Raw genomic sequence first — 72089 nt, 5'->3', positions numbered from 1 at the left:
GAGAATGGAATTCTTCTTTAGGATTTGGAAGTGGAAAGGAACTTCAGCCAAAGGGTCTCAGCAGGTATAGTGACTACAAGGCTTGTCCTTCCTAAAGAAATGACCATGGGACTGTCTTTCTTTCAGGAGCCAAAGGACCTCTCAGTCTTAGGGAGAGTGGTCAGGCATTTGTACAGTGCCTCGCCCAGGTAAGAGTAATACTCCCATCTTCTAAAATTAACCGATGAAGTCCAATCACATTCCTAGGTCTCAACTTTGCATTTGTACCTAAATTCAAATGGTTGCATCATAATCAAGTTGAATTAGGAAGCTTTATTTTCAAGGCCTATAAGCTTCAGCTAATTTAATTTAATCTAGCAATCAAAGAAAGAAGTATTTATTACAAACCATAAATTACTTGGGGAGGCTCATGTCCTCCAAGAGGATTGGGGCCAGGGACCTACAAAATAACCATGAATTATTGTCCTCATAGCTTTTCCAATTCTATACCTGACCAATGGGTAAAAGGGTGTCTCCATTTATACTGCCTAGTATTCAAATTAAAAGCAAATCCCAACTTTGACTACAGTTAAGGAAGGGATACTCATTACATACAGTTTGGCACTAGCATATAAAAATAACACACATATATAAAATTTTAGATGTAAGCAAAAATGGCAGAGTAAGGACCACTAAAATTTTACCCCTCTTTAAAAGCAATTAAAATTTCCCAAAATTACTGGATCATATGGTATTTGTATTTTTTATTTTTTGAGGAAACTCCATACTGTTTCCCACAGTGGCCATACCAGTTTGCATTCCCACCAACTGTGCACAACGGTTCCTTTTTCTCCACATTCTCATCAACACTTGTTATTTCTTGTGTTTTTTATTTTAGCCATTCTGACAGGTATGAGGTGATATCTCACTGATATTTTTATTTGCTTTTCTCTGATGATGGAAAAAGATGTTAAGCATCTTTTGATGTGTCTGTTGGCCATCTGTATGTCTTCTTCAGAAAAATGTACCAAAAAACAAAAAAAAGCAAAAGCTAACTCAGAAAGATATATGCACTCCTCTGTGTACTGCAGCATTATCTACAATAATCCAAGAAATGGAAGCAACCTGAGTATCCATCCATAGATGAATGGATGAATGTATAAAGAAGATATGAGAGATAAATGAATGGAATATTATTTGGCCTTAAAAAGAATGGAATCTTGCCATGTGCAACATGGATGGATCTAGACGGTTTAATGCTAAATGAAGTAAGTCAGTCACAGAAAGACAAACACCGTATGATGTCACTCATATGTGGGATTTTACAAAACAAAGAAAAAAACAAATAAAAAAAAAACAGACTCTTAACTATTGAGACTAAACTGAAGGTTACCAGAAGGATGATGGGAGGGGAATGGGTGAAACAGGTGAAGGGGATTAAGAGTACATTTATCTTGATGGGCACTGAGTAATGTGCAGAATTGTTGAATCATTAATTGTACACCTGAAATTCATATAACCCTGTGTGTCAATTATGCCTGAATAAAAGTATTTGAATAAAAACATACTACAAAAAAAAGAAAAAAACTCACAAAATTTGTCAGAATCAACTTTTATAGAAGTCTGGGAATTAACCCAAGGCTTTCAACAATATAGGGAGTATTTGGTTGGGTAATATATTTGAATCTCAGTAAAAACATGAGCTTCATGACTCCGCACTCCAGCTTAGCAGTACTCTTGAAGATAATAGTCATTCCACGTGGAAGGAACAGAACAAAGCTGAAGCTCTCTCAAAGCCTCACTCCCATTAATTTGTCATTATTTGGCTTGTACTTTGGGTCCCTGGAAGATTCCACCTGAAAAGCTTGTTTAAAAAAAATAAAAGAAAAAAGAAAAGTTTGTTTTTATTTGACCTAAGTTGGAGCTAAATGTGCATAAAGCCATTGTTATGGAGCATTTACTAAAAACAATAATAAGCTACAGTCATAAAGTTGTGACTGTCTGAGATGATAGATACAATTAGGGCAAAGAATAGACTAACAAAAAAGCTTCAGAAGAAAATATAAGGATGAAGAAGTCTATGGGGTTTTTAGAAAGCTCCATCATATTTCTATGAAAGTAGAAAGTCACAGGCACACATAAGGCTATGTGCCCACTCTGATTGATTTGGAGACTTTGCACAAGCAGGAAGCAAAAGTTAAGAAAGAGTTAATTGCCTGGATGGGTGTTGAAGGCATGCCACTAAGCAAAGACTAGGACACTTATTTGTTCCAGGCATTTAGGGAAATCTATGTCAAAACATTTATCTAACCACTAAGCTAGCTTAGATCTTTCAATGGTCATACACAACAAAAAAATACAACCTTTACAGAATTGGTTCAGAAAAGTCACTGAACCAACAAAGAATAACTACAACAATCATAAATGACAACACTGGGAAGGAGGCATAATTTCATATAATTTCCAAAGTTATTACATGTTATTTAAAAATCCAGTGTCCCCTTCAAAAATTATGAGATATGTAAAGAAAGAAGAAAGTATGGCTCATGCACAATAAAAATAAGCAATCAACACAAACTCTTTGAGGAAGTCCAGAATTTGGGCCTACTAGACAGTTATTTTAAACCAGTTTTTATAAATATGTTGAAAGAGTTGAAGGAAATCATTTCTAAAAAAAATATAGTCTGAGAAAGATAGCTCACTAACTAAAGAATATTAAGAAAGAGATAATAATTACAGAAACACCAAACAAAAAATATGTAATTGAAAACTCTAATTAAAATTCAAAAATTCATTCAAGGGAATCAGTGCACTTGAAGATAAGCTAAGGTGATGATTCAGCCTGAAAAACAGGAAGGGAAAATGGAGATAGAGAAATGAGCAGTGCCTCAAGACCTGTATAAATTGTTGAGTATATCAACACATGCATGCTGAAAGCCTCGGAAAGAAAGGAGAGAAAAAGGCAGAAAAAAATATTTGAAGCAATAATGGGCATCTAACAACAGAGTCCCAAAATACATTAGGTAAAAGCTGACAGAGTTGAAGGAATAATAGTTCAATAATAATAGTTGAATATTTCAATATGCCACTCAATAATGGATATCAAAACTATGCAGAAGATCAGCAAGGAAACAGAGATTGGGGCAATACCATAAACCAACTAGCCCTAACAAACATCTATAGAGTACTTCACTGAACGAAGCAGAACAAATATTCTTCTGAAACGTACATGAAACACTCTTCAGGCTAAACCATATGTTAGGCTATAGACCAAGTCTCAATAAATTTAAAAAGATTGATATTATCCATCCAGAGTGAAAATAAATTAAAATCAATGCAGAAGGAAATTTGGACAATTCACAATTATGCATAAATTACAGAACACACTCCTAAACAAACAATGTGCCAAAGGAGAAACCTCAAAGGAAATTAGAAAATATTTTGAGATGGATGAAAATGAAAACACCACATACCAAAACTTATGAGATGCCGCAAAACTGCTCTAAGGAACGTTTATACTTTTAAATGCTTACATTAAAAAGAATGATCTCCAATCAACAACCTAACCTTGTATCTTAAGAAGCTAGAAGAAAAAAAAAGAGTAACCAAATCTAAAACAAGGAGAGAGAAGGAAATAATATAGATTATGAGTAGAAATAAATGAAATAGAAATTACAAAGACAATAGAGAAAATGAGATACCAAAAGTTGGTCCTTTTAAAAGATCAACAAAATTAATAACAGTTAGCTAGACTGTGTAGGTCTAGTTAAATATTTAAAAGAACAAAAGAGGGGATCCCTGGGTGGCGCAGCGGTTTGGCGCCTGCCTTTGGCCCAGGGCGCGATCCTGGAGACCCGGGATCGAATCCCACATCAGGCTCCTGGTGCATGGAGCCTGCTTCTCCCTCTGCCTGTGTCTCTGCCTCTCTCTCTATCTCTCTGTGACTATCATAAATAAATAAAAATTAAAAAAAAAATAAAAGAAAAGAACAAAAGAGGAGAGATTCAAGTGACTAAAATCAGGAATGAAGGATGGAGCATTACTCCCACGCTTACGGAAATAAAAAGTATTATAAGAGAATACTAAGGGCAATTGTATGCCAACAAATTAGATAACCAATTAAAATGAACAAATTCTTAGAAAGACACAAATTTCCAAAACTGGCTCAAGAATAAATAAAAAATATGAATAGGTCCATAAGAAGTTAAGAAATTGCTTTACAATTAGAAATTGTAATAAACACAATCCACAAAGAAAAAGCTCAAAACCAGATTGCTTCAATGGTAAATTCTACCAAATTTTTGAATAAGAATTAACATCAATCCATCATGAACTTTTCTAAAAATAGAAGGGAGCACTTACCACCTCATTCCATGAAACCAATATTACCCTTATACCAAAATGGACAAAGACTTCTCACAAAAAGGCAACCATAGAACAATATTCCTCATAACAATAGACATAAAAATCCTCAACAAAATACTAACAAGCAAAATGCAGCAGCAAATGAAAAGAATTATATACTCTGACCAACTGGGATTTCTCTCAGGAATGTAAGACTGGTTCAACTTACAAAAACACAATCAACGCAATAAACCATATTAATAGAATAAAGAATAAAACCTACACAAAATAAAAAATATATAAAAAATAAAAAAACTACACAAAATAGACACAGGAAAAAGACTGACAAAGTCCAACACACTTTTATGATAAAAAACATTCAGTACACTAGGAATAGAGGGAAACGTTTTCAACCGGATAAAAGACATCTACAAAAAATCTATATCCAACATCATACTTAATGGTGACAGAATTGAAAGCTATCCCCTAAAATCTCACCACTTCTTTCATATTGTGCTAGAGGCACTAGCCTGGCCAATCAGAATAGAAAAAGAATCAAAAGGCATTGATATTGGAAGGGAAGAAATAAAATTATTTCTGTTTGTTGATGGCATGATTTTAGGTATAAAAAGAAAACCCTAAGTAATTAACAAATACATAATATAGCTAATAAATAAATTTAATAAGTTTGTAGGATGCAGGATCTATATCCATAATCAGTTGTATTTCTATACACTAGCAATGAACACTTCAAAAATAAAATTTAGAAAGCAATTCCATTTAAAATAGCATCAAAAGAATAAAACACTTAAGAATAAAGTTAAACAGTAAGGTATAAGATTTGTTCTCCAAATATATCCATGTTTAGAAGTTGGAAGACCTGATACTGTTAAGATTAAAATGCTCCCTGTATTGGTATTCAATACAGATTCAATCCATTCATATCTAAATTCCAACTGCCATTTTTACAGAAATTGGCAACCTGTTCCAAAGAGTCATATGGAAATGCAATGGATCCAGAACAGCTAAAACTGTATAGAAAAAAAAAAAGTTGGAGGATTCACTCTTTTCGATTTCAAAACCTAAAACAAAGCTACAGTAATCGAGATTATGTGATGTTGGCCTACAGATATGCAAGTCGGCCAACAGAATAGACTTGAGGATCCAAAAATAATTCCATACACTTGTGGTCAGTAACAGTTAAACAGGGTACTAAGGAAATCCAATAGGAAAAGAATAGCCTTTCCAACAAATGGTGCTAAGACAACTGGATAGCCATATGCAAAACATGAATTTGGACTTCTACTTTACACTATAAACAAAAGTCAGCTCAAAATGAATCATAAATCTAAATGTAAGCACTGAAACTCCTTAGAAGAAAACCTAAGTATAAATCTTCATAACCTTGGATGAGGCATGGTTATAGATATGAAACCCAAAGCACAGCCAACCAAGGAAAAAGCCGGTAAATTGGAATCCAACAACATTAAAAACTTTTGTGTATCAAAAGATAACCTTGCAGAATGGTAGCAAATATTTGCAAATCACATATCTGCTAAAGATTTGGTATCTAGAATATATAAAGAACTCCTACAACTCAAAAATTTAAAAAAGACAACGCCGATTTATAAAATGGGCAAAGAATGCCTTTATAAAAAAGATTTTATTTATTTATTCACAGGAGACACACAGAGAGAGGCAGAGACAGGCAGAGGGAGAAGCAGGCTCCCCATAGGGAGCCCGATGCGAGACTCGATCCCAGGACCATGCCCTAAGCTGAAGGCAGATGCTCAACCACTGAGCCATCCAGGTGCCCCAAGAATGCCTTTTTTATTATAAGAGTAAAAAAATACATAACATGAAATTTATCATTTTAATCATTTTAAGTGAACAATTCAGTGGCAATCAGTACATTCATAATGTTGTACAATCCCTACCACTGTCCATTTCCATGATTTTTCATCACCCCAAACAGAAACCCTGTTCTCATTAGACAATAACTTCTCATTCTCTCCTCTCCCCCATCTCTAATAACATCTTATATTTTCCATCTTTGTGAGTTAGCCGCTTCTAGGTACCTCATCTAAGGAGAATCATACAATATTCATCCTCATGTCTGGCTTGTTTCATTTAGCATAATGTTTTCAAGGTTCATCTATGTTGTAGCATGTATCAGAACTGCATTCCTTTCTAAGGCCAAATAATATCCTGTTGTATTTATATACTGAATTTTGTTTATCCATTCATCAGTGGATATTTGGGTTGTCTCCACCTTTTGGCTATTGTGAATGATGTTACTATGAACATTGATGTACAATTATCTGTTTGAGTCCTTGATTTCAATTTTCTGGAATATATACATAGGAATGAAATTGCTAGATCAGATTGCAATTCTGTGTTTGAATTTACGTGGGCAAAGTATCTGAATTGACATTTCTCCAAAGAAGATACACAAATGGCCAATAGGCACATAAATGTAAATTAAAACCACAGGGAGGTGCCACTTCATACTAATTCGAATGGTTTTAAGAAAAGAAGCCTGACAACATCAAGTTCTTTTTTTCTTTTTTTATAAATTTATTTTTTATTGGTGTTCAATTTGCCAACATATAGAATAACACCCAGTGCTCATCCCGTCAAGTGCCCATCTCAGTGCCCGTCACCCAGTCACCCCCACCCCCTGCCCACCTCCCCTTCCACCAACCCTAGTTTGTTTCCCAGAGTTAGGAGTCTTCCATGTTCTGTCTCCCTTTCTGATATTTCCCACTCATTTCTTCTCCATTCCCCTTTATTCCCTTTCACTAATTTTTATATTCCCCAAATGAATGAGACCATATAATGTTTGTCCTTCTTATGACTTATTTCACTCAGCATAATACCCTCCAGTTCCATCCACGTCGAAGCAAATGGTGAGTATTTGTCGTTTCTAATGGCTGAGTAATATTCTATTGTATATATAGACCACATCTTCTTTATCCATTCATCTTTCGATGGACAGTGAGGCTCCTTCCACAGTTTGGCTACTGTGGACATTGCGGCTAGAAACATTGGGGTGCAGGTGTCCCAGCATTTCACTGCATCTGTATCTTTGGGGTAAATGCCCAACAGTGCAATTGCTGGGTCGTAGGGCAGGTCTATTTTTAACTCTTTGAGGAACCTCCACACAGTTTTCCAGAGTGGCTGCACCAGTTCACATTCCCACCAACAGTGCAAGAGGGTTCCCCTTTCTCCACATCCTCTCCAACATTTGTGGTTTCCTGCTTTGTTAATTTTCCCCATTCTCACTGGTGTGAGGTGGTATCCCATTGTGGTTTTGATTTGTATTTCCCTGATGGCAAGTGATGTGGAGCATTTCCTCATGTGCTTGTTGGCCATGTCCATGTCTTCCTCTGTGAGCTTTCTCTTCATGTCTTTTGCCCATTTCATGATTGGATTGTTTGTTTCTTTGCTGTTGAGTTTAATAAGTTCTTTATAGATTTTGGAAACTAGCCCTTTATCTGATACGTCATTTGCAAATATCTTCTCCCATTCTGTTGGTTGTCTTTTAGTTTTGTGGACTGTTTCTTTGGCTGTGCAAAAGCTTCTTGATGAAGCCCCAATAGTTCATTTTTGCTTTTGTTTCTCTTGCCTTCATGGATGAATCTTGCAAGAAGTTACTGTGACCAAGTTCAAAAAGGGTGTTGCCTGTGTTCTCCTCTAGGATTTTGATGGAATCTTGTCTCACATTAAGATCTTTCATCCATTTTGAGTTTATCTTTGTGTATGGTGCAAGGGAGTGGTCTAGTTTCATTCTTCTGCATGTGGATGTCCAATTTTCCCAGCACCATTTATTGAAGAGACTGTCTTTTTTTCCAGTGGATAGTCTTTCCTCCCTTGTCTAATATCAGTTTACCATAAAGTTGAGGGTCCCCTTCTGGATTCTCTATTCTGTTCCATTGATCTATGTGTCCGTTTTTGTGCCAGTAGCAAACTGTCTTGATGACCACAGCTTTGTAGTACAACCTGAAATCTGGCATTGTGATGCCCCCAGCTCTGGTTTTCTTTTTTAATATTCCCCTGGCTATTCAGGGTCTTTTCTTATTCCACACAAATCTTAAAATAATTTGTTCCAACTCTCTAAAGAAAGTCCATGGTATTTTGTTAGGGATTGCATTAAACGTGTAAATTGCCCCAGGTAACATTGACATTTTCACAATATTAATTCTTCCAATCCAGACAACATCAAGTTCCAAACATAGGCCAAGGCAACTGGATTTCTCATCCATCACTGGTGAGAATGGAACATGGAACAGACACTTTGGAAATAGCTTGGCATTTCTCATAAAGTTAAACATATACTTGCCATATGAGCTAGCAATCATTCCCAAGTATTTACCCAAGAGTTAGGAAAACATGTCCACAAAAAGATATGTACAAGAATATTTAAAGTAGCTTTATTCATAATACAAAACTGAAATTAACCCAATGACCCTCACTTGAGAATGGAAGCAAAACAGTGATACTACTCAGTGGTAAGAAGGATTAAAACACTGATAAATCTCAAAAAATATCAAGCTCAGTAAATGAAGCCAAACTCATAGGGCTAAATACTCTATGATTCCATTTATATGACATTCTGGGATAGACAAAACTATATTGTAATAAAATAAGTTAGAGAAAAGTGTTACCGAAATTCAGAAAGAAATAAATCTACAGAACTGTACATATATTTAGTGAAAACAAATCTGCATATAAGTGGAACCACATAGTTCAAAACCATGTTCAAGATTCAACTTCTTTGTTGAAACTACAAGAACTCTATTCCTACAAAATGTGAATTTTACTACATGTAAATTATACCTCAATATACCTGCCAGAAGTAAAGCAATGTGCTCCAGGAACTTACCACATACTTATTCTTATGTTAGTCCATTAATTATTCTTATTTTCAGCTCCTTTTTTTCCTCTGATGGGGGGGAAAAAAACAAAGTTTGGGGTAGGAGAGAAGAGTGTCCTCAGATGCTTCAATCAAGCTCCTCTTTAAATCTCATTTCCACAAAAATGAGCCAAAATAAATGACATACTGGCGACTTAGCAGCACAATGAAGAGACAGAGCAGACAAAACAAAATAACATGATTTCATTTGTTGAAATTTATGAAGTAATTTATTTATAATGATTACAGCTGTGCAAATAGCTGTAATGGGGCTTATAGGGGCATTATGCAACCTCTGTTCTTTGTGCAACCAGTGTCCTCTCTGAGAATGTGAACCCAGTGGATTTGGATATTCTCAAGAAGCTTGAAAGAACACAGGCCTTCAAGATGAGACTCAGCTGTCACCAAAACACAACATTTGGTAGATTAACAAAGTCGAGCCTGATTACCACTTGGAACCATAACTCAAGACACATTTAACACACACCAAAACATGGATTGTTTATTGCTTTACTTATAATTCTCTCTAAAAATGTCAATATTCCTTATCAGTGGTTCAGATTACAGGGGAGAATGAAGCTAGGAAAATGTAAGCTATTGGTGCTTTCAGCATACAGTATTTTCCTTGGTTCTCATCAGGCTATAATAGAGATTTACAGGCTCTGTTTAGTATAATAATAAACAAATTATCTTTAAATCAAGGATCAGCTGTTTGAGTTTAGCAGATAACATCTGCTGTGAATCATAAGAGGGAGCAGGCCTAATCTGAGAGTTATACATACTCTGTCTCCCCTGCCTTACCCTGCCGGAGGCTGTCCTGTTACTCTCATTTCAATGCCAGGCAATATCCCATGGCTGAACTGGGATAGAGGAGAGGAAAGGAGAGTCATAGCAGGCAATTTGCTGACACTGAAGAACTAGACTCCACCATATTCATACTCTGAATTAATTACCATCTTCAACTTTAGATTATATTAACATCCTGTGATATGGAAAAAAAAAGAATTCAGGGGTATGCTATGTAACAGTTGAATTAAGTGTTTACTAAGTATTTCAGATTACCTCAAATTTCCCATAAGCCATCTCTTGCTTGAATCTTAGCCCTGGGCCTCATATCTGCAAGTCTGCAACACCCTTGCATTAAAGATAGTGGAGAACTGTATAGTTCACATCTTTTGCTCTCCTCATTATCAACAATATTGATTTTAAAGAAACTAAAATATTGCTAACATAACAAAATATATCAAGCTGATGTGGCTTGTGATCAGTAGAAGATAACCATGGATGTCCAGTCCACTCATTCATTTCACACATACTGACCAGGCATCTGCCATGCTGGTTTCAGTAGCTGGCAGTCAACAAGACAGGGAAATTCTACATACCTCATGAACCTAATAGTTTCCTCATGAGGAACTACAATCCCCAAAGAGGGAAACAGGAGCAAATAAATGACAAAGGAGATAATTAGAGAGTGTCAGAAGAAAAGGAAGGAAATAGGTGACAAGGTACAAAATATAACTGCAAAGGGCCTAAGAGTGATTGAGGTCAGGAGACCACCTCCATCTCCCACAGTGGCTAATGTCTGGAGCGCACTGGTGTTATGTGACGTGGCTTTACAGCCAAAAGGGAGTTAAGAAATCATTGATTCCACATAAAATTATCTTTCATTTTACCTATAAGATAGCAGATTCTGATAGAAAAGCCAGACTAGTCTAGGCCATGTGCACAGATTTCAGTAGGGACCCAGGCATAGAGCCACCTCAAATATAAAGTGGAGCCATTGCAAATACCAAGTATCAATTCATCAGGATCCCATGCCAAGGATCTTTGTGAGCCCTCATTTTCCTCCCACACTCTCCAATTGTCTTTGGAGTCATGTGCACCATTGCTTTGGAGAAGTCTTCAGGTCATAGGCTTTCAGCTTTGTATAACCACCTCAGAATTCTCAGGTAGACCCTATGCCTCAAAGAAACAATATCTTCAATGACTACATTTTCTGATATTGGCATGGGATCTCACAAGATACCAAGCATGTTAGTGGACACTACTGCATGTGATTCTTGCAAGGTTGCAAGGCAGATATTTTTAATTCCACCTTATAAAAGAGAATCCAAGCTTAGGAGGCCATATGACCTGGCCAAGATCACATAGCTTATTCTAAATGCAATGTTATAGTCCAAGTAAGGTAACCAACTGCACTGGTTTTCTTGGAACTGAGAGGGTTCCCAGGGCGTGAGATTTTCAGTGCTGAAACCACAACAGTCCCAATAAAACCAAGTGATGTGGTAAATGCTAATATCAGGTCCATTTAATATAATATCTAGCATGCTTGCCACCAAATGACAGCTAGAGCAGGACACCAGTTTGTTCTTTCTCAAGGCCCTCAGGCAAGTCATTCTCATTGACCTGCATCATAGAGTTCTAGAATGAGTCACCACTCCCATCACCCCCGTCAACCTCCAGCAGCTGTGTATATTATAGTGCCACATGGTTGGATGGCCATGTTTTGAAATACAAACTCTAGGGGAGGGCAGTAAACTCTTTTAAGATATCAGAGCCGCTTCCAACTTCTGCTCACTCCTCAGCAACCTCTAGGCTCTTCTTTGCCTAATGTAAGCATTGGTTGAAGAAGAGGAAGGGAGTTATTTTAAAAGTTTTGCATAGGGCAGCCCAGGTGGCTCAGCGGTTTAGCACCACCTTCAGTCCAGGGCCTGATCCTGGAGACCTGGGATTGAGTCCCATGTCGGGCTCCCTGCATGAAGTCTGCTTCTCCCCCTGCTTGTGTCTCTGCCTCTCTCTCTCTCTGTGTCTCTCATGAATAAATAAATAAAATATTTAAAAAATAAATAAAAGTTTTGCATATATCTCATCAAGGTATTTGGCAATGCGACACTCATGCCGGGTTGATCATTGCTTTGGGTGTCTTGGGAATGACAATGAGCAATTTTATGAAAACTGTATAGTCAATAACATTATTCCCACAGCATGGTAGGGAGAAGAAGAAGGGAAAGTCAAACAGCTCCTCACTGTTACTTGAGCATGAGGGAAATGTAACCCTACAAATATCAAATGGTAAGAGAGACCTAAAGTTCCTTTTGCAACAACTTTGCTAGAAGTATGCAAAGAAATTAGAATAATACCTGGAGAAGGTATTCCAAACAAAACCCATTTAATTAGGTTTTAAGGTTTTTAAGTTGTATATAATTTCTCAAACACTCAAGGAGAATGTCTGGTTCTCCTAATGAGAACAAGGAACATTTGTTGAGTATTTGCAATGTGATAGTTAACTCCTGTCAGTATTTAATGACACTGATTACTTACAATATATTAAATCATCACAATAGCCATACATTGGAGGTACTTTATATATTGGCCCCATTTTACAGTTGGGAAAACAAGACACAGAATGACCAGAACACTACAGTAGAAATATATTCAGGATGTGAAGAAGCCAGGATCTGAACCCACACTGACTCTGGAATCTACCTGCCCAAGCATCACACTGCACTGCCTTTCTGTGGTGCCAAGGAAATTATTTCTGTCCACCAAGACCGGTACCAAAATCCCCAGACATTCATGAGTATAAGTAAACTAGGAGCAGAATGACACCTGCCCATAAGAGAAGAGTGGAAGAATAGCTCTTTGACAGGGTGGTAAAGGTAGTGGTTTGACTTCCTCAGTGTTGAGTAATAGCTGAAATGTAATCAAGGAGGGGCCCAACCAAATGCTCCGATTCGCATTTAACTAAAATTTTGTCTCTATGAAGTTTGGCCTTAGGATATATATATATATCTCCACATGATTCTAGGTTCATGGTAGCAAAGTAACTGACTACCACACATGCTCTCTACCTTCAAAAGCATATCCAAGGATACAGACCGATTAAAGGGTAAGACAAAAAAAACTGACAGTAGCAGTGCAAACAAAAGTTAAGACAAGATGAGATGCCAGTGGGAGAGGAATTTCTACTAACTACAGTGGCAGGAGGTTGGGACTTTATTCTCAGACTACATAATTCTTCCTTAGTCCTCAGAACAAACCCAAAACAAGAAAAAGATAGAGTTTCTCTTATTCTTTGCACTACATCCTGGATAGAGCTGCACCACTGGGAAAGATGGGCAGCCATGTCCTATCAGCTAAGAGATAAGTTCTTGCGCCACCCCAAGGGTCCTCCCTCCACCTTTGGCCCTGCCAGCTTCTTGGTTATTTGCATCCTTAGGAGACTGCAGCTCCCAGCATGCACTGAGAATGCACGGGAAGCTGGAGGCTTTAAGATAGTTGAGTCCTGAAATGTTTCCTTACATAAGGATAAGCTTTGTCGGGCAGGGTGTCAATATGAGGACCTTCAGTAAGGCAAGTTGGCTTGAGGGGGGAGGCGGGGAAAAGTGAGTTGAAGAAGGAAAATAATTCTTTGGCTATATTCTATGGGAGGAGGATGGTAGGCCATAAACACAGTCTCATTTTAATTAATAAACACTTGAACTTTTCATTCAAGAGCAATTCATCTGAAAGTACCAAAGTAAGCTTTTTTTCCCCTTTAACATACAGGATACAAAATGTTCCAGAAAAGTATACACCTGAAACAAATTTTCTATAATTTACAGTAAAATTTAAAGTGTATATATCTTTACTTCTTTCCACAGAAAAAGGCAAGTATCAATAAACCAAGGCTAGGAAAATAAGTACAAAAAGGAAGATCAAAACATTTAAGAAATGCTGGCTGAAATAAAATTTAAAACAAATGAAACAGAAACAGAAAATTCACACAAGCAAAATGAAAAGCAATAAAGAAGAATAATATGGTCATGGCAAAAAAAATAGCACTTTTAATGTATCAAGGTAAAAAGAATGAAAAGGAAAAATAAATAAAAATAAAAATATGGGGGCAGGAATGAAGACATTTAGCAAAAACAGACTCAAGTAAAGAATCATAGATTCTCGCTCCTAGGACAGAAAACAGAGCATCAGAACAAATGCAATAATCCTTTTTTTTAAGTCAAAAAGGTACTTACTCAGTAATATTCTTTAACAATTTTCAAAGGCTATATGCTGGGTGGAGGGGAGAAAAATGAGACAGGTATCATATTCCTTTCTCCACATGGAGATAAAGAAGAGTCAGTCTTTTTGGTGAGAAGAAATATAAGCCTAAAGTCATCCACAAGTACACTTTAGAAATAACCACTTAAAGTAAGCATAAGTAAAATATAGTCCATACATAGAAAAAAGGACAATCAGGGCACCTGGGTGGCTCAGCTTGTTCAGCATCTGCCTTGGGCTCAGGTCATGATCTCAGGGTCCTGAAACTGAACCCCATGTTGGCCTCCCTGCTCAGTGTGGAGCCTGCTTCTCCCTCTCCCTCTGCTCCTCCACCCCTCACCCCTCACCCCTCACCCCTCACCCCTGGATCGGCTCATGCTCTCTATTTCTCTCCCTCAAATTAATAAATAAAATCAAGAAAGAAAGAAAAGAAAGAAGAAAGAAAGAAAGAAAGAAAGAAAGAAAGAAAGAAAGAAAGAAAGAAGGAAAGAAGGAAAGAAAGAAAGAAAAAGGAAAAAGGACAATCAAAAGAAAACAGGGAAAGTTCAACAAGAAGAATCTGGGCCAAGTATTTGGTTTTTATCAGTAATAAAAAGATGTTAAATTTCCCTATTAAAGCCACATTTTTTTTTTAAAGCCACATTTTTTAAGTGAAAAATTTGACCATACCCAAGACTATATTTAAGACTACAGCAAATATTTAAATAAAAAAATGAAAAAACAACAGAAATTCAGGCTCAACACATTCAAAAGAACAGAAAAAGTAGAAACCACATTCTCTTAAGATTATTCAATAAAACTAGAAATTGCTAAAAGGCAAAAAAATCCAATTATTTGAAAATTAATAATGCTGTATATGCTTCTAAATAATGATTGTATCACAAAGAAAATAAACATTTCAAGAAAACATTTAGGGTATAGTAAACATGAGGCTATTTCATATGCAAATATATGGCATATGGCAAAGTTGCACTCAGTTATACAGCCAAACTCTTTTTTGGTTTTGATGTTAAAAGCAGATGAGTAAAGTAAGTGAAATAATTAATAAAAAATGAAAGTAGTTAAAGAAGAAAGAAAAATAATAGAACTAAAAAAGGCAATTAACGGATTTGAAAAAGAAATAGAGATTTTATAGATACGTTCTAGAGCTAGGTTATTTGTGTGTGTGTGTGTGTGTGTGTGTGTGTGTGTGTGTGTTCATTTGCAAACTGTTCCTAGTACACGGAAGGCAAGGAGAGACCTAAGAAAGAAGCAGATCCCGAATGGGTAGGCCTTTGGCTCAGGTCATGATCCCAGGGTCCTAGGATGGGGTCCTCCATTGAACTCCCCACAAGGAGCTTGCTTCTCCCTCTGCCCATGTCTCTGCCTCTCTCTCTGTGTCTCTCATGAATAAATAAAGTTTTTTTTTTTAAAGTTGTGTTCTTGAAAATGGCTCCCACCATGGGATGGTGGGCAGGACATGCAGTACAAGAACAGAGGAGGGGACAGCGAGGAGCCTCCAATTGCCCAGATCCACCTAATGGGTCAATTGGCAGTCATGTCCTTTCCATGACCTCCTCCAGAAGTGGAAAGTATAGAGAAAGCTTACAAATTTGAGATTCAATAGAACCATCCGTAAGTTCACATATTTCTAGGTGTAAATGCTGGCTCCATCACTTAAAAAGCTGTGTGAGATCAGACAAATTTCTTAACTTTGCTGATCCTCAGATACTTTATCCCAAAAAATGGCAATAATGATACCTCTTTCATAGTAAGATAAATTGTGTGAAATCCACTTACCACCCTATGCCTAACAGATTGTAAGTAGTCAATACATAATGGTTATTCTATTTACTATAATCCTTAATAAACAAGAAAAAAATACCAGTAAGTAGAATTTGGCATAAGAAGAACATTGTAACAATAGATAGGGTGATACTAAAAATTACAAGATAGCATTATGTAATGAGTATGCTAATAAAAAAGAGATGTCTTCAGAAAACTAATAATTTTCTGGAAAGAAATATCAATTGCCAGAATTGAACAGAAACCCAGTCAAATATATTTATACTTTAAGGAAACAGACAATTATTTTTATATTAGCACAAAAAATCAAAAGCCACACAGATCCTTCCTCTTTAATAAATAAGTGGAAGCATCTTTTGTATCAAAACCTGACATAGACAACGCTATGAGGCAACAGATTTCAAAAATGTGTTTCCTGGTTGTACTAGAACCATGGATATTAATAAGTTTTAGCTTCAATGTTTTTGAGAATCCTATATTAACTCCCCGAAGACATACACACACACACACACACACACACACACACACACACACACACCATATGCATTTGGGAAATTCTGTGCTCCTACAGCATCCTGGTCTCCCTCCTTGTATCATTTTTATCATATCGCATTTATCAAAATGTGACTTAATTTGCCTATTTACTTGTCTGTATCCTCTAGACAATTGATTCTAAGTTACTTGGGGCAAGGACCTTGTCTATCTTTCTGTCACTGTAGCCCTAGCTCTATTAATACTTGCTGTTTGAATGAAACTACTACAGGAAAAAAGTATATATCTTCTAACAACAATATTTTAAACAGAACTCTTGCCTAAAGTATTATTTGTTTTGAATCTTTAACACAAAATATACATTTCTTATGCTTACCTGACCACAGAAACATTGTTGCCATATAATACAAGCTTAGGGAACACCCATTAACTCATTTCATCCATGAATATTGATACAAAATATCCAAATAAAATATTAGGCAATTAAATTCAATGTTATATTTTTAAAATCCCCCATCTTGTGAAGAAGACTTTATCTCAATGATACAAGGATGATTTGCCATTAGGAAATCTACTGATAAAATACATTAATAGTTCAGAAAAGTAAAATATATACTATGATCAGTTTAACATACACTGGGGGAAAAAATTCAACAAAATCTAGCCCTCCTTCAGGATGGAAACTTTTGTGAATTATTGCTAGAGCAATCTTTTCCTAATATGGGAAAATACCTATCTTATAACCAACAATCATAGACATTTTACAAGCTTTCTCTTTTCTTGCTCATCCTGATTTCTCCTTTTTTGAGTTAAAGCAAAACATTTAACTCAGACCATGTGTCATTGATGAACTCATCCTAAAGTTTCATGCAAGATGGATATTAAACACAAAGTGCTCAACTTTATACACCTGAAAGTATATTTAAAAATCAGGAACAAAATTAGAAGGCAGATGACCTAGGCAATATTCGCAAACATATGAGAGAGTGTGTGTCCCTAATATACTGAAAGTACTCATTCTTTACATAGAGAAAGAAACAAACCATCTGTAGGAAAATGAGCAGAACATATAAATAAATGATGAAGAAAATAAAAAGTATAATTTAACCTTTTTATTTTCTCCTTATGTTTACATTATTTATTACACATGTTATATATATTTTATGTACCTACTTTCTTATTCTACTCTCTCTTATTTTTATAATCCTATAGTCACAACAATACATAAGAATCCTATCATCTCTCATTGATTCTTCCAATTCCAGTCTTTCCTCACCTAAGTTGATTTTATATTCTACAAGATTGTCTAAAAGCAAAATTCTGATTGTCTTCTCAAACACTACCAATGTCTAAGGACTCCCAAAAGTAACCAAATTGACAGTGAATATAGTTTTAGCCCAGATAATTCTGACATTAAAGTAAAATACCTTGTGGGCATGTGGACCCCAATAGAAGCAACCAGTAGAAACAGTAATCCATTCAATCATTCATCAAAGTTTTATTAAGTCTCCCATGACTATAGGTACTGTACCAGGTTTGGGTGGCAAAAGATGACAAATGCGAAGTCCGTGTCCTGAGTATCTCACAGACCAAAGAAGACAAACAACAAATAATGCTAGAGGATGTTGACCCCTTCAAAAAAAAACAAACAAACAAACAAAAAAAAAACAAGATAAACTAAGACAAGCTCAAAATTGTCAGAAAGATGAGTTTATTTGGGAAGAGTACAGAATTGCAATTTGGGACATGCAAACTGCAACCAGCTATAGGAGAGTCTATTATAGGTTTGGGATAGGCCGTATTTCTGGGTAGAGAATGTAAAGAAGGGGAGTTCAGTTAAAAGTTCTTAAAATAAAAAATCAATGATCAGCTTTGAAAATTCCCCAAACAGATAAAATACATCCAGTCATACAAATGAAGCTCAATTCAGCTTATTTTATGAAACCAATCCAACCTGGATCATTTCTGGCTCATGTCTTGAAACCATATGCAAAAATTTCCCCAGGCTGATATGAAGTAATGCCTAAACAACTGCCTATCACTTAAGAAAATTCTAACATTGGGGTGCCTGGACGGCCCAGTTGGTTAAGCATCTGCCTTTGGCTCAGGTCATGATCCCAGGTCCTGGCATCGAGACCTGCATCAGTCTCCTTGATCAGTGATGAGTCTGCTTCTCTTGCCCTCTCCCTTGGCCCCTACCTGTGCTCTCTCTCAAACAAATAAAATCTTAAGAAAAAAGAGAAGAAAATTCCAACATTCTCAGTTTTTCTGTAAATCAGACATTTATGAAAAATCAGTCCCTCAGTCCTGAAGCTTTGTTTTTCTGAAGACACATACATCAGATTTTCCATCTTACATTCTCTAGTTCCATTTCAGATTGAAATTCTTTCATGCAGCACAATGAGCTAAGAATCACATCAGTCCCATTCATAGAATGATACAGAAACATAAAGAGATGTGCCTGACTTAATCTAGGTCTTCCTGGGGTTTGCTATACCCAAGCTGAATCTAAAGTCTGAGCAGGAGTCACTCAGAGAAAGAGGCCTGGTAGAAATGACAATATAAACAAAGGCAGGGAGGTAAGAATTAGTATTTTATACGTGATGATATTGTTAAGCCATATATGGTAAGCTTGGGAGTGGTGAGAGATAAGGCAGTAAAAGCAATCCATGAGAGTTTTTTTTAAGGTCCTTGGAACTTGACATGTAATAAACTATAAACTCATTGAGGGTGGGGATTACCATGTGTTCTTCAGGGTCTATCTAACATATCTCTCCATCTGAATTGCCAGCTAGAAAATTGCATACATAGTGCCTAGAATGCAATAATCAGCCCCATTCTATGAAGCCTTCCTTGCATTTCCAAATCATCTGGAAGAAGAAAAATGTTGCATCTGCCAAAAGACCTTGTATCAAGCTGAAAACTTACGTTTCTAGAGCAAAGACTCTCAATAGGTCAGAATGCACAAATTTTATTTCTCTGGGGCTTGTTTCTCTTTCCTCTGGTCACTTACATCGAACTTCACTGATGCATTTTGCTAGATACAAAGCAGATATAACCAGAGGGAGAACGTGTTTGAACTCAAAGTTTAATTCAATTTCAAACCAGAGCTCCATTGTGTGCATTATTTATCAATAGCATTTAAGTGCTCATGGTGAGCCAGCCCTGACTTGGCTCCATAAATAAACGATGTCACACTTCATTTTTGTCCTCCAAGTTCTCAGACTCAAAAGAGGAAAATAGGGAGCATCTATACCGCTTTCATTAAGCTAATTATGACTAAGTAAAGCCTAGTTAATTGGCCAACCACAGCAAAGAAGTCATTGAAACCTGGGAGGTAGGCAGTACTGTGAGGAACTCTAAGTCTCCTCACACAGGTTTGTTTTGTTTTGTTTTTTTACTTTCTCCTTTTCTTCTCTTTTTTAAACCATTTGCCTTCTCACAGTATAGAGATTCTTTTACTAAGGTTTGTTTCAACTCAGCTGTGAAAGGGAAGATCTCAGAGTCAGGAAGTCTTTGATGAGTGACAAAAAGGCCTCTTGCTGTGCTAACATCTGATGGAGAATCATAGAATCTCAAGAATTAAAAGAAATTTAGTGGGAAGTATGCTGACTTCCATTTCTATCCCTCCTGAGACACTTTTATTTTTGGTGGTAAGAGAGGACCAGGAAAGGAAACGTATGGGCCCTGTGAGTTACTCATGATCCAGAGATTCCCAGTCACATCTGCCAAGATGGAAGCAAGAGATGGAATCAAATGATTGCATTATAGGAGAGACTAAATTCAATAGTATGGAAAAGACCCAAAGCCGGGTGCAGTCCCAACAAAGAAAGAAAGTAAAGCAGTTCTGTGTACAGTATGGATGTAAGAATTTGGCAAGAGAGGGTGGTATAAAATGGAAAAGCAATACAACAGGGTAGATGTTGAAAAGAACCCCCTAGATTTGTGATGAGGAAGGACTGGGAATATACAGTCTGGGGATAGACTGGTGCCTGGGTACACTCCCCACTCAGAACAATGCGAGGATCCTGGCAGAAAGTGTGAATATGGGGTGGTTGCTGGAACCCAAACTAGATAGCTATTTGAGATAAACAGTCTAACATTGAGATGAGATTATAGAGACAGTAGAGGCCTTTCTGGAAAAGAAAGGGAGGGGAGCCTGAGTGGCTCAGTTGGTTGAGCATCTGACTCGGTTTTGGCTCAAGTCCTGTCCTCAGTGTCGTGAGATCACACACTGTGTTAGGCTCCGCACTCAGTGCAGAGTGTGCTTGATATTCTCTCTCCCCCTCTCTCCCTAACCCTCCTCCTGCTCACTCTAAATAAATAAATACATAAATACATACATAAATAAATAAATAAAATATTTTTAAAAATAAAGAAAAGAGAGGGAAAGAAGAAGGCGTGAAAATGAGTAAGAAAATGAATGCTAGATGCAAAACCAAGGCCACAGAAGATGCTGGGAAAGACCCCAAAGTAAAAAATATGCATTGCTTCTGAGAGATGGAATATACAAAGGGACAATGACTAGACCCTACATAAAAATAGAACTCTGACCTGTAACCCAGAGCAACCAGCTCCAAACCACAACCTCTGTTGCAGTCAGCCCTAAACAGCCAGGACACGATCAATAACTGACAGCTTTTCTAAATTTTTTAATGATTTTATTTATCTATTCATAAGGGACACACAGAGAGAGGCAGAGACACAGGCAGAGGGAGAAGCAGGCTCCCTGCAGGGAGCCCGATGTGGGACTCGTGATCCCAGGACCCAGGGATCACTCCCTGAGCCAAAAGCAGATAGATGCTCAACCATTGAGCAACCCAGGTACCACCAACTTTTCTAAGTTTTGCCCCTACTTCCAACTTAGGACCAAGTGGAGAAAGCCAAATATGGCCAGCTAACCAATCCAAGCAGGATGCCCTGATTCTCAATAGCCCACCTCCAGCTACCCATGCCAAAGAGGGCATTCCTGAAGCTTTCCTTTTCTTTTCCATTATAAAGCTTTTCCACTCTTCTGCTTGGCTTTGAGTATCTGCCAAATACGAGTGATGGAGCCTGACTCCCTTGCTATAACAAATTCTGAATAAATAGTCTTTCCTTATTTTTATGTGGCAGAGAAGAAATGTCTTTTCCCCCCATACTTCTATGTACCCAACACTGTTTAGGGTGCTGGAAATAATAGTGAGGAAATCAGGAAGAGATCTCTGTCCTTACGGGACTAACATTTCTTTGGAAGAGACAAACAATAAGCAAGGAGAGAAATTAAGCAAGCATTGTGATGATAAACTGTTACAGAGGAAATAAGGATGACGTTGTGGGGGGCTTGGCTAATGTTATACTGAATAGTGAAGAACAACCTTCCTGAGGAGGCCACATTTCAGCTGAAGGCCAAGAGATAAAGAGAAGCCAGACTTGTGAATTGCTGGGTAAGAGATGCCAGGTTAAAGGAACAGCGCGTATAGAATGCACTAGGGCACAGCACCCTTGTTTTTGTTTTTGTTTTTGTTTTAGAAGAAAAAAAAAAAAAAAGAAACAACCAGGGAAGCAGGGATGTGGTGAATGAGGGGCAAGTGAAGGTGAGATGGGGGAGGTAGGTAAAGCTGGATCACACAGCACTGAGGAAGGACATTATTTTAAGTGTGGAGGGAGAGCCTCAGAAAGTTTTAGGCAGGAACTCTTGAGGTCCTAAGACAAATACTAATGTACAAGCAGAGCCAGTTTTAAATATTCCTTTTCACTCAATTACCATTATCAAGTCAGAGCAGTTCATCCTAAAGATTTCAAGTGTTTATGGTGATAGCAGAAGTGCTGCCGGGATAATAGTGCTTTGGTGTAATTAAGCACCTCTGCTCTTCCATCATGAAGATACAACAAGCATCCAGCTCTTTTTCAAGATCCTATGCATAGTTGATAATGGACAATCCGTCAATATCCTCTTCCTGCCATACAAAGACTATTTTATGAGGATCCTGAAAGCTTTAATAAACCCTCATATAATTTCTTTATGAGGTAGAGAATTAGTAGAGCTGAGCATTAAATAGGTTAGGGTCTGTAAACAAAGAGGGCACCATTGTTTTTATGACTTCTACCAGTGGTCCCTGGGTGGAAAACTCTAATTAGCTGGAATATTGATAACATACATGGTTGCAGCAAGCTGCTGTCTAAATAGCAGCTATCTCTTTGCTCAGACAAGGACTTGCTCAGTTCTGACATCATCAAGCCTGCTCCATCACTGGAAGTAGGCTCTTTTGAAGGCTAAGCTTACTCATTTCCCTTTGTTGTTAGGGTTATAGGCTAATGCACTAAATCCTGAGTCCCTAAAGAAAAGAAGTGTCATAGAGGGGTGATGCTCATAATTTCTGCCACAGTCTATTTTATAATACAAAGCAGTTCAGATATCAGTGCACTCTTGCTCCTCAATTTTAGCTGCCAATTCCAGATACAGATAAGGGCTGTGCATAATGATGCAGCAAAAAAGGTATTGTCTGGTCAGCATTGTCATGATCATGGCCGGTGGTATTAGGAAGGACTCCCTGTTTCAAATCAGCCAGTCACTGGAGATAGCATTCTAGAGCCTGCCCTGTATGTCTCTCTATATCAGCTGCAAACCTCAAATGGGAAAATGAAAAGAGATGAGAAGGGAAGCATGGCTGGCTGATGTGGTTGAACTCAGCAAGCATTTCATCAAACCTGCCTCCTCTTTGTCCTGGCACACAGCTAGACTGCTTTTCCAAACTTCTTGCCTTTAGGCATGGCTGTACGATGGTCTTAGCCATTGGAAAGTGAGTGAAAGTAAAGCTTATCCCATCCAGATCTAGCCTATAAGCCCCACCACCACCACCACCACCACTCCCACTACCACCACTGCATGTGTTCCTCCAAGCCCTCTTTATCTTCCCTTCGCTTGATGCCAATGAACAGCACCATCTTAGAATCCACATTGGAAATAGAAAAAACACAAGATGGGAAGGATGGGGACCCAAAAAAATACCTGAAGGAGAGCTGCATGCCAATTGGGAACATCCTTTATGGACTTAGAGCAACAAGAAATAAGTTTCTTTTTTCAACTTGCTGAGATGTTGGAATTTATTTGTTAATAAATAAATATACTCACCTAATATAGTGAGTCTCCAACTAATAAAACCAGACTTTCAAAGAATTTGTATACAAATGTGTGTTGGGAAGTATTTATCACCTTACAGTTAACTGCCATGGCCCATCAAATGAGAAAGTAGCAATGTTTCAAACAGTTTTATTGAGATTTAACTCACAAATCAGATAGTTCATTCATTTTTAAGTGTATAGTTCTATGGGTTTTAGTAAAAATACAGTTATGTAGAATACTTCTATCAATCCCCAAATTCTCTCATTCCTATATGTAGTCAATCCATGGTCCCAGCCTAAGCACCAGGCAAGTATAAATCTGCTCTTTAGTATTCCTGGCATTTACCACTTTACTAAGTGATGTTTTTGATGTTCAACCATTTACATTATCAGTAGTTCCTTTCTTTTTGATTGCTACATAATATTCCACTATATGTATATATTAAATTGTGTGTGTCTATTCACCAGTTGATGGACTTTGAATTATTTTCAGTTTAGTATTATTATTTTTGGTGCTCGTATATATAAGGTTTTGTAGATGTTTTAATTTCTCTCTAATGGGAGCTGAATTACTGGGTTGTATTAACTACTATTTCATACCCAAGAAAAGTTTTCTTTGATTCCCTTAGAAAGAATCTCTTCCTTGGTATTTTACAATAACTTTGTTCATATCTGAATACTGCATTTATCACATTGAATTCAATGAATTTTTATTTTCATTCACATCTCTCTCTGTTAACTAGAATATAAGCTCCCTTAAAGGTTAAAAAAGGAGCCATTTTTCTGTAGTATGTTAATGTTTAGAATAGTAATGAGTGCTCAGCAAGTGTTTATTGAAATAAAAAAAAATGCCAGATAGCTTGAGGAAAAGGATCTATTGTAGTCAGAGTGCTGGACTACATTTGTCAATTTGGCTAACTCCAGGAACTATGTGTCCAAGAATCCCTCCTCAGTTTGATCCCAGTTAGAAATGACCAAAGGAAGAACTTGCATGGGACATGGAAGAAGGAAGTGAAACAGAAGTCATTACTCTCCAAAGATCACGTGACAAGGTGTGGCAGTGGGTGAAGCAGATACATCTGGCAGGCTCGCTTTTTTTCATCTCCTCAGCTCCTTGTCCTGCTCCTCTTCCTCACAGCCCAGCCCTTTCAACAGGTGCTTGGCTGTAGACCCATGTTGGAAAGTAAGCCCTACACAGAAGCAAGAGCTTCCGGTAGACCCCCTCTTTGGCTTCCCTCTTGGTTACAGAATATTCCTGCAAGTTCTGACATCACCTACACCAGAGTTCCAGTCAAACTAGTTAGCAGATGATTCTTTCTCAGATTCTTCTTCTGGATCTGCACTTCCCCAGGTCTTAACACAGTTGTGTATGGTCTAATTCCCATAATAAAGCCATCATTTCATATTACTCACACTAGATCTGTTTTCCTGGCTGAACTCTGACTGATACAGTTCTCCAGGTGTGGACTGTATGCAAATCTCCACCCTCTGGGAGACCAGTACTGTGGCCCAGAACCTCTGAAAAGCTGCCTGGCCTACTCTAAACAGGTGGGCCTTCCCTGTCCTCTGTGACATTTATTTTAAAGGTCTCTCTATGCACAAAGCATTACCCGTGAGATCTGGGAAGAGTTTTGTTTCCAGCATTAAAATGTCACTGAAGATTTTTAATGATATTGTTTTTCTTTTTCTTCAGCTAGTATTTAAATTTTTCCTGATAACATTTTAATTGCTATTAGAATTCCTAGGTAACTGACATCCTTTAAATTTTTGTTATAGGTGTTAATTGCTATCTTGAATCCTAAGGAAGATAAAGACAATTTAAAGAGGCAGATCTAGAGTGGTTTGAGAGAGAGAGAAAGAGAGAGAGAATCTGGGAAACAATAATTAGGGGCACTGCCATCTTATTTTCTTCTTTTTATTTTCTTCTCACGCTTGTACTTCAATTGTTTAAAGTAAAAAAAACATCTTATTGGGTAAAATTAACATTTCCTGTCCTCCACCCTTGTCAAACAGCAGAGCTGGAGCACTCAATATTCCTCCCTGTAGTAGATTATCTTCTGATATCTTGTCAATGGTAATTGGAGCATATTACAGATCAGAGGCAGAAGGAGTGACACCACTAATGGTCTTTATGGCCAGTTATTACAGAGGGCTGTCCCCCTGCCAAGGAGGCCATTGTCTGGTCATGATCTGTGACAAAAGCAAGGCTCTGAGAGTCATGAGATAATTGGTAGTGGTGTCAGTACTTAGGGGCTCTAATGAATCCAATTTCCGTGAGTGTAACTATGAAGTAGGTACAGCTTTTTGTTGAATTTTATTTTAACTGATAGAGACAGACTTACTTCATCTTGCAGAGAGTCACTTAAGCTCTTCCCTGCATTATACATTTCTAAAATCAGTACAATACCCATTTTCCTGGAAGCAGGATGAAAGGGAATTTACTAGTATTTAGAAGCATGGCAAAAGATGCAATGCTTTTTTGCCAATATGGTAACTGCAGAGGGAAAAGTTTGGCTTAAATAAGAGTAAAGGCCAAGATCCAATCTGTTCTTTGAGGTACAAGTAGAAGAAACAGTTCTGCATAGATAAATTAGTTGGAATATGAAGACAGGAAGTCTCCACCAATGAATTTTTTTTTTAGAAAAGGGAATTCATTCATGTTTGAGAGCTAAGCACAAAAAAAATAGAGCATGATGTTACATGATGGAGAGGGGAAGAGGGGCTGACTAGAGCACAAAGCTGCTAGTAATGCATCCTCCTAATTCTGCCACTCCTGAGTTCATCCTGATTACGACTATATGGGACATCGATGCCATCCCAAGCAGGGATTCAGAACAGCAAAGCTCAGGTGATGTGGTGGCTAAGCCTGAAGTCCCGTTGCCTGGATTTGGATCCTAGTTACTGGACTTAGAAGTTGAGTGACTATGGGAAAGTTATCTGTTTCTTCTTTTTCCATAAAATGGTTATAATAATAGCATCTATATCACAGAGCCAAAAAATAAATTGAGTTAATACATGTAAAGCACTTTAATAGGTGGTTGGACCAAGAGCTATGATGCTACCTCCAGAACCCCAAACATGCATGGATGTCATCACAGAGCTTATGTCACAGCCTAGTCCACCTTCCATAGTCACAATTTCACCAATACGTGCTCACACGCACACACACACACACTCTCTTTGTTCCAGTTGTGGCCACTTAGTATATAAAAGTATTTTCCTTGTCTACAAACTACCTAGCTGCTGGTCACCAGTCATTATCCTCTGTCCTATTTCCTATCTCTAAGGAACACTCTCCAAAAATCCTTTGGATCCCTTTATGGATTCACCATTTGCCACCAGTAGACTAACAGGCAAGTAGAACACCAGCCCTAGGAGCTTAACTCCGCTGCTATAGTTGCTGCGGATAACAGCCTGTTTTCCTGCCTCACCTCAGTTTACATGAGATGAGCCACAGATTCCACTACCCAAAAGACAACCTCTGTCTTCTGTCCCAATGAATTCTCTAAGCAAGCTAGTAATGCTACACCAGGCCCCCAGCTGTTAGGGGTCAACCGAGACATGCAAGGAGTTAATTAATATTGATAACTACTCTCCATTTCTCCCAACAGTGAAGTATTGGCTTCCATCTTCAATGGTGATCCTCAAGTAAATTTCCCACTTATATCCCAACCTGGTTTTCTTTTCTAAATCACTTGGCCTCTTCTTTTCTTTCTAGGGCTTGACTGTACCTCCTTGAGAAACTAATGTATTTCTGGCTCAGAACAGCCCAGAGATTGACCACCAGTCAGTCAATCTAATTAGATTGTATTTCAACAACCTCCCAGATAGCTATAGGTTTATGTATCTGTATAGGTTTATGTATCATCTGGCTTATGAAATCTTTGGGCTTCTTGTAAGTCTTTGTCTCATCACTGTAACTATAAATATTGGTAGTTAGCCATAATAATGTCAATGAATTAATGCATTTATTCATTCCCTGCGTGGTTCCATAAGAATCCTTAAAATAATTAGCAAAAGACAGTATATGAGGTTAAATAAAGCAAAGCAAAGGCTGAGCAGTACTCCAAAATGTTTTCTATTCTGCAACAATGTTTAAACCGTCACAGATTTAATTTTGAGCTTCCAGCAAAGAAGTCAAGAGGGAAACACATTTTTTTTTAGATTTTTTTTTTTTTTTTTTTTTTTTACTTATTTACTTGAGAGAGAGAGAGCACACGCTCGTATGAAGGCGGGAGGGGCTGAGGGAGAGAGACAAGCAGACTCTCCACCTAGCAGGGAGCCTGGTGTAGGGCTCCAACCCAGGACCACAGGATCATGACCTGAGCCAAAGGCAGATGCTTAACCCACTGAGCCACCCAGGCACCCCAAGAAGGAAACATATATAATGACAAAACAAGTGAGACCATTTGTGAATGCTGGTCACAAGACTTTTTGGAGATATTCAAAGGTTTTCCTGTCACTAACGTGTGACAAACATCATGAGACCCTGACAAATACTGATACGACAGGTTCCCTTCCCTTTTGGTAATTCTACAGCCTCAAAACTCTATCATAAATGTGTCCATCTCACTCAGCCAACAGGGGCTGCAGAAACAGCATCTGTATCCCAGAGCAGAACTACCGAAGTTGGGTTTTAGAACAAAATTCTGGACCCTGCTAAGTCCCTGATTAACCCCAAGAGACTCCATTTCCTCTGTCTGTTTTAATTTTCATCAAGTAATATGCCATTAATCTTCATTGATCCTCACATTCTGCATGTCCCTGCTATTTTCTAGGGAGCAGAATTCAATTTTCTATGTAGGCAAGCTAGTAGGCCTTCAGCTAGTTTAGAGTTCTGTGTGTAGACATCACAGTCACATTATTGAAAGTTCCAGATGAATGGCTACCTATGGAACTCATTCAAACACTGAATGGATTCATCACTAAAATGAGAAAAATTATGGCCATGGTATCAGGGATGAGGATTCTCTTATTTTTCTTCTTTTATCTTTTTAAAAAATCTAATTAATGGCCAATGTGATTGTATAGCCAACTAATAAGAGTGAGCACATAGAAATAAGGTTTAGATTTGAAATTAAGCCAAACTTCAATTAAGTCAATCTTCCAAATTTAATAATTTTTATAGTCATTCTTTTACAGAGTGGTAATAAGATGTACATGGTAGGCAATACACACGTGATTATAATGTGTTATTATAACATAACCACAGTGAGCATGTTTTTTGATAAAGGAAAGTGAAAATTGGAGAGAAGTTGTATTGAGGCCCCTTTAAATGCTCTTAAACCTGAAGTAGAGGGGCCCCATTGATTGATATTTTCCAGAAAAGCCCTGATAACTAAGTATTCCAGAAGATAGAGGCCATAATCTTTCTTCTTTCCAAAGGAATACACCATACAAGTTAAAAAAAAAAAAAAAGTTGTATGGATCCCAGAGAAAATTCTACCTAGAGAGATTTGATTAAATATCTTTTTTAAGCCTAAAACTAAGATGTCAGTTGTTTTACAAATCATTTTCCACACCGAGGATACAGATTTACATATAAAAATGTAAAATTTAAAATTGGCAATATTATAAGTAACATATATGGCAGATGATGTATATATGGAGAGAATATGGAAGATTTGTGAGATAGAAGATTATTGTCTTTCACTAGTATATTATAGTACTCACTGTTCTCTAAAGTAGAGGTAGGATTGCCATTCCCCGTGCTGTTGCAGTTAGCTGAGGCCCTCAAGATATGAGAAAAAGTTCTGTGCATTATTTTCAGGCAGAAGCTTGATGAGTCAACAGCACATGGTTTGCCATGCCCTCTTTCCCCTCTGCCATGACAACCAAGAGGTTTGCAGATGGCAGGTACTCTGTCAGCCTGGGTCCCTGAATAAGGGTGACATAGAGAATAGCATGCAATCAACCCATGATGTTCATGTGTCTTTATGAGGCTGGGTGTTACTGCAGCATGACTTAACCAGTCCTGACTGACCAAGTTAAGTGCTGCTAGATCAGGATAGGCTAGATAATGCTGTAAAAACAAATATTTCAAAATCTCATGTGCTTAACCCAATTAAGATTTACTTGTCACTCATGTTGTATGCCCATCATGGTTTATTTGAGGAGGCTGCTTAGGGACTCAGGTGACTGCCCTTCATTGTGATTGCCAATGCAAGGAACAGGGGACATAATAACTTGTTTACTGACTCTTAAAACATCTTACCCAAAGTTACACTATACACTTCCACTCACAATTCACTGGTGAAATGATGTCACGTGGCCAGCTACCTTCAGAAGGGGTGGGGAAGTGCAATCCCATTGTATGCCCAAAAGGAAAGACTTTTTAAGGAATATCTGTGATATGCCCTGATGATCAAAATACAAGTGTAATATCCATTTTCTATATGGTATGATCAGTTGAGAAAGCTTTAGTAACTGCCTTAAGCTCACAGGATATGGTAGAAAAAAATATCTGAACCCTGGCAGCCTGAATTCCAGGTCCTAGACCCTTAAAAACTGTGCAATTATACTAAGACTCTATATTAATGATAATAGTGAGATGGTATGCCAATAGCATGAACTCATGATAATGGCTGACAAAGAGGCAGAAAAGCCTAGTAGCTAGTGATAGGTTTCTGGCTAGTAGTTATGTGACCTTGGGCAAGTAACTTACCCTTTTCATTCTCAGTTGCCTCATCTATAATATGATGATAATAGTAGCACCTCTATTAGGGAGTTGCTCTGAAAAGCAAATGAGTTGCATAAAAAGCCTGCTCCTTAGGCCCCTTAATAAATGTTTCCTAAGTGCTTGCTGTGCATTGGGCATTGTGCTAAGGGCTTTGCATGGATTATATCCTGCAATGTCCCAAATACTGCCATGACAGTGAGGGTGCCTCACCTCACCTAGAACTTGTGTATAACATTTGTCATCCTTTCTGTGGCTCCTTCTTGTCTCCCCCATATTTTCTCACATACTAATCTTTACCCTAGCCCTAAGTGTCTGCTTCTGTTGTGACCAGCATCTAAAATACCCTCAGTCATACACCCGCCAAGATTTTGTACCAATCATCTGAGTTCTGAAATATCCTTACCACCTTCCTCTAAGGCACATATATCAGAAGCCCTGGCCTCTAACTGCAAACATACCAATTTTATCCTTTAATATTCTTATGAAAAATTTTTGTATGCCCCTGATACAGATAAACATATGTGCTCCTAATATAGATTTGGGGCCAGAATGTAGAATAAAATATAGCCAAGCCCTCAACAGGTATAAAATCTAATTTAGAAATAAGAACCTTATAAAAAATTAAGAACTATAAAATGTTTTTATTCTGGCCTTCCTGAAAAGAAAAAGCCTTACCTGTACTCATTCTTGGCGGTACACGAGGTCAGAGTAAGAACCTGAAGCATGGACACATTGTTATCTAGAAAAATCTTGGCTATGTATCCAGAAAACACAGTTATGTCAAGTGAGTTTAAAATAGGTTCTGGGGGCACCTGGGTGGCTTAGTTGGTTAAGTGCCTGCCTTCAGCTCTGGTCATGATCCTGGGGCCCTGGGATCAAGTCCTGCATTGGGCTCCCTGCTCAGCAGGGAGTCTGCTTCTCCCTCTCTCTCTGCCCCTCCTCCCCACTTGTGTGCTCGCTCACTCTCACTTGCTCTCTCTCAAGTAAATAAATAAAATCTTTTTTTTAAAGAATAAATAGGTTCTAGTGTTGACCCTTTATTAATTGTTCTTTACAACTTCGTGGGAAGCTAGGGAAGCCCCCTGACTCCCCTCTGCTCTAGTCCCTGACACTAAAAAAGGAAACCAAGACCTGCTACACATGGGGACACTCACAGAGCAAAGCCTTCATGAATTAGGACAGCACTGAGTTCTGAAATATGTGGAGGTCCTTGATGAAGGCTCTTCTGCATCTGTACAGAACATCATTGTTTTATATTGGTTTCTTTTAAATAGCCCTTTGACTAAGAATATCAAAGTAGATTTACACTTCAGATGTCCACTACCCTCTGGAAGAAAATCAAGAGGATGGACTTCATTACTTTTTGTCCTGTTTAGCCTCAGAAAATTTCAGCACTTTCCCACTGCATTGGTCCCTCTTTACCAGATGCTGTTTTTTCAGAAATAAATTCTAATAAGAATCATGCCTGCCAAATTAATTTCACCCTCAACTCCTAGACAATCCTTAATACAAAAAGGATTTGCTCAGGAAAGGTCATTTGGAAACAAAGAAGCAACACATTGCTGTGAAACATGGGGAGCAAGGAGGATTCCCAGATGGAGGAAACCAACCATGTGAGGGTGAGTCTGCCATGTTTAACTCAGCAAATGCCTCATCCTCTGTCAAAGGCAAGGGGTTGATGCAGAAACAAATTATGAATGAGGTAAGTAGTGCAGAGTCGGGGTCAACACCCACAGCCTTGAAGCAACACATCTATGAGGCAGGATTTTCATTAGTTATCTTTGCTATCCCATTATGGAGCCATTATTTATCCTCAGATATTTATGCTAAACAACATTAAGTAAAATACAACTTAAGTAACTATGATTCAAACATATGTATGTACATATATATTTCATTTAAAGTATTTAATGATTACATACCAATATATAGTTATATTTTAAGCATCCTCATTTAGCAAGAGATATGCTGATTTAATTATCAACGATATGTCAAAAATAAAAATAAAACAAAAACAGTAACATATTATGTCATGATTAGTTTTTTTCGTAATGAATATGTATAAAACTATAGTTTGAAACATAATTTCATATCACAGCATTCAATGTAAATACCACCACAAAATACTAATTTTTACGAATAGCTACTGGAGATTCTTGCATTTTTCATAAAAAATAGAATAGTTTATTTTTATAACTTTCCTGTTGTGTTTCAAAGTAAATAAATGTGGGAGAAGGCTTCTGATTCATATTTAGAAGTAATTCTTTGCAAATCACTGTGTAAGTAAGGTTAATTCTTATTTCAATAAATAATATGCCAACTTAGAAATAATAATCATTGCTATATTTTCCCTTTTTATTGTTGGTTTCTTAAGTGCCATGGAAAGCTTCCAAGCTATTTGAGAAATAGATAATATGATTGTAGCCTGCAGATCTGGTGAAGACAATCTTAATGGGATTTTTATGTGACTCTTAATTTGTTTTCCACATCAGCATGTCTTCATCCTCCCACCTAACCATCAGTCCCACCTGGACAGATACTAAACAATATACGACTCAGAATGAAAACACCTAAACCTGATGAAGGCCCAAACCACCAAAAGGTCCGGAGGTATTCACCTGAGTAAGAAACTAAGGGAGCCATGCAGCCCACACATGCTCATCTGCTGTCCACTAATCTTAGTACTTGCTCACTTGATATGCATCCCAAATCTCTCAGCCTTATTTTAAAATAGTAGTTAAATAAGCATCCTATTTATTGAATTTTTTCATATGCACACTGCTGAAGCAAGAACATCTTTATTGAATTTTTGGAAAAAATAAAAGAGACATCAGTTTCTTTAAGCCCCCAGAATACCATAGAGTTGGGAAATACTGGAACGCCCTATGACAAATGTAACTAGCTGCCTAATTATCAGCCTTTTTTACCTTCTCCCTTACCAAGAAAGCCCTAATTTTACTTAGGGCAACTGTATCAGTTAGCTTTTGATGCATTATAATCCATCTCAAAACTTAGTGGCTAGAAACAACCACCATTTATGGTTTGATGAGTCAACAATATGGGCTTGGTTCAGCTGCAGAAGGTTTTTGTTTGTTTGTTTGTTTTGTTTTGTTTTTTTTTTTTAGTCTCAGTGAGTTTCATTCATATGTCTGAGATCTAAGGATTGGCTAGCTATTGGCTTTGGTAACAGAGGTGATTGAGCTATATGAATCTCACCATCCAGCAGGATAGACAGGATTTGTTCACCTAGTGGATCCATACAGTTCTGAGAGAGTAAGACAAAGAGTAAACATACCTGTGACACCTGGATTAGGAGCTTGCACGATACCATTTACCCTTTGTTCTATTGGCCAAAACAATTTCTAAGGCAAGCCCAGACATAAAAAAATGGCCAAAGAGACTCCACCTCTTTGTGAGAGGCAGTTCAACTTCACATTGAACGAGTGGAAAAAAGGAGACACCTAATCACCATCACTTTTGCAAACAATTTGCTGGAGCAGCAATGTGTCCAGATTAAAAACAAACAAACAGCAACAACTGGAGAAAAGTTGTCCGGCTTTCCTTACATTGAGGGGTGATCATATCTGAGCATATCAGAACATAGTTCTGGTCAAGACAGATAAGTGAGCTTCTGAAAAAAGCTCCTTAATGGTAAAGAGACTTAGCTGCCTTACAAAGGCTGCCTTGAATCTTCCTCCTTCTTCCTGCAGGAATGCAGAAGCAATGCCAGAGGTGGAGCAGCCATTCTGAAACCTTGAGGCAATAACGATCAACTTGGAAATTGTTTTTTTTTTTTAAAGATTTTATTTATTTATTCATGAGAGACACACACAGAGAGAGGCAGAGACATAGGGAGAAGCAGGCTCCTTGCAAAAAGCCTGATGTGGGACTTGATCCAGGGACTCCGGGATCACACCCTGGGCCAAAGGCAGACGCTCAAATGCTGAGCCATCCAGGTGTCCCTGGAAATTGCATCTTAAAGTGGCTGAATAGAAAGGAAAAAGAAGACAAAGAAAGCCTATTCCCTGAATACTTTTTACATGAAAATAAAACAAAACAAAACGAAACGAAACATCCTGGGGCACTGGGGTGGCTCGCTCAGTTAAGCAACTGCCTTCAACTCAGGTCATGATCTCAAGGTCTTGGGATCAAGCCCCACATCAGGCTTTTTGCAAGGAGCCTGCTTCTCCCTCTGCCCCTCCCCTGCCTATGTTCTCTCTCACACATAAATAAATAAAATCTTTTTTTAAAAAAAGAAAAAAGATGGGACACCTGGGTGGCTCAGTGGTTGAGCTTCTGCCTTTGGCTCATGTCATGATCCTGGGGTCCTGGGATCAAGTCCCACATCAGGCTTCTTACAGGGAGCTTGCTTCTTCCTCTACCTGTGTCTCTGCCTCTCTCTCTCTCTCTCTCTCTCTCTCTCTCTCTCTGTGTCTCTCATGAATAAATAAATAAAATCTTAAAAAAGAAAATTCCTTACTTGTTTAACCCACTGTAGGTCCTTGCTGTCACTTTGGGCTGAATGCACATTCTCACACACACATACAACATATGTGTGTGTGTGCATGTGTGTGTATACATGAGAGACAGGAGAGGATTCAATAGAGCAATTACCCCAGGCTAGGAAAGATAAGTCCACCTGGATCCACCTTAGAACAGGAGTGACGGTTGCCTACTCTAGAGCACAGCCTGAAGTTGGATGGACACATTTTCAAAATTATATATCTAAAGCAGTATTTGGGGCTATGGAGTCAAAAAATTGTACACAAAATAGAAATAAAAACAAGTAAGCCCACAGATGAGATTTTTCCCTGGGAATATAAGAATTACTTTCACCTACTATCATTGTGGGAAACTCAATATTTTGGAGAACTAACAGCATTTATGTGTTAGGTCTTTGGAAAACAATTAATTCATTCAACAAATATTAATCAAGCTCCTTGAAAACTGGTTTATAATGTCTCTTTTTAAATTTAATTAATTATCTTAAACTTCACAGGATATTAAAGGGCTGTCAAATATGGTGACTTTGAAGGAAAAACAGAACTACCTTTTTTCCTTTTCCCATTCCTTTTCCTCTTCTCTTACTATTTGCTTCCTTCCATTCCCTTCCCTTCCTTTCAGGAAAATAAGAAGAGTCTCATTAACACTTTCCTTTCTTTCTTTAGGTCTATGATTCTCAAAGCCTGGAATAATACTAGTTTTCTATAAAGAAGGTTTAAATGATAAATAACAAATACATGGTGAGGTTTTTCTATTTTCCATTTTCCCTATTTCTTTGTCTTTAATTTAAAAATGTTTTAATAGGGGATCCCTGGGTGACTCAGCGGTTTAGCGCCTGCCTTCAGCCCAGGGCGTGATCCTGGAGTCCCGGGATCCGGTCCCACATCGGGCTCCCTGCGTGGAGCCTGCTTCTCCCTCTGCCTGTGTCTCTGCCTCTCTCTCTCTCTCTCTCATGAATAAATACATAAAATCTTTAAAATAAAAAAATAAAAATGTTTTAATAAAATAGTTATGAAAAGGCTGTAAGATCAATACAAAAAATAGTCCCTCACCTCCCTCCTCCTCCCACCTCACTTCTCCTCCCCAAAGACAATCACTTTTGCCTCTTTTAGCTGTTTTTTAATAGTTCTTAATTTTTTTTCGAGAGAAAGCATTTTGCATGAGCAGAGGCAGAGGGAGAGAGAGAGAGAGAGAGAGAATCTTAAGCAGGCTCCACCCCCAGCACAGAGCCCTATATAGGGCTCAATCTCACAACCCTGAGATCGTGACCTGAGCCAAAATTACAAGTTGAACACTTAGTCTACTGAGCCACCCAGGTGTCCCTTTACTTTGAAATTTTAAAATAAAATGCTTATACAACTCTTTTTATCAGTCAGATTTAATTTATCTTTTGACACTCTTTATAATTGATCAAAATTCTTAGGTAGATTTAAAAATATGTCCATAGATTCCCTAATACTCTGCTTGGCTTAATCCTCCTCTTCTTGAGTGTGGGCTGAAATTTGTAACTTGGTTCTGACAAAAGGAACAAAACTGAAATGATGCTGTTTGACTTGGAGATCAGGTCCAAAAAGGACTGTGGCTTCTGTCGTGGTTTTCTCCTCTTTCTCTCTTTCAGGCCACTTGCAGGGGGGGAAGCTAGCTGCCATGTTGTGAGGAGCCAAGGCACCTGTCCAACATCCATTGAGGAACTTAGGCTTCCTGCCAGCTGCTGTGTGAGTGAGTCTGGAAGCATATCTTCCTGCCCTAGCCAAGTCTTCAGAAGACTGCAGACCCAGCCAACATCTGGACTATAACTTCATGACAGACCCTGAGCCAGAGCCCTCCAGCTAAGCTGCTTCCAAGCTCTTGATCTACCAGAAGTGTGAGGTGGATCAATAAACAATAAAATGTTTGCTGTTTAAAGCCACAAAGTTTGGGAGTAATTTCTTATGTAGCAATAGATAACAAGAAAGTACTTTAAAATTGTTTTCCCCATGGTCCTAATAGAGTTACCTACATTTTCAATTAATCAATGACATCTGTCTATTTCATTATATGTAAGTGAATGTTATTCACTAAGCCAATTATTGCATTATAATTACATATCCTTTCTTTACATTTTGTTTTTACTAGAATTAATAATTGGCATTATTCTGCTAGTCATACATAGATACCTATATATCTGTCCTCATTACTTTTCCAAATATTTCATCAGATCTCTCATATACCTCTTACAAGTTCTCCTTACTTGAAATGGCATATCATAAGAGGTCATTTTTAATAATGATCATAATAGACTTAGAAATGATTATAATAGATGATTTTTAATAATAATATTCAAAAATAATTGTCATTTATTTTCCCCCCATGGAGACCTTTGTCTCAGAGCTATGGTGTTCTTGCTCTAGCCCAGATAGCTTTTCTCTAGGTCTGTCATCCTAGGATTTACCTTTCTTTCACTCTGGGGCTTCCATTCACTACTCTTCTGTGTCATGACCCCTCCTTCTTAGATCTTACATCTTTCATCCCTGTGTCACTTCCTCTTTATAGGAGAACATCCTATAAAGCATAACACTAAGCGTAGTTGCACGGGTGAAAAAATTGAATTCAGATGTAGAAAAATGTCTGATTTCTCTAAGATTATGAATTAGTAGAGGATATTCAATGTGAAGATGGTTTTTATTTTTCATATTTGTTTCTTCCAGATTCTTCTCCTATTTTTCACACTGGTTTTTCTTAGAAGTCATTTCTACTGTACAAAGAAATGAATGAACCATATCCATTTAGCCCATTATAATAAACTTTTTAATTTCAGAAGAAATGTGATAGGAGCAGATTTTCTAGTCTTATTACTTTTGCTATTCTCACCTCTATATGCTCACAGTGCTCCTTCATATATTTATTTCAACATTTGGTTACCTGCCAGTCTTCGTTAAAATGTGAACTCATTGTGAATCTTCAGTTAATGCTATTTCATCATGTCTAATTTACAAGTGAAAATTGATAGTTTAGCAATAGTTACCACTACCTTTCTATCCATTCAGGATTGTCTGGGCTCTGTGTTGGGGAAGATGGAACCAGATTCCATACACACAAAACTTAAAATAAGCCAAGCCAACCTTTTGTACCTCAGTATCTTTATCTTCTAAATGCCAGATTTTGTAGATGATCTGGAAAATGAGAGGCTTCTCAAATCTAATGTTCTAGATGGGAATGGTTTATACAATTTTAAGTTCCAAGCTACCTATCTCTGATCTTAAAAATCTAAATTATGCCTAAGTACATTAGTTTCCTTGGGCTGCTATAACAAAGTAAAGCAAATTTAGTGCCCTAAAACAAAAATTTATTATCTCATGCTTCCGGAGACTAGAAGTTCAAAATCAAGGGAATGACAATATTGATTCCTTTTTTTTGGAGGCTCTGAGGAAGAGTACTTGTGGGTCAAACCTTGGTTCCGCACTCTGAGATCCAAACTGAAAGAGAGCTTCTGATCTGGAATGTCCAGCCCCATGACAGAGGCTCTTAGATCTTCCACCTAACACTGGTGAACATCACCTAGTTGGTATTACAACACTGTGGGATGGAACAACACTCTCTACAGTCTCTGTAAAGAACACCAAATACTTGGTAACAATAATGTAATCTTCAATGAAGGGGAAGAGAGAATTCAGGGATACTTAAAACTCCAAAGTACAACTAATTTGCAAGTACTACAAGAACATCTATGAATGTTGCACCAGTTTTTAAAAATGGATAAACATTGGGATCCCTGGGTGGCGCAGCGGTTTGGCGCCTGCCTTTGGCCCAGGGCACGATCCTGGAGACCTGGGATCGAATCCCACGTTGGGCTCCCGGTGCATGGAACCTGCTTCTCCCTCTGCCTGTGTCTCTGCCTCTCTTTCTCTCTCACTGTGTGCCTATCATAAATAAATAAAATTTAAAAAAAAATGGATAAACATTCATTCACACTCTTCACATTGAGGTAGTCTGTCCATTCAATTTGGATGGCCTTGTGACTGCTTTAAATAACAAAGTAAGCAGGTGTGATGCTGTGTAATTGCTGATAGTAGGTCATTAAAGGCCATGCAACTTCCACTTGTGTCAATGGGAATGCTCACTCTCTAAATGCTTCCACTTGGATACTACATCTCAGAATCCAGCTGCCATGCTGCGAAGCAGCCCAAACCATTGGGAGAGTTTAAGTGTAAGCACTCAAGCTAACAATCCAAGTTGAGCCCAGTCTTCAGATCACCCCACCCTAGATTCAAGGCATTCCTAACTAAACTCCAGAAGTCTCCAGGTCATTCAAGTTGTCCCAGCCCTAGTCTTCCTAGCTGAGGCCCCAGACATCATGAAGCATAGACAAGCCATTCTTGCTATGCTCTGTCTGAATTTCTGACTGAGGAAATCCAGGAAAAAAATAAAATGGTAGTTGGTGAATGACCCCCTCATTTGGGGCAGTATTTCATTTAGCAATAGTTCCTAGAAAACAATTCGTCAGCATACCAGGCCAAAAGAAAATTACTGTATAATCCAATAAAAAATTCAGATTACCTATAAATAGAACTAAAAACTAAAGTGCTGATACAATACAAAATCTAAACACACTTTAACAATAGTGCCCTGAAAAGTGATTCAGTGAAGAACATGAGACTAGACTCTGTAGGTTCCTTAAATATGAATAAGCTGCAGTTTTAGAGAGTATCAATGAGTGGAATAATGCAATACAAACAAAAGGAAATTTTGAAAAAGACTCTGGCTCAGAACTACACTTTTTATTTGATTATTCCCATGACTAACCAGTTGTGAAATTCTGCAACTTTTACCAGTATTTCCATTATTTTTTTTTAAAGTGTTACAGACCAAATTCATCTTTTCTCAGCTCCTCTACTTGATTATCTGAGCAACTTCTCTCTTGACTTCAAGCTTGTTGTTCTTAAAAATAGCTCTCCCTTGGCCTCCAGAGACTTTGATTTAAGCAGAAGCTGTATCATGTCACCCCCTTTTCAAAAACTTTAATGGGATCCTTTGTGTATAAAAGAATGCCTATAATCTTTAGCATCTCAAGCAAGGTCTTCAAAGGCTACCTCCTCCAAAATACTTATATCCATTCTCATTCCTTTTAAAAATCCCTACCTTCTAATCACTTAATATTATTATCTAATAATGTAGATATTATTTTTTAAGATTTTCTTAACATTTTATTCATTTGTTGGGGGGAGGGCACACACATGGGGAGGGGCAGAGGGAGAGGGAGAAATAGGCTCCAGCCCCCCCCCCAGCAGGAAGCCAGCCCCACTTGAGCTTGATCTCAGGCCCTGGGATCATGAGCTGAGCCGAAGGCAGATGCTTAACCAACTAAGCCACCTAGGCACCCCTAATAATGTGGGTATTAGATGGATGCCTTATGCATTCACATTGTCCTAGCCAAGGGTGTTTATAATAGGGACAAATATAGTTAAGAATTAACTAGAAAATTAGGGCTTTTGCAAAGGATCATTTTGATTTTTTTTTTTTATTTTTTATTTATTTATGATAGTCACAGAGAGAGAGAGAGAGGCAGAGATACAGGCAGAGGGAGAAGCAGGCTCCATGCACCGGGAGCCCGACGTGGGACTCGATCCCGGGTCTCCAGGATCGCGCCCTGGGCCAAAGGCAGGCGCCAAACCGCTGCGCCACCCAGGGATCCCCCAAAGGATCATTTTGAAGGCAGTTCACAGAATACAAATAAAATTATTTTACTCTAAGAAAAAGGATTTGGTTGGTTCATGTATATGAAAAGTGGAAGTATATCTGGCTTAGGTAGGTCATGGTCTAGGGATTCCTGTTGTTGGACCCTGGGGTCTGGGGATTCTATTTTTAGTTTAATTCTGAATATAAAACCATCATCTGTTCTTTCTTTGTATAACCTGAGTCCCCACGTATATCCATTGGCCCAGTAAGTAGCCCTTTTCCCGGGCTCCGTGAAGGATATCCGTAGGGGATGACACCACCCTTGGCAGGGCCCATAATTAAGGGTTTTCCATTTGCTAAATGCCGGGTGAGTATAGTTAGCCTTGACAGTGATATAATCCCAGGAGGAGGAGGGCCTCCATTCTGTATCCCCCGTAGTCTCGCACCCCCAATTTTTACAATAGAAGTGTTCCCCTCCTCCACAGGTGGGATTTAGCCTGCGATCTCTGTGGTACCCGGGACAGACATAAAAGGGAAGAGTGCTTAGCATGACCCTTCTGTCAGGCGTGCCACATCCTCCCCATGGGTCTAATCCCAGTCGCCCTGGAGGGCTTTCTTGGTTAGGGGCTCTAGAGGTGTCGAAGTATCCCTCTAGGTCCCATGGGCTAGGGGCCCCTATGGTTAGCTTGCATAGGTCAGGATATAGGTTAGGCCACCAGGTTCCCACGGGGGCGGTCTTAGTTATAGACCAGACCTCGTCACCCCCAGACGTTAGTACCTGCCAGGTTAACCTTTTGAGGGCATGAGGGTCACCTTTGGCGGAGGTGAAGAGCGCTAGGAGAGGTAGGAATATAACAACTGTCATTGAACAATTTTTGAAAGTCTTATCTTGAGCGGGTTTTGGGTGCGGTGGAGCTTCCATTGGGGTGGCTCGTCCGGTCCGTCCTGGCTGGCGTCAGCGGTGCTCGTTGATGGGGCGCACTTCACGTGTGAGGCGTGGACCCAAGCAGCAATGCCGTCTACCTTTAAGGCGGTTGGGGTGGTCAGTAGTACAGTGTATGGGCCCTTCCAGCGGGGTTCAAGCGTCCTGGACTGATGTCTCCTGATGTAGACGGAGTCACCGATCTGGAACGGGTGTGGGTCGGTTGTGTCTCCGGGGCGGTAAGCAGCCGCAAGGGGTTTCCAGATCTGGCGCTGGATAATCTGGAGCGCCTTTAGCCTGTCCTGTAAACCGGGAGTGTTAGCAAGAGGGTCAATAGCAGAATCTAGTAAGTCCGTCACTGGTGGGGGACCTCCATAGAGAATCTCCTAAGGAGTTAGCCCATAGCGCGCAGGAGTGTTCCGGACTCGGAACAGGACCATGGGGAGGAGTTGGACCCAGTCTCTAGTGCCAGTCTCCAATGTCAATTTAGTTAGGGTCTCTTTAATTGTTCTATTCATTCTTTCTACCTGCCCTGAGCTCTGGGGTCTGTATGCACAATGTAATTTCCAATTTATCCCCAGTAATCTGGCCACCAACTGACTTACCTGGGAGACGAAGGCGGGGCCGTTGTCCGACCCTATTACCTTGGGCAGTCCAAACCGGGGGAAAATTTCTTCCAGGATTTTCTTGACAACCACCTGGGCGGTTTCTCGCTTGGTGGGGAAGGCTTCTGTCCAGCCTGAAAAGGTATCTATAAACACTAGGAGGTACTTGTTACCATATTTACCTGGCTTGATTTCGGTGAAGTCTACTTCCCAATTAGTTCCGGGTCTTTCTCCCCTCATCCTGGTTCCCTCAGGCATCTTGAGGTGTTTGGTATTTACCTTAGCACAGGGTACACAAGCGTCGGTTACCTGTTGGATCAGGGAGGGGAGTTTGGGAATGTAATAGGTCTGACCTTCTCTCCGGAGGAGTGCTTTTAATTTTTTGTGTCCGAGGTGAGTCCATCGGTGGAGGTGAGTCACCAGTTCTTTGGCCCTTTTCTGGGGCAGGACTGTCTTCCCTTGGTGTTTCCAGACCTTCATTTGCTCGTCATATTTTGCCCCTATTTGCTGGACGATATCTAGGTCGCTGTCTGAGTACTCGAGAGAGAGTTGCCCCGGTGTCGGGACAGCCTCTGGTACTTGTAGGGAGAGGGCCTGTGGGCCTAGTGCAGCGGCCCGTGCTGTTTCATCGGCCATCCTGTTCCCCTCTGCTACTGGGTCATTGCCTTGCTGATGCCCAGGGCAGTGAATTATACTCAGTTTTCTCGGCAGAAAGAGGGAATGGAGAAGATCTTGTATTTCTTCTCTGTTTTTGATGTTTTTACCTGCTGAGGTTAGAAGACCCCTTCTACGGTATATTTCTCCATGAACATGGGCAGTTGCAAAAGCATATCTGCTGTCAGTATAAATGTTGACCTTTTTGTCCTTAGCCTTTTTTAGGGCCTGAGTTAGGGCTATAAGTTCTGCCCTTTGAGCTGAAGTCCCAGGCTCTAAGGCACTGGCCCAAATGACAGCTTTCCCATCTACCACGGCTGCCCCGGCTTTACGCTCACCATTTCGTAGAAAGCTACTCCCATCGGTGTACCAGGTTGCTTCAGCATCTGGCAAAGTCTGGTCTGTCAAGTCCCCTCTGGTGCCATGGACCTCAGCTAGGATCTGGTGGCAATCATGCATTACTAGGGAGGGGGACTCGGTTTCTGGAAGCAAGGTGGCCGGGTTTAGAGTTGTAGCCGTTCCAAACCGTATCCGCTCGGAATTCAGTAACATGGCCTGGTAATGGGTGACCCGGGCGTTTGAGAGCCATCGATCAGGGGGCTGGCGGATGACTGTCTCTACGGCGTGGGGGGCCACCACAGTGAGGGGTTGGCCGAAAGTCAACTTGTCTGAGTCTTTTACCAGGACTGCCACAGCCGCTATTATTCGGAGACATGGGGGCCATCCTGCAGCCACGCTGTCTAATTTTTTTGAAAAGTATGCCACGGGCCTTTTCCAGGGTCCCAGTTTTTGAGTTAGGACCCCTTTGGCTATTCCATTATGTTCATCAACATATAGCGTAAAAGGCTTGGTTACATCTGGGAGGCTCAGGGCAGGGGCGGTCAATAAGGCCCTTTTTATTTTGTCAAAAGCCAATTGTTGCTCCTTTCCCCAGTGGTAGGGGGTGTTGGATTTCGTGAGAGGATATAGGGGAGCCGCCAGCTCTGCAAACCCGGGTATCCAGAGGCGGCAGAACCCAGCACTGCCGAGGAACTCTCGTAGTCCTTTGGCATTACTGGGTGCTGGGATCAGGGCTACAGCCTTTTTGCGGCCCTCCGTCAGCCACCTCTGGCCTCCTTCCAGGAGATATCCCAGATAGGTCACTTGTTTCTGGCCTATTTGGGCCTTTTTGGCGGAGGCCCTATACCCCAGTTCTCCCAGTCTCTCAAGCAGGGCCCCCGTACCTTTTACACAATCCTGTTCTGTCCTAGCCGCCAGGAGCAAATCATCCACGTACTGCAGGAGGACAAGGTCCGGATGGCCAACTCGGAAATCTGCCAAATCCCGATGCAAAGCTTCATCGAACAAAGTGGGGGAGTTTTTGAATCCCTGTGGCAGCCTTGTCCAAGTGAGTTGTCCTGAGAATCCCGTCTCAGGATCTTTCCATTCAAAGGCAAAAATAGGCTGGCTTTGAGAGCTTAACCTTAGGCAAAAGAATGCATCTTTTAGATCTAACACCGTATACCAGACATGGCTTGGGGGTAAGGTGCTGAGTAAGTTGTAGGGATTCGGCACCGTGGGATGTATGTCCTCTGTCCTCCAGTTAACCTCCTGTAAATCTTGTACCGGCCGGTAATCTCCTGTGCCGGGTTTTTTTACGGGTAATAGAGGAGTATTCCAGGGCGACTGGCAAGGTATTAAAATGCCCAATTGTAATAGTCTCTGTATATGTGGCCGAATGCCTTCTTTGGCCTCTTTGCTCATTGAATATTGCCGGATCGATATGGGGGTAGCCGAGGGTTTTAAGTTTATAATTATGGGTGGCTGGTTTACAGCTAGTCCCATTCCGGCCGTTTCCACCCAGGCCTGAGGGTAGGTAGTGAGCCATTCAGAATCTAGGGGCTGCACGGACGGTGGAGAGTCCTCGTGCAGCCGGTGTTCATCCTCTAGGCGCAAGGTCAGTACCTGGAGGGGCTGCCCTTCTGCGCCAGTAACAGTGGCCCCTTTTTGCTGAAAATGTATCTGGGCCCCTACTTTTGAAAGAAGGTCTCTGCCTAGGAGAGGGTAGGGGCAGTCTGGGACCAGTAAGAAGGAATGCGTTACTTGCCCAGTGCTCCGGTGGACCTTCCGTTCGGTTGTCCATCCATATAACTTGCCTCCAGTTGCCCCCTGAACCCAAGACGTTTTAGAGCTCAAGGGTCCTTTTGCCTCAGTTAAAACTGAATGTTGAGCTCCCGTATCGACCAGGAAGGTCACCGGCTGTCCCCCCACTTTAAGGGTTATCCGAGGCTCAGGGGGGGGGTCCTGGCCCTGACACCCCTAATCTTCATCCTCTAGGGACAAAACAGGAATGGGCTTCTTTTTAGGTCCCTGCGTTTGGCCCTTCCTTGGGCAATCTTTAACCCAATGTCCTTTTTCCTTGCAGTAGGCACACTGGTCTCGTTCAACCCGTGGTCCTCTTTTGTCTCCCAGGTCCCTACTCTGCCCTGACTTACTCTGCCCTGAGCCCTGTACTACGGTGGCCAGTATCCTAGTCAGCTCTTTATTACGTCTTTTATCTCTCTTATCCTCCCGTTTCTCTTGCTCTTTACGGATCCTTTCCTCCCTTTCCTCTAGGGTTTCTCGCTTGTTAAAAACCCTCTCTGCCTCTTTCACTAAGTCCTGTAAGGTGTACCCCTGAAGCCCCTCCAACCGTTGTAACTTATTACGCATATCCGAGGCTGACTGTCCAATGAAGGACATAATTACATCTGGTTGGCGGTCTTCAGCCAAGGGGTCAAAGGGAGTTTACATGCGGTAGCCTTCTATTAACCTCTCCAGAAAACCTGCCGGCGTCTCATCTTTTCCCTGCACTATAGCACGTACCTTTGCCAAATTGGTGGGGCGACGCCCTGCCCCTTTGAGACCCGCTAGGAGTACCTGGCGATAGAGACGGAGCCGCTCCCTACCAGCAGCAGTGTCGTAGTCCCAGGTCAGGCGAACCAAGGGGAAAACATCCTCAATTTCATTAGGCAGCTGGGTCGGCCTCCCATCCGCCCCCGGGACGCTTTTCCGTGCTTAGAGGTAGACGCGCTGTCTCTCCTCCGTGGTGAGGAGAGTCTGCAGGAGCTGTTGGCAGTCATCCCAGGTCGGCTGGTGGCTCAACAGAATTGACTCAATTAATCCGGTTAGCGCCTGGGGGTCTCGGGAGAAAGTGGGGTTATGAGTTTTCCAGTTGTAAAGGTCAGAGGCAGAGAACGGCCAGTATTGCATCTGGCCACCTACTGATCGGAGGGGAAGTGCCTGGGAGGTCCAGACGTCTTCCGACTCTCCCCCGCGCTCTTGTCGAAAGCGGAGGCAACTGGCGAGCGGGGGTGAAGCGAGGGGTTGCCCCTCTGCCCCCGTAGAGTCAGGGGACGGAGCTGAGGGAGCGGAGGGAGAGGTAGGGGCCTCCGAGCCGGGCGTTGGGGGTTGAGCATAAGGGGGAGGGGAGGAGTCCAAGAGAAGGAGACTGTCCTGGTCCCCTGGGAGCACAGGCGGCTCCTTAGGTTTTGGTTCAGGAGATTTTAGGGGGCAAAGGGTGGAGGGAGAGGAGGGACGGGGAATTGGGGGAGTGGAGCAGGGAGGGGGTGAGGGTCTCGGCCCGGTCCCCCCTGAGAAGGGATGAAGCATTTTATCCAGGGGGGTGGGTTTTCAGCGAGATCCTCCCATACTATGATGTACGGCACCTGATCGAGGTGTCCATTGGGTCCTGGCTGAAAGACCAGGGCCTTCACCTGCAAGATAATGTCAATATTAAAAGTTCCATTCCTGGGCCACCCGACGTTGAGAGTCGGCCACTCTGAGGAGCAGAAGGTGACCCATCCTCGTCTTCTGACTTCGACCGAAAGGTTGTGTGCCCGGCCGGCGACTTCTTTCCAGTGATCTAGAGTGAGGCTTAAAGGGGTGGTTACAGTTTGCCCCATGGGTGTAGAGAAGAGGTGAGCGGGGAGGAGGAAGACAGGAAAGGAAGAAAAACACGGAACGAACAGACGCACACGAATGACAGGACTGGCGCGGCGGATTCAGATGGGAGCGGTCGCCAACAACGACCCTCCCCGAAGAGGAGGGAGTGCCGGGCTCCGTTCCTCTTCCAGACCACTCGGGAGTCCGACTCCGGAGGGGGACCAGGGGTCTCGGGCACGTCTGCCTCCCCCGCTGGTCCAAATACAGAATACAGAGTACAGCGTCCTGCAGGCACAATACAGACCCGGCACAAAACAGACCCGGCCAGTCAGACAAACAGACGAGACAGATATGACATTTAGCGAGCTCGGTCTTACCTCCTACCGGTCTTAGGATTGAGTCTGGGGCGTCTCAAATCCCGGACGAGCCCCCAAATGTTGGACCCTGGCTCACGGGTGCCAACGTGTCCCGGTGGACGCCCCAGAGACTCAGACCCCAGACAGGCAGATGCAATTAGCAAGAGGGTTTATTGAACGTTTGCGCAAACGGGCTCTCCGCCTCCGAGGAGGAAAAGAGCCCCGATTAGCAATTACAGGTATTTTTTAAAAGGCAAAAGGAAAGAAACCGCCTAAAGACAAAAGAACCGCGGGAGTCGCATAGCTTCCAGGTTGATTTCACAGAGGGTCAACATGAACCTATTCAGGGACATTCCAATCAGGGTGTGGGGGGAAATGGTTTTCTTATTGTAAACAGAATGCTTTTAGTTGCTAAAATTTCAGGAAGGCACCTGGATGTGCTGCCTCTGGATTAGGGCTGGCCCTACTTACAAGGGGGGGGGGGGGGAGGTTTCTTCACTGTGATGTCCTGGGTCACTCTCTGCCTCTCCATCTCTCAGTATAGCTTTCCTCTGTGTGGGCTTTATTCTCAGGCACTCTCTGCAGGTACTAATTCCTAGCAGCTCTGAAATTATATCTCACCATCTTTGCTGGTCAATACCATTAGTAAGTAGGCTTCTTTTTTCCTAGAAGTTGCAATGTAAGTGTTGTGCCCAAGATTGTGAATCCGAGAAACCACCAAGGAGCCGACACCGATGCAAACACATGAGGGTTTATTTACAAGCTCGAGCTTGGGTCCAAGTATACCCGACACAGCAGAACTCGGACTTGGACCCCAAGGTGGGTTTCAGCCTAGTTTTAGGGCTGGTCTAGGGGACCTCCAGAAGGGGTGGAGGAATTTCTCAAGTTCTGTTTACATTCTGATATGGGGCTTTCAAGCACAGTGAGCTCTGTTCTCATTCTGATAGGAGACTTTCTGCCACAGGCATTGAGCTCTGTTCTTATTCTAATATGGGACTTTCTGCCCCTGGCTTGGGCTCTGTTCTCATTCTAATATGGGGCTTTCTAGGACGTTAAGCTGTAAACTGTTTTCTTCCTGTAACTGAAGTAAGGTGAAGTTCAGCTCTTATTCACAGGCGCCCGGGATGGCTGTACTTGTGCTAACGCTGAACTTAAAGTGGAATGGCCTTGATTTTCTCAGCCTCCCCAGTAAGTCCTAGGATTGATTTGCATTGGCCTGACTTCAGTTGCATGTCCACCCCTATGCCAGGGGAAAGGAATTCACTGCTTCAGCCAGGCTGAGAGTAGAGTCAATACAACTCAAATACTAGAATGAAAATCAAACAAGAATAGTTACCCCACTGTGGTCTCACATCAGGGGTGGTCTCACATATTCAGTTGCCCCATGAAACATACTTTTATCTGTTCATACACCAACTTCCAGGGTTTTGAGTGAGCTGGAAGCAGGTCTGTGGAAACATCAGTCAATCACTGTATATCTAGTATAGGCCTACTATACAATTGTCAAATAAGTGATTCAGCAAATGTCTTAGATTTGAGTCCTCACGACACATTTAATTTACATAAATAATTTATTGAATAATTTGATCTGTAGGAGGCTCCATTTCTTCATTCATCTGTAATGAGAAATAATAATACTTCCCTATCTGGGACAATGCTTTGAAGACCAAATAAGAGTGCTTCATCTAATGCAGTATTTAAATGCCCTTAGGATGCTGATTAACCACTCTGTCTTTTGCTCATAATTGGGGTAAGAAACTAGATATTTTTTTACTTGACTTTGAGAAGTTTACAAGGGAGGAGGTGAAGAGAATTAACAAATGTAAAATAGGAATTAACCTAAATACTTAATAGTCATTTCAGCCCAATCTGGTAACTATGTTTTACAGTCAATCTTATTTTACTCCAAAAATAATGAGTAACTTGACTTCAATTCTCTCTTCTTACCACCCACTCCCTACCCCCTTTCCATAAACTATTTTTATTAAGTATTTATCAATTCATCTGATGAGTTTCTCATGCAAAACAAGATAAAAGTTTCTCATTTCTTCTCATAGCGTCTGCTTGAGAAATGACTCTGCGTGGAATTCAGAGCAAAAAAATATGTTGCTAGAATATTAAAGCAACACAGATGATTAAAATATCACACCTTGCCTGTTTCTTTGGCAAGCTGAATGAAGAAAACAAAGATGAAATATTAGCATGTGTTCTCACATGAATATGTTAGGGGGGGAAACTTCACAAAATTTTTTTAATTTTGTTTTCACTTATATCAGATATTTTTAAATCTCAAAATTTATCTTGATGCTTCTCCTAAATAATAGCTTAGACAAGCCAGATACAAAATATTTCATAAGTCAGACTTACAACAGCATAACAGTATTTTTGACCAAGGAAAGAATACCAAATACTTTCTTCTCTTAGTATTCTGGCAGTTTGTCCTGAGTTCACAAATCTGAGTTTCATATACTCAGCTTTTCTTAAAACAAGATTCAAAATTAAGACTCCCTTTAGGGTCCCTTAAAGAATAAAATCCCTCAAGGGGCACCTGGCTGGCTCAGCCCATAGAGCATGTGACTCTTGACCTCGGGATTGTAAATTCGAGCCCCGTGTTGGGTGTGAAGATTACTTAGAAAAATAAAATCTTTAAAAAACAAAATCAAAATCTCTTGAATCTGGCTTTATTTGGTAAAGGACCTTACAGTTTAGGCCATTTATCCTCATTAGGTCAAATGAGTTCTCCAACATAATTTTTTAAAAATAATAATTTTGTTGAGATATAATTTGCCTACCATGCAATTCATACATTTAAAGAGCAAATTCAGTGGGCATAAATATATTCACAGAGTTGTGCAACCATTGCCACAATCTGATGTTAGAACGTTTTCATCACCTCACGCCCATTAGCAGTCACTCCTCATTCCCTCCTTTGGCCCGCCCTGGCAATATACAAACTCTTCTGTCACTATATATTTGCCTCTCTGGACACTGCATATAAATGAGATCATGCAGGCCTTCTGTGACCAGCTTCTTTCACTTGGTATGTTTTCAAGTTTCAGTCAAATATGGTATACCAGTACTCCATGCCTTTTTATGGCCAAATGATGCTACATTGTAGGAATATGCCACATTTTATTTATTCATTCATCTGTTGAACCCCATTTATCTGTTGAACCCCAACCTTTGGGATTGCTTCTACTTTCTGGCTTCTATGAATAATGCTATTTTGAATATCTGTATACACATCTTTGTATGGACATACATTTCCATTTCTTTTGAGTAGACACCTAGGAGTGGAATTGCTGGGTCATATAGTATTTGCTTAACCATTTGAAAACTGCCACTTTGTTTTCCAAAGCAGCTGTGCCATTTTACATTCCTTGCACCAATATATGAGGATTCCAATGTTTCCACATCCTTATCAACACTTGCCATTATCTTTTTGATAATTGTCATCCTAGTGAATGTGAAGTGTCATTGTGGTTTTGACTTGTATTTCCCTAATGGCTGATGATGTTGAGTATCTTTTCATGTGCTTATTGACCATTTGTATCTTAATTGAAGAAACATCTATTTATGTCCTTGGCCCATTTTCTCAAGGGGTTGTCTTTTTGTTGTTGTGTTGTAAGAATTATTTATATATTCTGGATATTACAACCTTGCCAGACATATGACCTGCAAATATTTTCTTCCCTTCTGCAGGTTTTTTCACTTTCTTGATGGTATCCTCTGAAACAAACAAACAAACAAAAATTTCAATTTTGATTAAGTCTAATTTCTTTATTTTGTTTTGGTATCATATCTGAAAAAACTTTGCCTACTCCACAGTCACAAAGATTTTTTCCTATTTTTTCTTCTAAGTGTTCAGTAGTTTCAATCCTTACATTTAGATCTATAAACCATTTTGAGTTAACTTTTGTGTATAGTATAAAGAAGTTCAAACTTACCATTTTGCACATAAATGTTCAGCTAAGTTCCATTGATCAGGAATACTATTCTTTTCCCCCATTGAGTAGTCTTGGAACCTTGATATAATTTTTGATCCTTGAATTAGTTGCGAAAACACTAAATGGCCTAAACTGGACATTTTGAACTATAGTGACTAGATTATTACATTTTTCCATTAGATTTTTCTTTAATTTGATTGTCCTTTAAAAGACACAGAGAATACCTCAATCCTAAACTTTAAAGGGGCTTTTGGATTATTTCCAAAACCTAATTTTCACTGTCTCTGAAAAATGAGAAAATTCTTGAAATTTTTCATTGACTTTCTTAAGTCTTTGTCTCTGTTAGCTAGATAAGTGAGTATCCTAACTAATGCTTCCTTGTGAATTTTACAATTGACAAAATTTAATCTTTAATCCCAGTTTTATCCTTAATCTCAGTTCGATTACCCAGTCCTTTTCTGTTCTAGTGTAATATAAGGCAGGTTTGATGTACAAAGCATTATAAAGCATCACCTAGGCAGATGTATGTGAATGTAAATGGGAGTATTTTAGCAATAATATTTTTACCACTAGATACTGCATAATGAAGAGAGAGAGACATAAATTTTGTGTACTAAAAAACTTGTCATCCATTTTAAAGATTTATTTATTAAATATACACAATCAAGAGATATACTAAATTTGCTTGTCTAGTCATATTCAAGGATCATATCCATTATGATCTTGTTAGTATTCATAAACTTTCTATGAGATGGTAGTAGTCAAAATGCCCCTATTTATAAGAAGTGTATCAGTTAGCTTTCACTACATAAGAAACATCCCAAAATACCAAAAAAAAAAAAAAAAATGACCACTTGCTTAGCTCACAACTCCATGGGTCCATTGGACAGTTCATCTGATCTGGGATTGTTCAACTGGTCTTGGCTAGGTTCACTTAGGAGTCATACAGGTAAACTGGCAGCTGGATAATCTAGCAGAGCCTCACTCACATCCTGGAGGTTGGTCAGCTGTCAGGGATTACTTGCTTTCATCATTCAGCAGCCTGCCCAGACTTCTTCACATAGAAGTCTCAGGATTCAAGAGTAGCAAGAGAGGGTAAGCCCCAATTTACAAGCACTTCTCAAGCTCTTTATATACATTTGCTACTATATATTAGCCAAAGAAGTCAAGGGCCAGCCAGATTCTAGAAGAGGGAAAAATCCAGTTACAGAGAGGAACTGCAAAGTATGTGGCTAATTTTGCAATCTATCAGAGAAAGCAAAACACGAGATTTCGTAAGGTCTTTAGCATGGGACTTCCAATCATAATTTCTGTACACCTACTACTATTTAAAGTTTTCTGCTACTTCTGGATAATTCCTTTAACAATTATTTTTGCCTTCATTGGGAATTTTTGTTGTTATTTTAAAAGGCATAATGCAAGTACATAGAAAGAAAATATAAAGAAAAGAAAGAGATACAAAATGAAGAGAAAGACTCACCCTCAATCTTTCTCATTCCCTCCCCACTCCACGCTTGCTCCTTATGGATCATTTTTGTATAGTTCTCCCTTCAGGCCTTTGGAGGTAATACTAAATAAAATGTTCATGCCTTTATGCCCACATTTACCAACACTAAGCAGTGTCTGTTCCAGCCCTATGTGGACATAAGAAATATTTAGTTTATTTTCTCTATAGCTCTTCCATCTAATTTCTCTTCCTGCTTCTATGTTTGTTGATTACATTTTTAAATTTTAAGTCACATACTAAGATCTCTATTTCAGACTCATCAGCTCCAAGCTGTAGCTCTCAATTTCTCACTGTACAAGATGAGGTATTTCATGTTCTGACATCTTTCCACTTGGCTTTCACAGCCCACACCTCTACCACTTGTCAGAATCTGCCAGGCATCGCATTACTTTGACAATGTTGTGTAGCATTTATATTCTGACTTCTATTTATAATAAAGTTCTGCATCCACAGTTTGGTTCCGAAAATCATGAACCAATAAACAATATTAAAAATATGATGATTATGCAGAAATCATTGGCTAATTGAACTCACAAAGAGGTAATCCTGTGTCTCTTAACCTGAGTCATTTGAAGGAGAATATTTCAAACATCAAGGTCAAATGTATTTTATAACATTCTGTCACTTCTTTGATATAATGACCCACTTCAGTTTGCTTCAAATTTATGATGATTTTCTTATACAACTTTTACAAATCTGTCGAAGAATTTTATTGCATTCCCTTTGTTTTTCTTGTTGTCTGAGAGAAAGTATTCATATTTTATCACATTCTTTAAAGCACCAACTTGCTTTATCATGCTACTTGTTGGATGATATAAAATGCTTCTAGGCCATAAGCACAGCTGTCTTCTTGTTTCTTTTTATTGTTCTCCTGGGTTAGTTCTATTGTTTCCTAAAGCCTTTGAATTTCTCTTGGATTCTTTTAGAAATGGTGTATAGGAGTTGAGTTTAATGAGTCCTTACACGAATGAATGTATTTTTTATTTCCTAGAATTCTAGACCCCTGTTTTTTTTTCTTCTTATAATTTGAAAGCATAATTATACCTTCTTTTAAGATACAAGGTTGCTGATGTGAGAATTTTAATGCCAATCCAATTCTTAATCTTTAGTATGCAATGAAGTTATGTTTACTTAAAAATTTTTAATGAGGTATAATGTACAATCCAAAAGTGGACAAATTATAGCTTGATGAATTATCTCAAAGTGATCAAATAAGAGATAAAACAATATCTGTGTCTCAGAAGCCCTCTTTGAGTCTCATTTCCAATTACTACCCTCTTCTTCTCATAAGGCATCATTTTCCTGATTCCTAACAGCTTAATAGTTTTAACTATTTTTGAAATTTATAAAATAAAAACAAAATAATATTATATTCTTTGTGACTAGCCCCTCTCACTCAACATTAGGTATGTGAGATTTATCCACATTGTTGCTTATAAAATTAATCTATTCATTTCAATTTCAGAAAAGCATTCCATTTTATAAATATACAAAACTTCATATTTTTTAATGTTTATACACATTTGTTTGTTTCTAGTCTTTGGTTGTTGTAAATAAATTATAAACATTTTTGTTAGTGCACATATATTTGCTTTTCTAATGTGTTGTATTTTATGCCATTTAAGGTTGTACGATATGATTCTATTAAGTTTTAGAAGATACTATCAAACCATTTTCCAAAGTATTTTAACAATATCACTCTTACCAGCAATGTATAAAAGTTCTAGGAGGATCCCTGGGTGGCTCAGCGGTTTGGCGCCTGCCTTTGGCCCAGGGCGCGTTCCTGGAGTCCAGGGATTGAGTCCCGCATCGGGCTCCCTGCATGGAGCCTGCTTCTCCCTCTGCCTGTGTCTCTGCCTCTCGCTCTCTCTATCATAAATAAATAAATAAATAAATAAATAAATAAATAAATAAATCTTTTAAAAAATGTATAAAAGTTCTAGTTCCTCAAAATCTTCACCAGCTCTTGGTATCATCAGTCTATTTAATTGTAGCTATTCTGACTGGTGTATAGTAGCATTTTGTTTTTCAAGCTTTGAGTATCTCTGTATTATCAATGTTGGCCATTTGTTATGTAGATGATCAAGTTTTCTGCGAATTTTCCTAGTGGGTTGATTGTATTGCTTAATTGATTTGTAGGAGTTCTTTGCATATTCTGGAAAACTATAACCCTTAGTTGATTATAACATATATCTTCTCTCATTCTTTGACTTGTCTTTTATACTCTTTCAATGACATGTTTAATGAAGAGAAATAGTTTTTCATTCATCTTTTCCTCTGTGGTTAGTGCTGACATGCCCTCTTTAGATTCCTTACACAAGTCATGAAAATAGTCTATTTTATGGTCTTACAGAAGTTTTGCTCTTTTATCATGCACATTTGATCTATAATCACTGGAATTTATTTTTGTGAAAGGTAGGGGTCAGGATTCAAGTTGTCCATATTGACCCAATACATTTATTAAAGGGAAAAAAGTTTTTTGTTCTGCCACCTTTGTCATAAATCCATGTATCCATTAATACATGGATCTGTTTCTGGACTCTAGGATGTTCCATTGTTCTATCAGCAAATCCTGGCACCATGCTACCCATTTTTAATTTATGGTAGCTTTATTTTTTTAAGACTTTATTTATTTATTCATGAGAGATATGGAGAGAGAGGCAGAGACATAGACAGAGGGAGAAACAGGCTCCTCGCAGGGAGCCCGATGTGGGACTTGATCCCCAGACCCGGGATCATGACTTGAGCCGAAGGCAGAAGCTCAACCACTGAGCCACCCAGGTGCCCCAATTTATGGTAGCTCTAAACTGAGGGTCTAGGTATTGTTAGTAGTGTAGGTCCTCTAATTCAATATTTTTTAAGATAGCTTTGATTTTTCTTGGCCCTTACATTTGCATATAAATTTTAGAGTTAATTTGTCAATTTCCTCAAAATCACCAGCTATGATTTTGATTGAAAATGTATTGAACATATATATTTAGGAGAATTAACATCAACAATATTAATTATTTCTGTTCATGAAAATGATATATATCATTATGTATTTTGATTTTATTTTCTAGCAACAATGCATTACAGTTTTCTATGCAGAAGTCCAATACATTTTTACTAGACTTATTCTATGTGTTTGATATTTTCAATGCTGTTGTTAAGTAGTATTTTAATTTCAGCAAATTGTAAATATTTGCTGCTGTAGTACATGACATGATGATTTTTAAGGATCACCTTATATCCCTGACCAAATGTTACTTCTGAAGATCCCTTTAGATTTTCTACTTAAAAAAATCAAAGTGTGTTGTTTCCAAGTAGTAAGTTTTATTTCTTCTTTCCCAATATTAGCCATATTTATTTGTTTTTGCCTCATGCAGTGGAGAGAACCTCTTTTTGCAGTGGAGAGAACCTCTTATACAAAATTTAAAATATATGTTAATATCAGACATTCTTGCCCTAATCCCAACCTTGGGCATTTTCCCTAGACACTCATATTTAGATTAAGAAAGTGTCCTTATGGGCACCTGGGTAGCTCAGTGGTTGAGTATCTGCCTTGGGCTCAGGTTGTGATGCTGGAGTCTTAGGATCGAGTCCTACATTGGGCTCCTCACAGGGAGCCTGCTTCTCCCTCTGCCTGTATCTCTGCCTCTCTCTGTTTGTTTATCATGAATAAATAAATAAAATCTTTTTTAAAAAAAAGTGTCCTTACATTCTTGGTTTGCTAAGGACTTTTTAAAAATTAAGTAGGCTTCAGTACCAGCATGAAGCTCAGCGTGGGGCTTGAACTCACCACTCTGAGATCAAGATCTGAGCAGAGATCAAGATTCAGATACTTAGCTGACTGAGCCAACAAGGCACCATCCTGCTAAGGATTTTTTTTATCACAAATGATAAATAAATTTTATAAACTGTCTTCTGCATTTATTGATTAATTAATTTTTCTCCTATATTCTGTTACTGTGATCAAATGAATTGATTTTTGTGTGTGTTTAACTAACTTTGTCTTCCTGGAATAAACTTAAATTGGTCAAGATATATATTGATATATATATCGATATTAAGTTTATTGATATATTGAATTGATATATTGATATATATTGTTTGTTAGTTTTTAGAGGATTTTTCATCTATTTCCATGTAAGGTATCAACTTGTTATGTTTGGAATATAACTGCCAGGTTTTGTTATCAAAGTTATGCTAGCCTACTAAATGAGGTGCAAAATGTTTCCCCTCTGTTCTTTGGAAGAGTTTGTATAAAATATGTATTCTTTCTTTCTTTTATAGAGAAGTTTCTGGAGAAGGTAACATTACCTGAAGAGCTTTTTTCCCCCTTTTCTTTATGTTATATTTTACTAACAGATTTGATTTATTCAATTATGGATTCAATTTAAAGATTATAGGTAAAATGGCATTTCAAATATCTCTGAGGACTTAAGCTTAAGTTAGCAACTCTTCCCCTAGGTTATTTATGCATCCTCTTCAGTCTGTTGTCTTTTTGCTTATCTTGTTATTTCTCCTTCCCATGGCCATTTGTCTTCAAATACTTGGAAATGTTGGTTATCCAGTGATTTACTGCAGAGGACTAGATTAATAACATCAACAGCTGGCTTGAATATGCTCAGCCCTTATCAACTCCTACACTAAAGGACACTTGCTATAAAATCTGTGTGTGTGTTATGAGATGATGTCAACTGGCAGGCTTCTCTTTTACTCCCTAATAGAGCGTGAAAGAAGAAGCTGTTCCCCTCCTCCAAATGGCATAATTAGAAGGGTCCTACTCTACAAAGCTAACCCCTGTTCTGGATGCCCACTTTCTGACCAAAACTTCTGCTTCTTTAAAGAGTATCTCTCTGGCTTTATCCTGGAAATTAGTTCTGCAGCTGTACTCAAGGGATGATGAAGAAGGGTAGGAGAGGCTATCCTAAAAGCCACTTAGCAAAGAAGTCAGCCAGGCCCCTACTCTTTATCCCTTCTCTCAGTTCTGCTCTCCATATCTGCAGTTTCACTGGCCACAGCATGAATCCCACACTCAGCTAACAACTTCTGAGCTCATTCAAATCACCTGTTGGTATGATCCTACCTTTCAGAAATTTCTAAGTATCTTTGTTCCACTGATGTTCCCTTCTGTTTTAATTCCTTCCTGTCATTTCAATGTTTTCCTTTTTGTTTAGCTTTTTAGATTTTTATTTCACAAGGTTTTTTTTTTCTTTCTTTTTTGGAATATATAGGATTAAAAGATGTATTCAATCACAGTTCTTGAATTTAAACATATTTTTAAAAATTTGAATAGTATTTATTTCTTAGTAATATTATATAAATAACATGAAACTAAGGAATTTAAAGTGATAGGGGAGTATGTTCAAGATTATTTTTACAACATGCAAGAAATACAAAAACACCAACATACATGTAGGTAGGGAGAAGGGAGAGTAAAGACAAGAGAGAGAAGGTATAAAATTTAGGACAATACCCAGGCAGCTCCCTAGGGAGTTTCCTTGTTTTAATGAAAAAGAATAATAAGTATGCTGGAATAAGATTTAAAATGTGCCTATGCTATAAATCTTCATATAAATCAGAAATTAACAAGCATTTTAAAGGTCCATGTCTGCTAAAAATACTATTTTATCTTCATTTTACTCATACATATTAAATAGATTATGCATATCTCGTGTAAGATATATCACCAAGAAATACCCTAATTTATCAGTAAAATTATTCATTGTATTAACATGATAACTTCATGCTTATACTAATTTAAAGGAATGTATGTTATTGGTCTTGAAAATAAAAACATATATCTTCAACCTCCCTTTCCCTGCCTCCTAACCCAGTGGCAACCTCACTGGCTAATCTATATGGACCTTAAAAAGCTAACAATAAAACAAAGAACAACCCAGGGCCCAGGAGTGATGAGTAAGTGACTTAATTGGAAATGCCCTATTTACTACATAAGAACCACCCTGATAAATTATTTTATAAGCCATAAAGAATTCCCATTTGTGCCACTTTTTAATTTTCAAAACATATTTTCTCAATCTGAAAAAAGTGTACCATTTTCAAGATGTGACGGTTCTTCTCCCTCTGCCTACACCAGCTCCCTCTCCCATTCTCTGCCCTGCTTTGTACCCCAGGAGGACACTTCCCTCAGCACAGCCTCTACTAGACCCCCTTGCCAGCTGGCTTCCACTTGGGTCAGGCCACTAGGAAGTTATGGCAGGAGATCATAAGCTGGGAGGTGAGAAAAGTCAAAAGATTTCTCCCTACTCCATCTTAGCTTCCCTCCCTGGTCTCTGACCCTGCCTGCCTATTTACAGTTTCCTCTACATTCCAGTGCTCCATGGACTCCAATGACAGCAATTCCTCCCACAGTGGTAATGACCTCCCATTAGGGCTAGTCTCCTTCCCTGGCCTGTTCCCTTAGCTAGTCTTGTCACCAGAATCTCTTGTCACCAGGGTGAGCCCTGTTTATGGTTGGAATACTGACAGATACACTAGATTTCAGAAATGGTATATATAGTTCAAATCCCAGTCTTATGGGGCCCTAAGTAAATCTCTGCTACCTTACAGTTAGAAATTCTGTTGATGTCCTCTGATTGGTGAGATCATTTTAAATGACAGGAAGGAAGGAAGGGAGAGAGAGAGAGAGAAAAAAAGAAAGAAAGAAAGAAAGAAAGAAAGAAAGAAAGAAAGAAAGAAAGAAAGAGAGGAAGAAGAAAGAAAAAGAAAGAAAGAAAGAAAGAAAGAAAGAAAGAAAGAAAGAAAGAAAGAAAGAAGAAAGAAATCTGAATAGGCCTGACCTAATCATTCAAGCCCTTTAATGAGAGTCTTGTCCAGTTGGTCATGGAAGAGAAGTCAGAGAGATTTGAAGCATGAAGTGTTTTGACACCAAGGAGGTTCTCTGCTGCCAAGATGGAAAGGGCCAGGTGACAAGGACTTCAGAGTGACTTCCTGAGAGTGATTCCCAGCCGAAAGCTAGGAAGACAACAGGGACCTCAATCCTATAACCACAAGGAAATTAATTCTGCCAGCAACCAGTGAGCTTGGAAGAGAATCAAGAACCCCAGAGAGAACAGCCCTGGCCAACAAACTGATTTCACCTTGAAGAGAATCCAGCCACTATGCCCCTGAACTTCTGACCTATAGAAATTGTGAGGTAAGAAGTTTGTGCTGTTTGAAGCTGCTAAATTAATCCAGCAATTAATCAGATAATGGGTTAAATGTAATAGAAAATGAATACAGCGATACCCCAACCTCCAAAATTCTGGGAGTTCTGGTTCATCTGGGTTGGAGCCCAGGCTTGGGGAATTTCAATACTTTTTATCATAGGCGATGCTAATATTCAGTCAGGAGTGAAAATCATTTTTTCCCCTTTCAACTGAACTGGAACTTGCTGAAAAATAAACCCCTAGAATAGTTTTCATCTTTCCAGTTCGCCTAGTCAACAAATAGTTATTGAATGTTCACTGGGTGCCAGGTGCTCAGGCCTGGGGATTTATTTAAAGGTAAACAAAATCATGGGACACCTGGTGGCTCAGCGGTTGAGCATCTGCCTTCTGCCCAGAGCATGATACTGGAGTCCCAGGATCGAGTCCCACATCAGGCTCCCTGCGTGGAGCCTGCTTCTCCCTCTGCCTATGTGTCTGCCTCTCTCTCTCTCTCTTTCTGTGTCTCTCATGATTAATAAAAAATATTTTAAAAAATAAAAAAGGTAAACAAAATCAGACACAGTCATTTCCCTCATGGAGCTCACAGTCAAGAGTAGGAGAACACATTTTTGAACACCATATTTTTTTCTGCACATAAGGCTAGGTTTCTTTTTACAGAAATTGGCAGAAAATAAGCACTTGCTTAATACTTCGGTGGTTGCACTGCATCTCGTATTTCAGGGTGCCTTCTCAAATATTTTAGCTTGAACCACAGAGTCCTGTGTGGGGAAGATAAATTTGCTGGAAATGCCCTTGATCAGCAGGACTTTGGTATGCTTACAGAGGTCATTTGATGAATTCAGAAAAAAAAAGTCGGGTAAGAAGTCAACATAGACTCAGTCATCATTCTCGGCATTAAGACACCGGGGTTGCAGGTGTTGGCTGTCATAGTAAATAAATCTTTTAAAATCACCTTTAAAAAAGAGTTTGGAGGGACAGCCTGGGTGGCTCAGCGGTTTAGCGCCACCTTCAGCCCGGGGCCTGATCCTGGAGACCAGGGATGGAGTCCCACCTCGAGCTCCCTGCCTGGAACCTGCCTCTCCTTCTGCCTCTCTCTCTCTCTCTCTCTCTGTGTGTGTGTGTGTGTGTGTGTGTGTGTGTGTGTGTGTGTGTCATGAATAAATAAATAAAATCTTTAAAAAAAGAGAGTTTGCAGAAGAAAAAGATTAAACAAGTAATTTCACCAAGAGATGTAAAATAACTACTGTGATAGGTGTTTCCAGAGGGAGGTACGCATAAAACAGAGGGATAGGAATTGGGGTTGGGACAGGGGAATGTCAGGGAATATGTCTCTGAAGAAGTATTCTTAAGCAAGGAAGTCAAAGAGGAGGCCATGGGAAGCAGGATTGAAAGGTAGGCTGATAAACAGATTGCTCACACATTGGTTCTCAGGCCTGGTTGCAAATCAGAATATCCTGGGAAACTTCCCAGAGATCCTGATTTAACGTGTTGGAGGTGTAGTCTGGGCAGCTGGAGATTGTCCCAGTGTACATCCAAACAGGAAAAAAAAAAACAAAAACCAGTATGTGTGAAGTCCTTGTGGCAAGAGACTTCTCCAGGAACTGGAAGAAGGCTGGGCATAAGGAAGTCATGGCCCTCCCCAGATTTTCAATAGCCATGTTACAAACACATGTGACACAATCTTGCCCTATTTGAGTCACTCTTATTCAAAGTATTTCTAACATGTTACCTTGTATTGAAACCTTGTATTGTTACCTTGTATTGAAACGTCCTCTCTAGGAATTCAATATGTGAAGTAAGAGAGATTTCACCAAAATCAAAAGGATTGTCCCAGGTTAAAAAGTAAAGGAGCTTGTAGTTTATTTGTACAACCTGCCTACCACCCCCACCACCCCCACGATCCCCACTCCCACCACTCAGCCTTGGTCCAGACAGAGACACGTTTCTAAATTTCAACATCGTGTGATTGGAGAGGGGCAACAATGCTCTCCTGAAAGAGAGAAAGAAGGCAGCATTTAATGGTGCATGTATTTTCTTTCTGGCCTGCCCAACAGTGTAGTCAATATTACATTCCATATAGCATATAAAGAGTTCACTACTGACCAGAGTGCAAATTGTCCTTTTAATGGCATTTTGATATCAGCTGCATAATTTGCATATAGCATAGAAAATAAACTTGATTGACATGGGATAAAGTCTCTTTCGGCATAAAAAGACCCAATCACTCTCAAACTACCAAATCAAACAGGGTTATGCAACATACCTTGGTCACTGTTGCCTCTTATTCATCTTAAGCAAAATTGGCCTAGTTGCTACTTCTCTAAAACCCCAGTAATGTTCCTGCCTCAGGTCCTGTGCACTCAGTGTCCCCTCTCTTGGGATGTCATCCTCCTGTATCGTTGCCATTCACTTCCTTACTTTCCTCAATTACCTCTCAGAGTTTCCTTGACTACCCAATTAACAGCACTGCTCTGATTCTCTATACTTCCTCCTTGCTTCAGTTTTACTTGCACTATGTATTATTACCCTGTGATGTATTATAAAATTGCTTATTTTTTGTCTTTCTCCTCAACCCTGACCCAGTTTGTACTGATCTCCATGAGATCAGTAGCTGTATCTCATTTGGTTGCTAATTCTTAAAACCTAGAATGGTGGCTAGTGCATACTTAGTGCTCAATATATACTTTTTAAACTAAAATAGGACTATTGATAGTAACATAAAAGAACAAAAAAGTGTTTTCACAAAGAATATACTCTTATGAAAAAGTTAAGATTCTAAGAGAAATGGACACATGAAGGAAAACTATAAAATATTTCACGGCTATTTTCTGGATAGTTTGTGATTAAATTTTACAGAATGTCAACCTTCCTTGAAAATTGCACTTTTATAGATAGGGCCACTTGAATAAAAATTAAATTACTTTTATGTAGCATATTCCATTAAATTCTACAGGCATTTTGTTTCATCAAGGCAAATAAAATAATATGATTTGAAGTTGAACAGTTCCTCATATTTCTGTTAGAAATCTCTGTGGAAGGGACAGTGATAGATCAAAAGAAAGTTACATAATTTTTTAAATCAAAAAGCAATATACAAGATATAAAGATGTTCAAAGTGTGGAAAATAAAAAGTATGAGTAAATACATTTTCAGTTCCATTCTTAGTTCTTCCCAATTTTGTTTAGTATTGTACTAAGGTATCTAGCATAATAATAAATATATTTCCTTGTGGTAAGAACTGAAATCCTTGCTTGAGCTACCCCCATTTCTCATCATCTCTTGGAAACCTCATATAAGCATTTCTCATTGAGATTGGAGTAATGTCATGTGACTGCTATTTAGTCAGTGTGGGCATTGCTTGGATGCAATTAACTGTTCATTATTTGAAAAGAAGTTATGACAATGTTTTTCAAAGCTGGGTGTACACTAGAATCAGCTGGAGGGCAAGTTAAAACAGATTGCTGAGCTCCACCCCAAGTATTTTTTTTTAAGATTTTATTTATTTATTCATAGAGGCAGAGAGAGAGAGAGAGAGAGAGAGAGAAGCAGAGACACAGTCAGAGGGAGAAGCAGGCTCAAGGCAAGGAGCCTGACGTGGGACTCTATCCCGGGTCTCCAGGATTACGCCCCAGGCTGCAGGTGGCGCTAAACCACTGCGCCACTAGGGCTGCCCCCACCCCAAGTATCTTGATTCAGAGGTCTGGAGCAGAGCTGGAGAATTTGCGTTTCTCTCAAGCTCCCAGGTGATGCTGATGCTCCTGATTTAGGGACCATCCTTGGAATAACACTGGTCAGTTGGGTTTAGAGTGTTCCATTTCCTTCATCTACTCCTACATTTCAGAACCACCCTATGAAGTAGGCCAGCCAGAGAAAGAATGAGTTAAACATATACACGTAATTGCCTGTGAAAAGTGTGTGTTCTTTGTTTTAATTTTCATAAATAATATCATTCTCTATATGTCCTTCCTCAACTTGCTTTCTTTATTTATGAGAGAGAGAGAGAAAGAGAGAAAGCAAGGGGAATAACAGAGAGAGAGGGACAAGGAGACTCCCTTCTGAACAAGCACAGAGCCTGATAAGGGGCTCAATCTCAGGACCACAAGATCATGACCTGAGCTGAAACCAAAAGTCAGACGTTCAACCCACTGAGACACCCAGGCAACCCCTCAACTTGCTTTCTTTTACTTAATATTTGGTTTTGAGGATTCATGTGATGTGCTAGCTAAATATCTAGTTTATTCGTTCTCACTCTGTCATGGTATCTGTTGTATGACTCTATCAAAATTTAAACTATTTTCTTGGTGGACGTTTAGGGTCTTTCCAACTTTTTTTATAATTACAAACACTACTATAATCAATACACCTATACATGTCTTCTTATACATATGGGTCAGAGATTTTATGAATGGAGTTGTTAAGTCATAGGATATTTGAATCTTCCATGCCACTTAATGCATCAGATAGATTGTGTGAATGGTGTCCATTAATGGAAACAGTGTAACCCTGAGCTTGGGTATGTAATTTCTTTGGCCAATTGATGGTAGGAAATATGAAGCAAACAGAGGCTTGGAAAGTGATTCTATGTTTCTACTTGCATCATTGCATGATTAAACATGCTCACATTTGCTTTTCTGAGACTGCCAGGAGAATGTACCTCACCTGCTGGAGCAATGTAATAGATATATAGACATAGATATAGATATAGATATCAAACAAAAAATAAGAAAAGCCCAGGCATCTCTCATTGGCCATCTTAGACTGGCCTTCAGCCAAAAATCAACAATGCAACTTGTCTACACTTGTTTGACTTATCTAACTGACCCATAGCTGACCACAGATGTATAAGTTGACCTAACAGTAATAAATGGTTCTTGTTTTAAGACATTAAGCTCTGGAGTGGTTTCATACACAGTATTATTGTTGTATGACATAAGTGATATACTTGATATTGGTAAATATTTTCCCAAAGTAGTTGAACTAATTTGCATTTCCATCAATGATGGTTTCTCACATCCTCCTAACACTTCATATTATAAGACTTAAATGCATTTGCCAATAAGACAGTTATGAAACTGTACCTTGCTAAGAGTTTTATTTTTACCTCCATAATTACTAGCGAATATGAGCATACTTTCACATGCTTTTTGGCCAACCATTCCTCTCCCTTTTGTACTTTTCTTTGCCTCAGCATGAATCAACAAGAGTTAAAACCATTCTAAGATCTTTAAAAATTAAATTTTCTGAGAAAAAGAATAAAACTTGACTAAGTTGGAGTGAATCCAAAAATTAATTAATTAAAATAAAATGCCCTCAAAATTAGACTTTCGATAAAAGAATGGGAATATGATAAATGGAAATCATCCTCCCAAAGACCCACTGGATCATCAATTATTCTGACTAGTAGTAATAGGGTCTGTGTATGTGTGTGTTTGTAAGACAGATATTATATCAAATTTAAGTGTAGGGTAATATCGCTGGATTTGCCATAAACAATGCTAACAATTGCATGAAATTGCAATTTGGGATTGTCTAAATTTGGACCACCAAAGCACCAAAGCTGACTTTCTAAACTTGGGTGAATCTCACTCACACCAGACATAGGAGAACATCAGGACTCCTGGGTACCAACAATCAACAGCTTCCATTGGGCTTGATCAGTGCTCACCCATTGGCATTCTGATCATGTGACCCCTGGCAGTCTACAGCACCCAAAGGCAATGGGTATGGCAGAGTCATCCCTTACCCTATGAGATCCTTGCAGCTGGTCCCCAGGATCTCCCCTCCTCATGCCTTGTGTCAGGAAGAAGTTGGCCATGCCTATCTCCTCCAAATGGTTTGGTGACCATTAGCCCCCAGTTCCAATGGACTCTTCATTCCATGTGGGGGAGTGGTGCTTTCCTAAGTAAATCTTTTTTGTTTTTTTAAGATTTTATTTATTTATTCATGAGAGACACAGAGAGGAAGAGACACCGGCAGAGGGAGAAGCAGGCTCCATGCAGGGAGCCCAACTTGGAACTCGATCCAGGTCTCCAAGATGACCCGCTAGGCCGAAGATGGCGCTAAACCACTGAGCCACCCGGGCTGCCCTCCTAATTAAACTTAAGCCATGTCTCACAAGGGATGACTATTCCTTGCTTTTATGAAATTGTTCCACTTGTTCCTTTCCTTCTCTCTCCTCTCAATAACATCTTTTTCTGTATCCAATTTTGACAAATATTTGTAAGGTATCTACATGTGCCAATACTACAGTGTAGAGACTAGCCAGCCATAGATGCTACACCTTTGCCTAGCACAGAAGAATGCCATTTAAAAGGTAATTACAGTTCTCCTGGGGATCACATTAGCCATCTATTATTAGCCCATACCTGAAGTCACAGCTATAGTTCAATGCTTTGCATTGAGTGCCTTAGAACTTAAAATACAACCCATATATTTAAGCTGCTATTTTTAAGATTAAGATTGATTTCTGTCCTCAGTCCATAGCCAGAGCCACATTTTCTCATTCTCATTCTCATCCTTTCCATAGTAAAGAAGAACACACACACACGTAAAAAAAAAAAGAATAAATTTAATTATGAATCTGAACATAGTGTCATATTCATCTCAATCTTGTGGAAAACCTGGTTAAACCTCCCAGAAGATCCCTCTCTGTGTCACAACATCATCTTCCTTGTGACAGATTTCACATTTCTTTTATATCATGAGGTAATGACTAAATTGCTGCTCAGGGAAATGGTATTTGGCTAAAGGAAAAAAAATATTGGTGCAAGGGGAGAGATTTGTGCAGTCTGAATGCCTAGGCCAATTTCTGAACTGAAGAATAGAATACAAATTATGTGATGAATCAATATATTCCCCCACACCACAGCAGAAAAGAAAAGGGGCTGGGGCTAATCCCAAATGAGATACTTTGTAGAACAGAATATGACACCAACTCATGGAAATTTTCTACTACATGTGTCTCATGCAAAAAATAAAAAAAAGTGGGGGGGGAATGCCTTTTATACCAAACATATATCAGATAATGACATATAATGAAATGCACACATCTTCTTGGGGAAAAGAGAAGCTATTATATTCCATTGAGAGGCATAATGTATCAAAGAACTAAAAGGCTCCCTTCAATGCCATAATTTTCTCCAAAAATTTTCTGGAAGCATTTCACCACTTTAAAATATACCCATTAAGACCAATACTATCTAGAATAATTTGGAAGACTATAGATTAAACTTTAATACAATGCTTCATATATATTCCTTTGCATACTGATCGGGAGGGAGTGACAGCAAATTCTGTGTGCCATAATGCATACTGCCAAAACTTCAGAATAGTTCCACATTTCTCTATAGATGCTTCATGATGGGTTTTTTTCACCCATCCATTCATTACTATTCAACAAATATACATTAAATACCTACTGTGTGCCAAGCATCCTTCCATGATTAAAAATAAAATGATGAAAAGAGAGACGAAATCTCAGGCTTCCTGGTGTTTATACTGGGTAAAGAGTATTAAACTTTGAAACAAGTAAATTCAAGGAGAAATAAGTGTACCAAAGAAAATAATGAAGGGGAATGAGATAAAGAACACTGAGAGGGGATGGGACCTACATTAGATAGGGTAGTCAAAGAAGGCCTCTTTAGGAAGTAGAACGACATGAAGGATGAAGGGGGAAGCCATGTGGAGATGTGAGGAAGGAGTGTCACACATAGAAATAGAAGCCCCAGATGGCTGTGAAATGTTCGTGAAGCTATACTGCTTCTTTGATTTTTTCTCTGTAGTATGCACTATTGATAATCTGCCCAGATACCCAAGATCAGCTTCCTGTATTCTTTACGTCTAACCTTGTGTACCTGCAGCTTAATTCAGAAGTCTTCTCTTAGGCCACTTTTGAGCCACATTAAGCAAAAAGTCAAAAGTTTGTGTCCTCTGAGAGGAGCTGGAGAAAGATATAGGCATGAAGGCTTAGCTCTGTAGCCTTGAGTGAGGGGTTGCAAAAGTCTCTGCAGTGTAATTTGCACTCCTGAGATCCCCTGGGATCAGGCTGAGGCTGAACCTTTGCCTTAAGTCATATCCTTGCTTGGCTCCCTCTTCTTCCTTGACCTGCTTCTTCTGAACTCTTATTGGTTTCTCCTGGGAACACATTTTAAGTGAATCACCTTCACTCAAATCCTCATTGGAGGATCTGCTTCATCCTCCATGCCGACGTGAATAACTGAAAATATATCATGGTGCATGCTATGAATTATCCTGGTATCTGAGAACTGTGGAGTTTGGGGAAGATACCTTGTTGATGATGATGATGATGATTGATGATGGGTTCTGGTTCCAGTTTTTCTAGCATGTAATCATGTGACCCTACAAAGTCACAACTCTGGACTTTAGTTCTTCATCTATAAACTGGGTGGGAGAAGGGATTGGTGACCTCCAGGGAAATTTTCCTAGGACAAAATGATATGCTACATGTATGCATGGATGGGAATGATCTACTGATACACAGTCACAAATGCTGCATGCATCTAGAGGGATAATGGTGGTATACCCAATGGGATATGGAGAGATCAGTGAGTGATTTTTCCAGTAAGTCTATAAGTGGTCTTTACTTGGTTTACTGCTGTGAGAAGTAATGAAGAGCGGTTGGTTAAGGCCAAGAACAATGATCAATGGAAGTTGCTGGGAGTCAGGAGGATTTGGGTGTAATTATGCTTTTACCTTAGACCTAAGTAAGATTAAATGATGGGAAACCTCATCAATGAAGGGAAAGAAAAAAGGAGCCAAATGAAAACACATTTAAGAAGTGTCTATTCTCTTGGTGGGAAGAGCAGAAGCTGATAAGAACCAAGACAAAAGCTGCCCAATGTGATTGCACCTGAATCCCTGAATCTGGACATGTCCACTAATTCCTGTTCCACTGTAGCTAGAAAGTAATTTCCAAAGCTTTTGAAAAAGGAAAAAATGGAGAAGAAGCAAAAAGAAGCTCAACTTTACATTATGCAAATAACTATATAACAGATATTCAGAATGTATTATTTAACATTACCTTAACAACCATTGCAGTAGAAAAAAAAAATAGATCTAAAAATAGCTGAGTGTGGGCAACTAGGTGGCTCAGTCAGTTAAGCATCTGCCTTCAGCTCAGGTCATGATCCCAGGGTCCTGGGATGAAGTCCTGGATCATGCTCCCTGCTCAAAAAGGAGTCTGCTTCTCCCTCTCCCTCTGCCCTTCTGCCTCACTTATGTTCTCTCTCTCTCTCTCTCTCTCTCTCTCTCTCTCTCTCTCAGAATAAATAAATAAAGTATTTTTTAAAAATTAGCTGTGTGGTGTCAGTGACATAACTGAGTCTCAGGTTTCCTACTTTGTAAAATGGAGGAAATCCCTGAATTCCAAAGGGGCATCCTGAGGTTTAGAGCAGAGAAATAGTTGGCATGGGAGGCACCGCAATCAGCACTCCCTCTAGGACTCACTAAGCTCTTTCCACCCCTACTCTGTTTCTCTGCTCTTCCCATGGCTGACTCTGTCCTTACTACTCAGTGGTGGCCCTGCCTCCTTGATAAAATACCAATTATTAACATGTTATTCTAGATGTCTCTTGTACATTTCCTCAGGGCACAGATTCTGACATTCACTCCTAACTCATCATATAGTAACCATGGATAGAACAGACCTCACACTCTCCCACTCTGTAGTTTCTGAACTCCATTAGCCAGGCATATATCAACATTGGAGAGGGGTACCTGACATCAATCCACCAGGTCTTGCCTTTACTGCACTTCTGGTGAAAATCATGACTTTCTTAACTTATCTTGTGCTTCCTGCAAGCTTTTCTATACAATTTGATCTTTTAAGGAGGAAAGAAAATCACATCTTTATATCCCCAGGCATTTTGTGTCCTTCGCTAAAATTAGTACAGCTGCTGCTATGCTATTTTAGGAAATGCAGGGTATCTCTCACTCTTCAGACCTACAAGCTTAACCAGTTTTGAGTAGCATTATGCAATATGTAGTATGTAGGTTAGGCACCACCAGTCTGCTCTTTCTACCCCAGTGCACCAACATAGTTAGCAAGAGTGTGATCAGGTAGGTGCAAAAGCCAGTAGAATGGATACATGTGATATGAAGAGAAGATGTAAATGGAAAAGTGAAAATCCCAGAAAGATAATGTTTTAGGCCAGTCTCCCTAGAAGCAGAATACTAGATGGAGATTCTTGACAAGTGATGGAGTGTTCTCAGGAGAAACCTGTCAGGGAGTGAGAAAAGTGGGGTAGTACAGAGAAAGAAGGTAAGCAAAATATATAGTTTCAGGTGAAGTCTAATCTCAGTTTGACCCCACAGGGAGTTTAAAGATGTGAATGACACCAAGATCAGTCTGTGTGAAGGCTGCCTCAAGAGAGGGGATGACCTACACACATCTCTTGATGGTGCAGCTCCTCGAAGCCTAGGCAATTCTCTCAGGAGAAGTGGGCAGCTGTGAGCCAGTAACAACCAATACTCACAGCAGCTGGGAGGAGAGGCTCCATCCTGGTAAAGGGGATTTGTGTGGGTACCCATCCTAGTGGCAAAAATAACAGAGACATCAGAGCAATGTTTAAAAAAAAGAGAGCTTTGAAATCTTTAAATTCAGGGATTGTATCTTTTACACAGAATAAAATCTCCAGCACTAATATTGGCCCAAAAGTGAAACACATACTCAATGTTAGGTGACCAATGATTAAACTAAACCACAATTTATTTGGCATAGAATAAACTGGAAGAGGAAATAGTTATTAATCTCCAAGTGGGGACATCTGAGTTAAAAGAACATGGAGTTTATTTCAAGAAAAATGGAAAATTGTACCTAATCAAGTCTTCTTATTTTACCTGTGTCCTTCAGTGGCAGATAAACTATGTGGTGAGGAAGAAAAGTATTGGATGTGGTATAAAAAATGTGGGGAGTCATAATCATAGCTTGGTCACTTACTAATTTGTATGTCTATAGATTAGCCTCAAATGAACAGTCTCAGGTAACTCAGTTCCCACATGGAAATTGTAATAACTAAGATGCCTACCCCATGAAGGTTCTTCTGAAGCTCACACGAGTTAATGCACTTGGAAGGAAACCTGTGTCTTCAATGCAACTAACAGACCCCAAGGGCAAGGGCAAAAAGTGATGTATTGTGTAGGGTCTGGGTTCAGCTAGCCACATTGGCGGCATGCTGTTCCCCTCTTATATCTCTCATGTCTCTTCCTATCCTAATGTCAACTTCATTCTTGTGGACTGAGCTGCCATTCTTATGAGATTGATACTTGACGGTGAACAGCTTTAAACTTTTTTTTTTTAAGATTTTATTTATTCATGAGAGATGAGAGACAGAGACACAGGCAGAGGAGGAAGCAGGCTCCATGCATGGAGCCCGATGTGGGACTTGATCCCGGGACTCCAGCATCATGCCCTGGGCCGAAGGCAGGTGCTAAACCGCTGAGCCACCCAGGGATCCCCAGCTTTAAACTTTTATCACATAAGAGGGAGGAACCTTCTTCCTTTGGTTCTTAGTAAAAAAAAAAAAAAAAATGCTAACTAGAACTCTATTGCACTGATTATAAACCCTCTGAAAGAGACTGTTTGAAAGTCACTCTATGACATATGAAATTGGGGAATAAATAGTTTCCCCAAAAGGAGGGCTGGTTCCAGGAGAAAAGGTTTGCCGGGGAGACACAAAAGATGACTATCAACTGGGATGCTGGAAGTGGTGTCAGAAGATGGAAGCTCAAGTATCTTTTTTAATGTATTGTGTCCTTGAGCACATCAATAAATCTATCTGAACATCTTCTTCATCTACAAAATGGGAATACTAAAATATATTTCACCAGGATGTCTGGGGATTAAAATAGGTAATTTATGGATGAAGATGCTTTGAAAAATGTAATATGCTTTCAAAAGTTATAATAAGGTGTTATTATGAATTATGGTGTATTAAATACACAGTGCTTCCCAGGCATATATGCATTTTGGATTCAGTTTTTAAGTGAAAAAAGAGAGAGAATGTTTTAATGCCTACCTTCTCAAAGTTTGCAGCTGAATCCACCACGCTGTAAGAAAATAGACAAACACTGCAAGGAAACAGCCTTAGCTGAAGGTGGCGCTACCCTCAGTCAATTCACCCTCCAGAATAGCTGGGCCCTGTAGGGAGTGACTAGGGGTACTGTTTAGAGAAGTGTCAGTTCTATCAAGATTTCTTCTTTCATTCTGAGAAATCGAAAGTGATCCCAGCATAAAGCATTTGCAGCTGTGTTGGGAAATGAGCTAGTCACGCCTCGACAATTTATGGCCAATTTTCCATTAATAAGAGAGAATGGAGTGTGGTTCAATCACTTTACAATCCAAACACTTGTTCTTAAGAATGGGGGAGACAGAATACAACGGTTTTGTTCTGTTTCTGAAAGAACATTAATTCAATATTGTGTATCTTTGAAGAAAAACATTTAGATGGCTTTAAATGATGGGAAGGTAAGCTTTATAGGAAAATACTTATAAAGACATGCATTAGAAATACCACCTAGAGTCCACC

At 39.3% G+C, this 72089-nt stretch overlaps 1 protein-coding gene across 1 annotated transcript; it reads right to left on the bottom strand.

The window, feature by feature from the left end:
• Window positions 1–36307: 36307 nt before the first annotated feature.
• LOC121477871 lies at window positions 36308–46597 on the bottom strand. Its single transcript, XM_041732397.1, is given in 3 exon segments — window positions 36308–36604; window positions 41472–46156; window positions 46276–46597. Coding segments are annotated over 3 exon segments (5304 nt in total).
• Between the last annotated feature and the right edge of the window lie 25492 nt (window positions 46598–72089).

The sequence above is a fragment of the Vulpes lagopus genome, chromosome 18, assembly GCF_018345385.1.
Source record: "Vulpes lagopus strain Blue_001 chromosome 18, ASM1834538v1, whole genome shotgun sequence".
Lineage (NCBI taxonomy): Eukaryota > Metazoa > Chordata > Mammalia > Carnivora > Canidae > Vulpes > Vulpes lagopus.
The sequence above is the reverse complement of the archived record's forward strand: the minus strand, read 5'-3'. Positions and strand labels throughout refer to the sequence as shown.